Below are 72,089 nucleotides of genomic sequence, written 5' to 3'. Positions count from 1 at the left end.
TTCTCCTTACTACCGTCCGGGACAAGCCGTCTTCTCATTAATACAGTCCAGGACAAGCCCTCTTCTCATTACTATCGTCCAGGACTAGCCCTCTTCTCATTACTACCCTCCAGGACAAGCCCTCTTCTCATTACTATCATCCGGGACATGCCCTCTTCTCATTACTACCACCCAGGACAACCCCGCTTCTCATTACTACCCTCCAGGACAAGCCATCTTCTCATTACTACAGTCCAGGACCAGCCATCTTCTCATTACTACCATCCAGTACAAGCCCTCTTGTCATTACTACCCTCCAGGACAAGCCCTCTTGTCATTACTACCGTCCGGGACAAGCCCTCTTGTCATTACTACCCTCCAGGACAAGATCTCTTCTCATTACTACCATCCGGGACAAGCCCTCTTGTCATTACTACCGTCCGGGACAAGCCCTCTTGTCATTACTACCCTCCAGGACAAGCCCTCTTGTCATTACTACCATCCAGGTCAAGCCCTCTTCTCATTACTACCATCCGGGATAAGCCCTCTTCTCATTACTACCATCCGGGACAAGCCCTCTTCTCATTACTACCCTGCAGGACAAGCCCTCTTCTCATTACTACCCTCCAGGACAAGCCCTCTTCTCATTACTACCGTCCAGAACAAGCCCTCTTGTCATTACTACCGTCCGGGACAAGCCCTCTTGTCATTACTACCGTCCGGGACAACCCCTCTTCTCATTACTACCGTCCGGGACAAGCCCTCTTGTCATTACTACCACCCAGAACAAGCCTTCTTCTCATTACTACCGTCCGGGATAAACCCTCTTCTCATTACTACCATCCGGGACAAGCACTCTTCTCATTACTACAGTCCAGGACATGCCCTCTTCTCATTACTACCACCCAGGACAAGCCATCTTCTCATTACAACCGTCTGGGACAAGCCCTCTTCTCATTACTACCGTCCGTGAGAAGCCCTCTTCTCATTACTACCGTCCGGGACAAGCCCTCTTCTCATTACTACCATCCGGGACAAGCCCTCTTCTCATTACTACCGTCCGGGACAAGTCCTCTTCTCATTACTACCGTCCGGGACAAGTCCTCTTCTCATTAATACAGTCCAGGACAAGCCCTCTTCTCATTACTATCATCCAGGACTAGCCCACTTCTCATTACTACCCTCCAGGACAAGCCCTCTTCTCATTACTATCATCCGGGACATGCCCTCTTCTCATTACTACCACCCAGGACAACCCCTCTTCTCATTACTACCCTCCAGGACAAGCCATCTTCTCATTACTACAGTCCAGGACAAGCCATCTTCTCATTACTACCATCCAGTACAAGCCCTCTTGTCATTACTACCCTCCAGGACAAGCCCTCTTGTCATTACTACCGTCCGGGACAAGCCCTCTTGTCATTACTACCCTCCAGGACAAGCCCTCTTCTCATTACTACCGTCCGGGACAAGCCCTCTTGTCATTACTACCGTCCAGGACAAGCCCTCTTGTCATTACTACCCTCCAGGACAAGCCCTCTTGTCATTACTACCATCCAGGACAAGCCCTCTTCTCATTACTACAGTCCAGGACAAGCCCTCTTCTCATTACTACCATCTGGGACAAGCCCTCTTCTCATTACTACCATCCGGGAAAAGCCCTCTTCTCATTACAACCCTGCAGGACAAGCCCTCTTCTCATTACTACCCTCCAGGACAAGCCCTCTTCTCATTACTACCGTCCAGGACAAGCCCTCTTGTCATTACTACCGTCCGGGACAAGCCCTCTTGTCATTACTACCGTCCGGGACAACCCCTCTTCTCATTACTACCGTCCGGGACAAGCCCTCTTGTCATTACTACCACCCAGGACAAGCCCTCTTCTCATTACTACCGTCCGGGACATGCCCTCTTCTCATTACTACAGTCCAGGACAAGCCCTCTTCTCATTACTACCATCCGGGACAAGCCCTCTTCTCATTACTACCGTCCGGGACAAGCCGTCTTCTCATTAATACAGTCCAGGACAAGCCCTCTTCTCATTACTATCGTCCAGGACTAGCCCTCTTCTCATTACTACCCTCCAGGACAAGCCCTCTTCTCATTACTATCATCCGGGACATGCCCTCTTCTCATTACTACCACCCAGGACAACCCCTCTTCTCATTACTACCCTCCAGGACAAGCCATCTTCTCATTACTACAGTCCAGGACCAGCCATCTTCTCATTACTACCATCCAGTACAAGCCCTCTTGTCATTACTACCCTCCAGGACAAGCCCTCTTGTCATTACTACCGTCCGGGACAAGCCCTCTTGTCATTACTACCCTCCAGGACAAGATCTCTTCTCATTACTACCAACCGGGACAAGCCCTCTTGTCATTACTACCGTCTGGGACAAGCCCTCTTGTCATTACTACCCTCCAGGACAAGCCCTCTTGTCATTACTACCATCCAGGTCAAGCCCTCTTCTCATTACTACCATCCGGGATAAGCCCTCTTCTCATTACTACCATCCGGGACAAGCCCTCTTCTCATTACTACCCTGCAGGACAAGCCCTCTTCTCATTACTACCCTCCAGGACAAGCCCTCTTCTCATTACTACCGTCCAGGACAAGCCATCTTCTCATTATTACCGTCCAGGACAAGCTCTCTTCTCATTATTACCCTCCAGGACAAGCCTTCTTCTCATTACTACCCTCCAGGACAAGCCCTCTTCTCATTACTACCGTCTGGGACAAGCCCTCTTCTCATTACTACCGTCCGGGACAAGCCCTCTTCTCATTACTACCATCCGGGACAAGCCCTCTTCTCATTACTACCGTCCGGGACAAGTCCTCTTCTCATTACTACCGTCCGGGACAAGTCCTCTTCTCATTAATACAGTCCAGGACAAGCCCTCTTCTCATTACTATCATCCAGGACTAGCCCACTTCTCATTACTACCCTCCAGGACAAGCCCTCTTCTCATTACTATCATCCGGGACATGCCCTCTTCTCATTACTACCACCCAGGACAACCCCTCTTCTCATTACTACCCTCCAGGACAAGCCATCTTCTCATTACTACAGTCCAGGACAAGCCATCTTCTCATTACTACCATCCAGTACAAGCCCTCTTGTCATTACTACCCTCCAGGACAAGCCCTCTTGTCATTACTACCGTCCGGGACAAGCCCTCTTGTCATTACTACCCTCCAGGACAAGCCCTCTTCTCATTACTACCGTCCGGGACAAGCCCTCTTGTCATTACTACCGTCCAGGACAAGCCCTCTTGTCATTACTACCCTCCAGGACAAGCCCTCTTGTCATTACTACCATCCAGGACAAGCCCTCTTCTCATTACTACCATCCGGGATAAGCCCTCTTCTCATTACTACCATCCGGGACAAGCCCTCTTCTCATTACTACCCTGCAGGACAAGCCCTCTTCTCATTACTACCCTCCAGGACAAGCCCTCTTCTCATTACTACCGTCCAGAACAAGCCCTCTTGTCATTACTACCGTCCGGGACAAGCCCTCTTGTCATTACTACCGTCCGGGACAACCCCTCTTCTCATTACTACCGTCCGGGACATGCCCTCTTGTCATTACCACCACCCAGGACAAGCCCTCTTCTCATTACTACCGTCCGGGACATGCCCTCTTCTCATTACTACAGTCCAGGACAAGCCCTCTTCTCATTACTACCATCCGGGACAAGCCCTCTTCTCATTACTACCGTCCGGGACAAGCCGTCTTCTCATTAATACAGTCCAGGACAAGCCCTCTTCTCATTACTATCGTCCAGGACTAGCCCTCTTCTCATTACTACCCTCCAGGACAAGCCCTCTTCTCATTACTATCATCCGGGACATGCCCTCTTCTCATTACTACCACCCAGGACAACCCCGCTTCTCATTACTACCCTCCAGGACAAGCCATCTTCTCATTACTACAGTACAGGACCAGCCATCTTCTCATTACTACCATCCAGTACAAGCCCTCTTGTCATTACTACCCTCCAGGACAAGCCCTCTTGTCATTACTACCGTCCGGGACAAGCCCTCTTGTCATTACTACCCTCCAGGACAAGATCTCTTCTCATTACTACCATCCGGGACAAGCCCTCTTGTCATTACTACCGTCCGGGACAAGCCCTCTTATCATTACTACCCTCCAGGACAAGCCCTCTTGTCATTACTACCATCCAGGTCAAGCCCTCTTCTCATTACTACCATCCGGGATAAGCCCTCTTCTCATTACTACCATCCGGGACAAGCCCTCTTCTCATTACTACCCTGCAGGACAAGCCCTCTTCTCATTACTACCCTCCAGGACAAGCCCTCTTCTCATTACTACCGTCCAGAACAAGCCCTCTTGTCATTACTACCGTCCGGGACAAGCCCTCTTGTCATTACTACCGTCCGGGACAACCCCTCTTCTCATTACTACCGTCCGGGACAAGCCCTCTTGTCATTACTACCACCCAGAACAAGCCTTCTTCTCATTACTACCGTCCGGGATAAACCCTCTTCTCATTACTACCGTCCGGGACAAGCCCTCTTGTCATTACTACCACCCAGAACAAGCCCTCTTCTCATTACTACCGTCCAGAACAAGCCCTCTTGTCATTACTACCGTCCGGGACAAGCCCTCTTGTCATTACTACCACCCAGAACAAGCCTTCTTCTCATTACTACCATCCGGGACAAGCACTCTTCTCATTACTACAGTCCAGGACATGCCCTCCTCTCATTACTACCACCCAGGACAAGCCATCTTCTCATTACTACATTCCAGGACAAGCCATCTTCTCATCACTTCCCTCAAGGACTAGCCCTCTTCTCATTACTACCATCCAGTACAAGCCCTCTTCTCATTACTACCATCCAGGACAAGCCCTCTTCTCATTACTATCGTCCAGGATTCGCCCTCTTCTCATTACTATCATCCAGGACTAGCCCTCTTCTCATTACTACCATACAGGACAAGCCCTCTTCTCATTACTACCCTCCAGGACAAGCCCTCTTCTCATTACTACTGTCCAGGACAAGCCCTCTTCTCATTACTACCGTCCACGACAAGCCCTCTTCTCATTACTACCCTCCAGTACAAGCCCTCTTCTCATTACTACCATCCAGTACAAGCCCTCTTCTCATTACTACCATCCAGGACAAGCCCTCTTCTCATTACTATCGTCCAGGACGCGCCCTCTTCTCATTACTATCATCCAGGACTAGCCCCCTTCTCATTACTACCATCCAGGACAAGCCCTCTTCTCATTACTACCCTCCAGGACAAGCCCTCTTCTCATTACTACTGTCCAGGACAAGCCCTCTTCTCATTACTACCGTCCACGACAAGCCCTCTTCTCATTACTACCCTCCAGGACAAGCCCTCTTCTCATTAATACCCTCCAGGACAAGCCCTCTTCTCATTACTACCGTCCAGGACAAGCCCTCTTCTCATTATTACCGTCCAGGACAAGCCCTCTTCTCATTACTACACTCCAGGACAAGCCCTCTTCTCATTACTACCCTCCAGGACAGGCCCACTTCTCATTACTACCCACCAGGACAAGCCCTCTTCTCATTGCTACCCTCCAGGACAGGCCCTCTTCTCATTACTACCATCCGGGACATGCCCTCTACTCATTACTACAGTCCGGGACAAGCCCTCTTCTCATTACTACCCTCCAGGACAAGCCCTCTTCTCATTACTACCCTCAGGACAAGCCCTCTTCTCATTGCTACCCTCCAGGACAGGCCCTCTTCTCATTACTACCATCCGGGACAAGCCCTCTTCTCATTACTACCCTCCGGGACAAGCCCTCTTATCATTACTACCCTCCAGGACAAGCCCTCTTCTCATTACTACCATCCAGGACAAGCCCTCTTCTCATTACTACCCTCCAGGACAAGCCCTCTAATCATTACTACCATCCGGGACAAGCCCTCTTCTCATTACTACCATCCGGGACAAGCCCTCTTATCATTACTACCCTCCAGGACAAGCCCTCTTCTCATTACTACCATCCAGGACAAGCCCTCTTCTCATTACTACACTCCAGGACATGCCCTCTTCTCATTACTACCGTCCACGACAAGCCCTCTTCTCTTTACTACCCTCCAGAACAAGCCCTCTTCTCATTAATACCCTCCAGGACAAGCCCTCTTCTCATTACTACAGGACAAGTCCTCTTCTCATTACTACCGTCCAGGACAAGCTCTCTTCTCATTATTACCGTCCAGGACAAGCCCTCTTCTCATTACTACCCTCCAGGACAAGCCCTCTTCTCATTACTACCCTCCAGGACAAGCCCTCTTCTCATTACTACCGTCCAGGACAAGCCCTCTTGTCATTACTACCGTCCGGGACAAGCCCTCTTGTCATTACTACCGTCCGGGACAACCCCTCTTCTCATTACTACCGTCCGGGACAAGCCCTCTTGTCATTACTACCACCCAGGACAAGCCCTCTTCTCATTACTACCGTCCGGGACATGCCCTCTTCTCATTACTACAGTCCAGGACAAGCCCTCTTCTCATTACTACCATCCGGGACAAGCCCTCTTCTCATTACTACCGTCCGGGACAAGCCGTCTTCTCATTAATACAGTCCAGGACAAGCCCTCTTCTCATTACTATCGTCCAGGACTAGCCCTCTTCTCATTACTACCCTCCAGGACAAGCCCTCTTCTCATTACTATCATCCGGGACATGCCCTCTTCTCATTACTACCACCCAGGACAACCCCTCTTCTCATTACTACCCTCCAGGACAAGCCATCTTCTCATTACTACAGTCCAGGACCAGCCATCTTCTCATTACTACCATCCAGTACAAGCCCTCTTGTCATTACTACCCTCCAGGACAAGCCCTCTTGTCATTACTACCGTCCGGGACAAGCCCTCTTGTCATTACTACCCTCCAGGACAAGATCTCTTCTCATTACTACCAACCGGGACAAGCCCTCTTGTCATTACTACCGTCTGGGACAAGCCCTCTTGTCATTACTACCCTCCAGGACAAGCCCTCTTGTCATTACTACCATCCAGGTCAAGCCCTCTTCTCATTACTACCATCCGGGATAAGCCCTCTTCTCATTACTACCATCCGGGACAAGCCCTCTTCTCATTACTACCCTGCAGGACAAGCCCTCTTCTCATTACTACCCTCCAGGACAAGCCCTCTTCTCATTACTACCGTCCAGGACAAGCCATCTTCTCATTATTACCGTCCAGGACAAGCTCTCTTCTCATTATTACCCTCCAGGACAAGCCTTCTTCTCATTACTACCCTCCAGGACAAGCCCTCTTCTCATTACTACCGTCTGGGACAAGCCCTCTTCTCATTACTACCGTCCGGGACAAGCCCTCTTCTCATTACTACCATCCGGGACAAGCCCTCTTCTCATTACTACCGTCCGGGACAAGTCCTCTTCTCATTACTACCGTCCGGGACAAGTCCTCTTCTCATTAATACAGTCCAGGACAAGCCCTCTTCTCATTACTATCATCCAGGACTAGCCCACTTCTCATTACTACCCTCCAGGACAAGCCCTCTTCTCATTACTATCATCCGGGACATGCCCTCTTCTCATTACTACCACCCAGGACAACCCCTCTTCTCATTACTACCCTCCAGGACAAGCCATCTTCTCATTACTACAGTCCAGGACAAGCCATCTTCTCATTACTACCATCCAGTACAAGCCCTCTTGTCATTACTACCCTCCAGGACAAGCCCTCTTGTCATTACTACCGTCCGGGACAAGCCCTCTTGTCATTACTACCCTCCAGGACAAGCCCTCTTCTCATTACTACCGTCCGGGACAAGCCCTCTTGTCATTACTACCGTCCAGGACAAGCCCTCTTGTCATTACTACCCTCCAGGACAAGCCCTCTTGTCATTACTACCATCCAGGACAAGCCCTCTTCTCATTACTACCATCCGGGATAAGCCCTCTTCTCATTACTACCATCCGGGACAAGCCCTCTTCTCATTACTACCCTGCAGGACAAGCCCTCTTCTCATTACTACCCTCCAGGACAAGCCCTCTTCTCATTACTACCGTCCAGAACAAGCCCTCTTGTCATTACTACCGTCCGGGACAAGCCCTCTTGTCATTACTACCGTCCGGGACAACCCCTCTTCTCATTACTACCGTCCGGGACATGCCCTCTTGTCATTACCACCACCCAGGACAAGCCCTCTTCTCATTACTACCGTCCGGGACATGCCCTCTTCTCATTACTACAGTCCAGGACAAGCCCTCTTCTCATTACTACCATCCGGGACAAGCCCTCTTCTCATTACTACCGTCCGGGACAAGCCGTCTTCTCATTAATACAGTCCAGGACAAGCCCTCTTCTCATTACTATCGTCCAGGACTAGCCCTCTTCTCATTACTACCCTCCAGGACAAGCCCTCTTCTCATTACTATCATCCGGGACATGCCCTCTTCTCATTACTACCACCCAGGACAACCCCGCTTCTCATTACTACCCTCCAGGACAAGCCATCTTCTCATTACTACAGTACAGGACCAGCCATCTTCTCATTACTACCATCCAGTACAAGCCCTCTTGTCATTACTACCCTCCAGGACAAGCCCTCTTGTCATTACTACCGTCCGGGACAAGCCCTCTTGTCATTACTACCCTCCAGGACAAGATCTCTTCTCATTACTACCATCCGGGACAAGCCCTCTTGTCATTACTACCGTCCGGGACAAGCCCTCTTATCATTACTACCCTCCAGGACAAGCCCTCTTGTCATTACTACCATCCAGGTCAAGCCCTCTTCTCATTACTACCATCCGGGATAAGCCCTCTTCTCATTACTACCATCCGGGACAAGCCCTCTTCTCATTACTACCCTGCAGGACAAGCCCTCTTCTCATTACTACCCTCCAGGACAAGCCCTCTTCTCATTACTACCGTCCAGAACAAGCCCTCTTGTCATTACTACCGTCCGGGACAAGCCCTCTTGTCATTACTACCGTCCGGGACAACCCCTCTTCTCATTACTACCGTCCGGGACAAGCCCTCTTGTCATTACTACCACCCAGAACAAGCCTTCTTCTCATTACTACCGTCCGGGATAAACCCTCTTCTCATTACTACCGTCCGGGACAAGCCCTCTTGTCATTACTACCACCCAGAACAAGCCCTCTTCTCATTACTACCGTCCAGAACAAGCCCTCTTGTCATTACTACCGTCCGGGACAAGCCCTCTTGTCATTACTACCACCCAGAACAAGCCTTCTTCTCATTACTACCATCCGGGACAAGCACTCTTCTCATTACTACAGTCCAGGACATGCCCTCCTCTCATTACTACCACCCAGGACAAGCCATCTTCTCATTACTACATTCCAGGACAAGCCATCTTCTCATCACTTCCCTCAAGGACTAGCCCTCTTCTCATTACTACCATCCAGTACAAGCCCTCTTCTCATTACTACCATCCAGGACAAGCCCTCTTCTCATTACTATCGTCCAGGATTCGCCCTCTTCTCATTACTATCATCCAGGACTAGCCCTCTTCTCATTACTACCATACAGGACAAGCCCTCTTCTCATTACTACCCTCCAGGACAAGCCCTCTTCTCATTACTACTGTCCAGGACAAGCCCTCTTCTCATTACTACCGTCCACGACAAGCCCTCTTCTCATTACTACCCTCCAGTACAAGCCCTCTTCTCATTACTACCATCCAGTACAAGCCCTCTTCTCATTACTACCATCCAGGACAAGCCCTCTTCTCATTACTATCGTCCAGGACGCGCCCTCTTCTCATTACTATCATCCAGGACTAGCCCCCTTCTCATTACTACCATCCAGGACAAGCCCTCTTCTCATTACTACCCTCCAGGACAAGCCCTCTTCTCATTACTACTGTCCAGGACAAGCCCTCTTCTCATTACTACCGTCCACGACAAGCCCTCTTCTCATTACTACCCTCCAGGACAAGCCCTCTTCTCATTAATACCCTCCAGGACAAGCCCTCTTCTCATTACTACCGTCCAGGACAAGCCCTCTTCTCATTATTACCGTCCAGGACAAGCCCTCTTCTCATTACTACACTCCAGGACAAGCCCTCTTCTCATTACTACCCTCCAGGACAGGCCCACTTCTCATTACTACCCACCAGGACAAGCCCTCTTCTCATTGCTACCCTCCAGGACAGGCCCTCTTCTCATTACTACCATCCGGGACATGCCCTCTACTCATTACTACAGTCCGGGACAAGCCCTCTTCTCATTACTACCCTCCAGGACAAGCCCTCTTCTCATTACTACCCTCAGGACAAGCCCTCTTCTCATTGCTACCCTCCAGGACAGGCCCTCTTCTCATTACTACCATCCGGGACAAGCCCTCTTCTCATTACTACCCTCCGGGACAAGCCCTCTTATCATTACTACCCTCCAGGACAAGCCCTCTTCTCATTACTACCATCCAGGACAAGCCCTCTTCTCATTACTACCCTCCAGGACAAGCCCTCTAATCATTACTACCATCCGGGACAAGCCCTCTTCTCATTACTACCATCCGGGACAAGCCCTCTTATCATTACTACCCTCCAGGACAAGCCCTCTTCTCATTACTACCATCCAGGACAAGCCCTCTTCTCATTACTACACTCCAGGACATGCCCTCTTCTCATTACTACCGTCCACGACAAGCCCTCTTCTCTTTACTACCCTCCAGAACAAGCCCTCTTCTCATTAATACCCTCCAGGACAAGCCCTCTTCTCATTACTACAGGACAAGTCCTCTTCTCATTACTACCGTCCAGGACAAGCTCTCTTCTCATTATTACCGTCCAGGACAAGCCCTCTTCTCATTACTACCCTCCAGGACAAGCCCTCTTCTCATTACTACCGTCCGGGACAAGCCCTCTTCTCATTACTACCGTCCGGGACAAGCCCTCTTCTCATTACTACCGTCCGGGACAAGCCCTCTTCTCATTACTACCATCCGGGACAAGCCCTCTTCTCATTACTACCATCCGGGACAAGCCCTCTTCTCATTACTACCATCCGGGACAAGCCCTCTTCTCATTACTACCGTCCAGGAGAAGCCCTCTTCTCAATACTACCCTCCGGGACAAGCCCTCTTCTCATTACGACCCTCCAGGACAAGCCCTCTTCTCATTACTATCACCCAGGACAAGCCCTCTTCTCATTACTACCCTCCAGGACAAGCCCTCTTCTCAATACTACAATCCGGGACATGCCCTCTACTCATTACTACCCTCCAGGACAAGCCCTCTTCTCATTACTACCCTCCAGGACAAGCCCTCTTCTCATTACTACCACCCAGGACAAGCCCTCTTCTCATTACTATCGTCCAGGACTAGCCCTCTTCTCATTACTATCATCCAGGACTAGCCCTCTTCCGATTACTACCACCCAGGACAAGCCCTCTTCTCATTACTACCCTCCAGGACAAGCCCTCTTCTCATTACTACCATCCGGGACATGCCCTCTACTCATTACTACCCTCCAGGACAAGCCCTCTTCTCATTACTACCCTCCAGGACAAGCCCTCTTCTCATTGCTACCCTCCAGGACAGGCCCTCTTCTCATTACTACCTTCCAGGACAAGCCCTCTTCTCATTACTATCATCCGGGACATGCCCTCTTCTCATTTCGACCGTCCAGGACAAGCCATCTTCTCATTACTACCATCCAGGACAAGCCCTCTTCTCATTACTACCGTCCAGGACAAGCCCTCTTCTCATTACTACCATCCGGGACAAGCCCTCTTCTCATTACTACCGTCCAGGAGAAGCCCTCTTCTCAATACTACCCTCCGGGACAAGCCCTCTTCTCATCACGACCCTCCAGGACAAGCCCTCTTCTCATTACTATCACCCAGGACAAGCCCTCTTCTCATTACTACCCTCCAGGACAAGCCCTCTTCTCAATACTACCATCCGGGACATGCCCTCTACTCATTACTACCCTCCAGGACAAGCCCTCTTCTCAATACTACCATCCGGGACATGCCCTCTACTCATTACTACCCTCCAGGACAAGCCCTCTTCCCATTACTACCCTCCAGGACAAGCCCTCTTCTCATTACTACAATCCGGGACATGCCCTCTACTCATTACTACCCTCCAGGACAAGCCCACTTCTCATTACTACCCTCCAGGACAAGCCCTCGTCTCATTGCTACCCTCCAGGACAGGCCCTCTTCTCATTACTACCATCCGGGACATGCCCTCTACTCATTACTACATCCGTGACAAGCCCTCTTCTCATTACTACCCTCCAGGACAAGCCCTCTTCTCATTACTACCCTCCAGGACAAGCCCTCTTCTCATTGCTACCCTCCAGGACAGGCCCTCTTCTCATTACTACCTTCCAGGACAAGCCCTCTTCTCATTACTATCATCCGGGACATGCCCTCTTCTCATTTCGACCGTCCAGGACAAGCCATCTTCTCATTACTACCATCCAGGACAAGCCCTCTTCTCATTACTACCGTCCAGGACAAGCCCTCTTCTCATTACTATCATCCGGGACATGCACTCTTCTCATTACTACCGTCCAGGATAAGCCCTCTTCTCATTACTACCCTCCAGGACAAGCCCTCTGCTCATTACTACCATCCAGGACAAGCCCTCTTCTCATTACTACCCTCCAGGACAAGCCCTCTTCTCATTACTACCACCCAGGACAAGACCTCTTCTCATTACTACCACCCAGGACAAGCCCTCTTCTCATTACTACCATCCGGGACAAGCCCTCTTCTCATTACTACCGTCCGGGACAAGCCCTCTTCTCATTAATACCCTCTGGGACAGGCTCTCTTCTCATTACCACCCTCCAGGACAAGATCTCTTCTTATTACCACCACCCAGGACAAGCCCTCTTCTCATTACTGCCCTCCATGACATGCCCTTTTCTCATTACTACCCTGCAGGACATGCCCTCTTCTCATTACTACCACCCAGGACAAGCCCTCTTCTCATTACTACCACCCAGGACAAGTCCTCTTCTCATTATTACCCTGCAGGACATGCCCTCTTCTCATTACTACCACCCAGGAGAAGCCCTCTTCTCATTACTACCGTCCAGGACAAGCCCTCTTCGCATTACTATCATCCAGGACTAGCCCTCTTCTCATTACTACCACCCAGGACAAGCCCTCTTCTCATTACTACCCTCCAGGACAAGCCATCTTCTCATTACTACAGTCCAGGACAAGCCCTCTTGTCATTACTACCACCCAGGACAAGCCCTCTTCTCATTACAACCGTCCGGGAGAAGCCCTCTTCTCATTACTACCATCCGGGACAAGCCCTCTTCTCATTACTACCCTCCAGGACAAGCCATCTTCTCATTACTACAGTCCAGGACAAGCCCTCTTCTCATTACTACCGTCCAGGATAAGCCCTCTTCTCATTACTACCCTCCAGGACAAGCCCTCTGCTCATTACTACCATTCAGGACAAGCCCTCTTCTCATTACTACCCTCCAGGACAAGCCCTCTTCTCATTACTACCACCCAGGACAAGACCTCTTCTCATTACTACCACCCAGGACAAGCCCTCTTCTCATTACTACCATCCGGGACAAGCCCTCTTCTCATTACTACCGTCCGGGACAAGCCCTCTTCTCATTAATACCCTCTGGGACAGGCTCTCTTCTCATTACCACCCTCCAGGACAAGATCTCTTCTTATTACCACCACCCAGGACAAGCCCTCTTCTCATTACTGCCCTCCATGACATGCCCTCTTCTCATTACTACCCTGCAGGACATGCCCTCTTCTCATTACTACCACCCAGGACAAGCCCTCTTCTCATTACTACCACCCAGGACAAGTCCTCTTCTCATTATTACCCTGCAGGACATGCCCTCTTCTCATTACTACCACCCAGGAGAAGCCCTCTTCTCATTACTACCGTCCAGGACAAGCCCTCTTCTCATTACTACCGTCCAGGACAAGCCCTCTGCTCATTACTACCCTCCAGGACAAGCCATCTTCTCATTACTACCGTCCAGGACAAGCCCTCTTCGCATTACTATCATCCAGGACTAGCCCTCTTCTCATTACTACCACCCAGGACAAGCCCTCTTCTCATTACTACCCTCCAGGACAAGCCATCTTCTCATTACTACAGTCCAGGACAAGCCCTCTTGTCATTACTACCACCCAGGACAAGCCCTCTTCTCATTACAACCGTCCGGGAGAAGCCCTCTTCTCATTACTACCATCCGGGACAAGCCCTCTTCTCATTACTACCCTCCAGGACAAGCCATCTTCTCATTACTACAGTCCAGGACAAGCCCTCTTCTCATTACTATCGTCTAGGACTAGCCCTCTTCTCATTACTACCACCCAGGACAAGACCTCTTATCATTACTACCCTCCAGGACAAGCCATCTTCTCATTACTACAGTCCAGGACAAGCCATCTTCTCATTACTACCCTCCAGGACAAGCCCTCTTCTCATTACTATCGTCTAGGACTAGCCCTCTGCTCATTACTACCACCCAGGACAAGCCCTCTTCTCATTACTACCGTCCGGGACAAGCCCTCTTCTCATTACTACCACCCAGGACTAGCCCTCTTCTCATTACTACCACCCAGGACAAGCCCTCTTCTCATTACTACCCTCCAGCACTCGCCCTCTTCTCATCACTACCGTCCAGTACAAGCCCTCTTCTCATTACTACCATCCAGGACAAGCCATCTTCTCATCACTACCGTCCAGTACAAGCCCTCTTCTCATTACAACCGTCCAGGACAAGCCCTCTTCTCATTACTACCCTCCAGGACAAGCCCTCTTCTCATTTCTACCATCCAGGACAAGCCCTCTTCTCATTACTACCCTCCAGGACAAGCCCTCTTCTCATTACTATCACCCAGGACAAGCCCTCTTCTCATTACTACCCTCCAGGACAAGCCCTCTTCTCATTACTACCATCCGGGACATGCCCTCTACTCATTACTACCCTCCAGGACAAGCCCTCTTCTCATTACTACCATCCGGGACATGCCCTCTACTCATTACTACCCTCCAGGACAAGCCCTCTTGTCATTACTACCCTCCAGGACAAGCCCTCTTCTCATTACTACAATCCGGGACATGCCCTCTACTCATTACTACCCTCCAGGACAAGCCCACTTCTCATTGCTACCCTCCAGCACAGGCCCTCTTCTCATTACTACCATCCGGGACATGCCCTCTACTCATTACTACATCCGTGACAAGCCCTCTTCTCATTACTACCCTCCAGGACAAGCCCTCTTCTCATTGCTACCCTCCAGGACAGGCCCTCTTCTCATTACTACCATCCGGGACAAGCCCTCTTCTCATTACTACCATCCGGGACAAGCAGTCTTATCATTACTACCCTCCAGGACAAGCCCTCTTCTCATTACTACCCTCCGGGACATGCCCTCTACTCATTACTACCGTCCGGGACAAGCCCTCTTCTCATTACTACCGTCCAGGAGAAGCCCTCTTCTCATTACTACCATCCGGGACAAGCCCTCTTGTCATTACTATCGTCCGGGACAAGCCCACTTCTCATTACTACCGTCCAGGACAAGCCCTCTTCTCATTACTCCCTTCCAGGACAAGCCCTCTTCTCATTACTACCCTCCGGGACATGCCCTCTTCTCATTACTACCGTCCAGGACAAGCCCTCTTGTCATTACTACCACCCAGGACAAGCCCTCTTCTCATTACTACCCTCCAGGACAAGCCATCTTCTCATTACTACAGTCCAGGACAAGCCCTCTTGTCATTACTACCATCCGGGACAAGCCCTCTTCTCATTACTACCCTCCAGGACAAGCAATCTTCTCATTACTACAGTCCAGGACAAGCCCTCTTTTCATTACTACCACCCAGGACAAGCCCTCTTCTCATTACTACCCTCCAGCACTCGCCCTCTTCTCATCACTACCGTCCAGTACAAGCCCTCTTCTCATTACTACCATCCAGGACAAGCCATCTTCTCATCACTACCGTCCAGTACAAGCCCTCTTCTCATTACTACCCTCTAGGACAAGCCCTCTTCTCATTAATATCACCCAGGACAAGCCCTCTTCTCATTACTACCCTCCAGGACAAGCCCTCTTCTCATTACTACCATCCGGGACATGCCCTCTACTCATTACTACCCTCCAGGACAAGCCCTCTTCTCATTACTACCATCCGGGACATGCCCTCTACTCATTACTACCCTCCAGGACAAGCCCTCTTCTCATTACTACCCTCCAGGACAAGCCCTCTTCTCATTACTACAATCCGGGACATGCCCTCTACTCATTACTACCCTCCAGGACAAGCCCACTTCTCATTGCTACCCTCCAGCACAGGCCCTCTTCTCATTACTACCATCCGGGACATGCCCTCTACTCATTACTACATCCGTGACAAGCCCTCTTCTCATTACTACCCTCCAGGACAAGCCCTCTTCTCATTTCTACCCTCCAGGACAGGCCCTCTTCTCATTACTACCATCCGGGACAAGCCCTCTTCTGATTACTACCATCCGGGACAAGCAGTCTTATCATTACTACCCTCCAGGACAAGCCCTCTTCTCATTACTACCCTCCGGGACATGCCCTCTACTCATTACTACCGTCCGGGACAAGCCCTCTTCTCATTACTACCCTCCAGGACAAGCCCTCTTCTCATTACTACCGTCCGGGACAAGCCCTCTTCACATTACTACCGTCCAGGAGAAGCCCACTTCTCATTACTATCGTCCGGGACAAGCCCTCTTCTCATTACTACCGTCCAGGACAAGCCCTCTTCTCATTACTCCCTTCCAGGACAAGCCCTCTTCTCATTACTACCCTCCGGGACAGGACCTCTTCTCATTACTACCGTCCAGGACAAGCCATCTTCTCATTACTACCACCCAGGACAAGGCCTCTTCTCATTACTACCACCCAGGACAAGCCCTCTTCTCATTACTACCGTCCGGGACAAGCCGTCTTCTCATTACTACCACCCAGGACAAGCCCTCTTCTCATTACTACCATCCGGGACAAGCCCTCTTCTCATTACTATCGACCAGGACAAGCCCTCTTCTCATTACTATCATCCAGGACTAGCCCTCTTCTCATTACTACCACCCAGGACAAGCCCTCTTCTCATTACTACCCTCCAGGACAAGCCATCTTCTCATTACTACAGTCCAGGACAAGCCCTCTTGTCATTACTACCACCCAGGTCAAGCCCTCTTCTCATTACTACCGTCCGGGAGAAGCCCTCTTCTCATTACTACCATCCGGGACAAGCCCTCTTCTCATTACTACCCTCCAGGACAAGCCATCTTCTCATTACTACAGTCCAGGACAAGCCAACTTCTCATTACTACCCTCCAGGACTCGCCCTCTTCTCATTACTACCATCCAGTACAAGCCCTCTTCTCATTACTACCACCCAGGACAAGCCCTCTTCTCATTACTACCCTCCAGCACTCGCCATCTTCTCATCACTACCGTCCAGTACAAGCCCTCTTCTCATTACTACCGTCCAGGACAAGCCCTCTTCTCATTACTACCCTCCAGGACAAGCCCTCTTCTCATTTCTACCATCCAGGACAAGCCCTCTTCTCATTACTACCCTCCAGGACAAGCCCTCTTCTCATTACTATCACCCAGGACAAGCCCTCTTCTCATTACTACCCTCCAGGACAAGCCCTCTTCTCATTATTACCATCCGGGACATGCCCTCTACTCATTACTACCCTCCAGGACAAGCCCTCTTCTCATTACTACCATCCGGGACATGCCCTCTACTCATTACTACCCTCCAGGACAAGCCCTCTTCTCATTACTACCCTCCAGGACAAGCCCTCGTCTCATTACTACAATCCGGGACATGCCCTCTACTCATTACTACCCTCCAGGACAAGCCCACTTCTCATTACTACCCTCCAGGACAAGCCCTCTTCTCATTGCTACCCTCCAGGACAGGCCCTCTTCTCATTACTACCATCCGGGACATGCCCTCTACTCATTACTACATCCGTGACAAGCCCTCTTCTCATTACTACCCTCCAGGACAAGCCCTCTTCTCATTACTACCCTCCAGGACAAGCCCTCTTCTCATTACTACCATCCAGTACAAGCCCTCTTCTCATTGCTACCCTCCAGGACAGGCCCTCTTCTCATTACTACCATCCGGGACAAGCCCTCTTCTCATTACTACCCTCCAGGACAAGCCCTCTTCTCATTGCTACCCTCCAGGACAGGCCCTCTTCTCATTACTACCATCCGGGACAAGCCCTCTTCTCATTACTACCATCCGGGACAAGCAGTCTTATCATTACTACCCTCCAGGACAAGCCCTCTTCTCATTACTACCCTCCGGGACATGCCCTCTACTCATTACTACCGTCCGGGACAAGCCCTCTTCTCATTACTACCGTCCAGGAGAAGCCCTCTTCTCATTACTACCATCCGGGACAAGCCCTCTTGTCATTACTATCTTCCGGGACAAGCCCACTTCTCATTACTACCGTCCAGGACAAGCCCTCTTCTCATTACTCCCTTCCAGGACAAGCCCTCTTCTCATTACTACCCTCCGGGACATGCCCTCTTCTCATTACTACCGTCCAGGACAAGCCCTCTTGTCATTACTACCACCCAGGACAAGCCCTCTTCTCATTACTACCCTCCAGGACAAGCCATCTTCTCATTACTACAGTCCAGGACAAGCCCTCTTGTCATTACTACCATCCGGGACAAGCCCTCTTCTCATTACTACCCTCCAGGACAAGCAATCTTCTCATTACTACAGTCCAGGACAAGCCCTCTTTTCATTACTACCACCCAGGACAAGCCCTCTTCTCATTACTACCCTCCAGCACTCGCCCTCTTCTCATCACTACCGTCCAGTACAAGCCCTCTTCTCATTACTACCATCCAGGACAAGCCATCTTCTCATCACTACCGTCCAGTACAAGCCCTCTTCTCATTACAACCGTCCAGGACAAGCACTCTTCTCATTACTACCCTCCAGGACAAGCCCTCTTCTCATTTCTACCATCCAGGACAAGCCCTCTTCTCATTACTACCCTCTAGGACAAGCCCTCTTCTCATTAATATCACCCAGGACAAGCCCTCTTCTCATTACTACCCTCCAGGACAAGCCCTCTTCTCATTACTACCATCCGGGACATGCCCTCTACTCATTACTACCCTCCAGGACAAGCCCTCTTCTCATTACTACCATCCGGGACATGCCCTCTACTCATTACTACCCTCCAGGACAAGCCCTCTTCTCATTACTACCCTCCAGGACAAGCCCTCTTCTCATTACTACAATCCGGGACATGCCCTCTACTCATTACTACCCTCCAGGACAAGCCCACTTCTCATTGCTACCCTCCAGCACAGGCCCTCTTCTCATTACTACCATCCGGGACATGCCCTCTACTCATTACTACATCCGTGACAAGCCCTCTTCTCATTACTACCCTCCAGGACAAGCCCTCTTCTCATTGCTACCCTCCAGGACAGGCCCTCTTCTCATTACTACCATCCGGGACAAGCCCTCTTCTGATTACTACCATCCGGGACAAGCAGTCTTATCATTACTACCCTCCAGGACAAGCCCTCTTCTCATTACTACCCTCCGGGACATGCCCTCTACTCATTACTACCGTCCGGGACAAGCCCTCTTCTCATTACTACCCTCCAGGACAAGCCCTCTTCTCATTACTACCGTCCGGGACAAGCCCTCTTCACATTACTACCGTCCAGGAGAAGCCCACTTCTCATTACTATCGTCCGGGACAAGCCCTCTTCTCATTACTACCGTCCAGGACAAGCCCTCTTCTCATTACTCCCTTCCAGGACAAGCCCTCTTCTCATTACTACCCTCCGGGACAGGACCTCTTCTCATTACTACCGTCCAGGACAAGCCATCTTCTCATTACTACCACCCAGGACAAGGCCTCTTCTCATTACTACCACCCAGGACAAGCCCTCTTCTCATTACTACCGTCCGGGACAAGCCGTCTTCTCATTACTACCACCCAGGACAAGCCCTCTTCTCATTACTACCATCCGGGACAAGCCCTCTTCTCATTACTATCGACCAGGACAAGCCCTCTTCACATTACTATCATCCAGGACTAGCCCTCTTCTCATTACTACCACCCAGGACAAGCCCTCTTCTCATTACTACCCTCCAGGACAAGCCATCTTCTCATTACTACAGTCCAGGACAAGCCCCCTTGTCATTACTACCACCCAGGTCAAGCCCTCTTCTCATTACTACCGTCCGGGAGAAGCCCTCTTCTCATTACTACCATCCGGGACAAGCCCTCTTCTCATTACTACCCTCCAGGACAAGCCATCTTCTCATTACTACAGTCCAGGACAAGCCAACTTCTCATTACAACCCTCCAGGACTCGCCCTCTTCTCATTACTACCATCCAGTACAAGCCCTCTTCTCATTACTACCACCCAGGACAAGCCCTCTTCTCATTACTACCCTCCAGCACTCGCCATCTTCTCATCACTACCGTCCAGTACAAGCCCTCTTCTCATTACTACCGTCCAGGACAAGCCCTCTTCTCATTACTACCCTCCAGGACAAGCCCTCTTCTCATTTCTACCATCCAGGACAAGCCCTCTTCTCATTACTACCCTCCAGGACAAGCCCTCTTCTCATTACTATCACCCAGGACAAGCCCTCTTCTCATTACTACCCTCCAGGACAAGCCCTCTTCTCATTATTACCATCCGGGACATGCCCTCTACTCATTACTACCCTCCAGGACAAGCCCTCTTCTCATTACTACCATCCGGGACATGCCCTCTACTCATTACTACCCTCCAGGACAAGCCCTCTTCTCATTACTACCCTCCAGGACAAGCCCTCGTCTCATTACTACAATCCGGGACATGCCCTCTACTCATTACTACCCTCCAGGACAAGCCCACTTCTCATTACTACCCTCCAGGACAAGCCCTCTTCTCATTGCTACCCTCCAGGACAGGCCCTCTTCTCATTACTACCATCCGGGACATGCCCTCTACTCATTACTACATCCGTGACAAGCCCTCTTCTCATTACTACCCTCCAGGACAAGCCCTCTTCTCATTACTACCCTCCAGGACAAGCCCTCTTCTCATTACTACCATCCAGTACAAGCCCTCTTCTCATTACTACCATCCAGGACAAGCCCTCTTCTCATTACTACCATCCAGTACAAGCCCTCTTCTCATTACTACGGTCCAGGACAAGCCCTCTTCTCATTACTACCCTCCAGGACAAGCCCTCTTCTCATTTCTACCATCCAGGACAAGCCCTCTTCTCATTACTACCCTCCAGGACAAGCCCTCTTCTCATTACTATCACCCAGGACAAGCCCTCTTCTCATTACTACCCTCCAGGACAAGCCCTCTTCTCATTACTACCATCCGGGACATGCCCTCTACTCATTACTACCCTCCAGGACAAGCCCTCTTCTCATTACTACCCTCCAGGACAAGCCCTCTTCTCATTACTACAATCCGGGACATGCCCTCTACTCATTACTACCCTCCAGGACAAGCCCACTTCTCATTACTACCCTCCAGGACAAGCCCTCTTCTCATTGCTACCCTCCAGGACAGGCCCTCTTCTCATTACTACCATCCGGGACATGCCCTCTACTCATTACTACATCCGTGACAAGCCCTCTTCTCCTTACTACCCTCCAGGACAAGCCCTCTTCTCATTACTACCCTCCAGGGCAAGCCCTCTTCTCATTGCTACCCTCCAGGACAGGCCCTCTTCTCATTACTACCATCCGGGACAAGACCTCTTCTCATTACTACCATCCGGGACAAGCCCTCTTATCATTACTACCCTCCAGGACAAGCCCTCTTCTCATTACTACCCTCCGGGACATGCCCTCTACTCATTACTACGTCCGGGACAAGCCCTCTTCTCATTACTACCCTCCAGGACAAGCCCTGTTCTCATTACTACCGTCCGGGACAAGCCCTCTTCTCATTACTACCGTCCAGGAGAAGCCCTCTTCTCATTACTACCATCCGGGACAAGCCCTCTTGTCATTACTATCGTCCGGGACAAGCCCACTTCTCATTACTACCGTCCAGGACAAGCCCTCTTCTCATTACTACCTTCCAGGACAAGCCCTCTTCTCATTACTACCCTCCGGGACATGCCCTCTTCTCATTACTACCGTCCAGGACAAGCCCTCTTCTCATTACTATCATCCGGGACATGCCCTCTTCTCATTTCTACCGTCCAGGAGAAGCCATCTTCTCATTACTACCATCCAGGACAAGCCCTCTTCTCATTACTACCGTCCAGGACAAGCCCTCTTCTCATTACTACCATCCGGGACATGCCCTCTTCTCATTACTACCCTCAGGACAAGCCCTCTGCTCATTACTACCATCCAGGACCAGCCCTCTTCTCATTACTACCCTCCAGGACAAGCCCTCTTCTCATAACTACCACCCAGGACAAGCCCTCTTCTCATTACTACCGTCCGGGACAAGCCCTCTTCTCATTACTACCGTCCGGGACAAGCCCTCTTCTCATTAATACCCTCCGGGACAGGCCCTCTTCTCATTACCACCCTCCAGGACAAGCTCTCTTCTCATTACCACCACCCAGGACAAGCCCTCTTCTCATTACTGCCCTCCAGGACATGCCCTCTTCTCATTACTACCCTGCAGGACATGCCCTCTTCTCATTACTACCACCCAGGACAAGCCCTCTTCTCATTACTACCACCCAGGACAAGCCCTCTTCTCATTACTACCCTGCAGGACATGCCCACTTCTCATTACTACCATCCGGGACAAGCCCTCTTCTCATTACTACCCTGCAGGACAAACCTTCTTCTCATTACTACTGTCCAGGACAAGCCCTCTTCTCATTACTACCCTCCAGGACAAGCCCTCTTCTCATTACTACCCTCCAGGACAAGCCCTCTTCTCATTACTACAGTCCGGGACAAGCCCTCTTCTCATTACTACCGTCCGGGACAAGCCCTCTTCTCATTACTACCCTGCAGGACAAGCCCTCTTCTCATTACTACCCTGTAGGACAAGCCTTCTTCTCATTACTACCGTCCAGGGCAAGCCCTCTTCTCATTACTACCGTCCAGGACAAGCCCTCTTGTCATTACTACCGTCCGGGACAAGCCCTCTTCTCATTACTACCCTCCAGGACAAGCCCTCTTCTCATTACTACCCTCCAGGACAAGCCCTCTTCTCATTACTATCGTCCAGGACTAGCCCTCTTCTCATTACTATCATCCAGGACTAGCCCTCTTCTCATTACTACCACCCAGGACAAGCCCTCTTCTCATTACTACCCTCCAGGACAAGCCCTCTTCTCATTACTACCATCCGGGACATGCCCTCTACTCATTACTACCCTCCAGGACAAGCCCTCTTCTCATTACTACCCTCCAGGACAAGCCCTCTTCTCATTACTACAATCCGGGACATGCCCTCTACTCATTACTACCCTCCAGGACAAGCCCACTTCTCATTACTACCCTCCAGGACAAGCCCTCTTGTCATTACTACCATCCGGGACAAGCCCTCTACTCATTACTACATCCGTGACAAGCCCTCTTCTCATTACTACACTCCAGGACAAGCCCTCTTCTCATTACTACCCTCCAGGACAAGCCCTCTTCTCATTGCTACCCTCCAGGACAGGCCCTCTTCTCATTACTACCATCCGGGACAAGCCCTCTTCTCATTACTACCATCCGGGACAAGCCCTCTTATCATTACTACCCTCCAGGACAAGCCCTCTTCTCATTACTACCCTCCGGGACATGCCCTCTACTCATTACTACGTCCGGGACAAGCCCTCTTCTCATTACTACCCTCCAGGACAAGCCCTGTTCTCATTACTACCGTCCGGGACAAGCCCTCTTCTCATTACTACCGTCCAGGAGAAGCCCTCTTCTCATTACTACCATCCGGGACAAGCCCTCTTGTCATTACTATCGTCCGGGACAAGCCCACTTCTCATTACTACCGTCCAGGACAAGCCCTCTTGTCATTACTACCCTCCAGGACAAGCCCTCTTCTCATTACTACCGTCCAGGACATGCCCTCTTCTCATTACTACCCTCCAGGACAAGCCCTCTTCTCATTACTACCATCCGGGACAAGCCCTCTTCTCATTACTACCTTCCAGGACAAGCCCTCTTCTCATTACTACCCTCGGGGACATGCCCTCTTCTCATTACTACCGTCCAGGACAAGCCCTCTTCTCATTACTACCGTCCAGGACAAGCCCTCTTCTCATTACTATCATCCGGGACATGCCCTCTTCTCATTTCTACCGTCCAGGAGAAGCCATCTTCTCATTACTACCATCCAGGACAAGCCCTCTTCTCATTACTACCGTCCAGGACAAGCCCTCTTCTCATTACTATCATCCGGGACATGCCCTCTTCTCATTACTACCGTCCAGGACAAGCCCTCTTCTCATTACTACCCTCAGGACAAGCCCTCTGCTCATTACTACCATCCAGGACCAGCCCTCTTCTCATTACTACCCTCCAGGACAAGCCCTCTTCTCATAACTACCACCCAGGACAAGCCCTCTTCTCATTACTACCGTCCGGGACAAGCCCTCTTCTCATTACTACCGTCCGGGACAAGCCCTCTTCTCATTAATACCCTCCGGGACAGGCCCTCTTCTCATTACCACCCTCCAGGACAAGCTCTCTTCTCATTACCACCACCCAAGACAAGCCCTCTTCTCATTACTGCCCTCCAGGACATGCCCTCTTCTCATTACTACCCTGCAGGACATGCCCTCTTCTCATTACTACCACCCAGGACAAGCCCTCTTCTCATTACTACCACCCAGGACAAGCCCTCTTCTCATTACTACCCTGCAGGACATGCCCACTTCTCATTACTACCATCCAGGACAAGCCCTCTTCTCATTACTACCCTGCAGGACAAACCTTCTTCTCATTACTACTGTCCAGGACAAGCCCTCTTCTCATTACTACCCTCCAGGACAAGCCCTCTTCTCATTACTACCGTCCAGGACAAGCCCTCTTGTCATTACTACCCTCCAGGACTCGCCCTCTTCTCATTACTACCATCCAGTACAAGCCCTCTTCTCATTACTACCACCCAGGACAAGCCCTCTTCTCATTACTACCCTCCAGCACTCGCCCTCTTCTCATCACTACCGTCCAGTACAAGCCCTCTTCTCATTACAACCCTCCAGGACAAGCCCTCTTCTCATTACAACCCTCCAGGACAAGCCCTCTTCTCATTACTACCATCCAGGACAAGCTCTCTTCTCATTATTACCGTCCAGGACAAGCCCTCTTCTCATTACTACCCTCCAGGACAAGCCCTCTTCTCATTACTACCCTCCAGGACAAGCCCTCTTCTCATTACTACAGTCCGGGACAAGCCCTCTTCTCATTACTACCATCCGGGACAAGCCCTCTTCTCATTACTACCCTGCAGGACAAGCCTTCTTCTCATTACTACCGTCCAGGACAAGCCCTCTTCTCATGACTAACCTCCAGGACAAGCCCTCTTCTCATTACTACCGTCCAGGACAAGCCCTCTTGTCATTACTACCGTCCGGGACAAGCCCTTTTCTCATTACTACCATCCGGGACAAGCCCTCTTCTCATTACTACCATCCGGCACAAGCCCTCTTCTCATTCCTACCGTCCAGGAGAAGCCCTCTTCTCAATACTACCCTCCGGGACAAGCCCTCTTCTCATTACTACCACCCAGGACAAGCCCTCTTCTCATTACTACCCTCCAGGACAAGCCCTCTTCTCATTAATACCCTCCAGGACAAGCCCTCTTCTCATTACTACCCTCCAGGACAAGCCCTCTTCTCATTACTACCGTCCAGGACAACCCTCTTCTCATTATTACCGTCCAGGACAAGCCCTCTTCTCATTACAACCCTCCAGTACAAGCCTTCTTCTCATTACTACAGTCCGGGACAAGCCCTCTTCTCATTACTACCATCCGGGACATGCCCTCTTGTCATTACTACCCTCCAGGACAAGCCCTCTTGTCATTACTACCGTCCAGGACAAGCCCTCTTGTCATTACTACCATCCGGGACAAGCCCTCTTCTCATTACTACCCTGCAGGACAAGCCCTCTTCTCATTACTACCACCCAGGACAAGCCCTCTTCTCATTACTACCACCCAGGACAAGCCCTCTTCTCATTACTACCCTCCAGGACAAGCCCTCTTCTCATTACTACCCTCCAGGACCAGCCCTCTTCTCATTACTACCACCCAGGACAAGCCCTCTTCTCATTACTACCGTCCAGGACAAGCCCTCTTCTCATTACTACCATCCGGGACAAGCCCTCTTCTCATTACTACCCTGCAGGACAAGCCTTCTTCTCATGACTACCGTCCAGGACAAGCCCTCTTCTCATTACTACCCTCCAGGACAAGCCCTCTTCTCATTACTACCGTCCAGAACAAGCCCTCTTGTCATTACTACCCTCCAGGACTCGCCCTCTTCTCATTACTACCATCCAGTACAAGCCCTCTTCTCATTACCACCATCCAGTACAAGCCCTCTTCTCATTACTATGTTCAGGACTAGCCCTCTTCTCATTACTACCCTCCAGCACTCGCCCTCTTCTCATCACTACCGTCCAGAACAAGCCCTCTTCTCATTACAACCCTCCAGGACAAGCCCTCTTCTCATTACAACCCTCCAGGACAAGCCCTCTTCTCATTACTACCGTCCAGGACAAGCTCTCTTCTCATTATTACCGTCCAGGACAAGCCCTCTTCTCATTATTACCCTCCAGGACAAGCCCTCTTCTCATTACTACCCTCCAGGACAAGCCCTCTTCTCATTACTACAGTCCGGGACAAGCCCTCTTCTCATTACTACAGTCCGGGACAAGCCCTCTTCTCATTACTACCATCCGGGACAAGCCCTCTTCTCATTACTACCCTGCAGGACAAGCCTTCTTCTCATTACTACCGTCCAGGACAAGCCCTCTTCTCATTACTAACCTCCAGGACAAGCCCTCTTCTCATTACTACCGTCCAGGACAAGCCCTCCTGTCATTACTACCGTCCGGGACAAGCCCTTTTCTCATTACTACCAACCGGGACAAGCCCTCTTCTCATTACTACCCTCCAGGACAAGCCCTCTTCTCATTACTACCCTCAGGACAAGCCCTCTGCTCATTACTACCATCCAGGACCAGCCCTCTTCTCATTACTACCCTCCAGGACAAGCCCTCTTCTCATTACTACCGTCCGGGACAAGCCCTCTTCTCATTACTACCGTCCGGGACAAGCCCTCTTCCCATTAATACCCTCCGGGACAGGCCCTCTTCTCATTACCACCCTCCAGGACAAGCTCTCTTCTCATTACCACCACCCAGGACAAGCCCTCTTCTCATTACTGCCCTCCAGGACATGCCCTCTTCTCATTACTACCCTGCAGGACATGCCCTCTTCTCATTACTACCACCCAGGACAAGCCCTCTTCTCATTACTACCACCCAGGACAAGCCCTCTTCTCATTACTACCCTGCAGGACATGCCCACTTCTCATTACTACCATCCGGGACAAGCCCTCTTCTCATTACTACCCTGCAGGACAAACCTTCTTCTCATTACTACTGTCCAGGACAAGCCCTCTTCTCATCACTACCCTCCAGGACAAGCCCTCTTCTCATTACTACCGTCCAGGACAAGCCCTCTTGTCATTACTACCATCCAGTACAAGCCCCCTTCTCATTACTATGTCCAGGACTAGCCCTCTTCTCATTACTACCACCCAGGACAAGCCCTCTTCTCATTACTACCCTCCAGCACTCGCCCTCTTCTCATCACTACCGTCCAGTACAAGCCCTCTTCTCATTACAACCCTCCAGGACAAGCCCTCTTCTCATTACAACCCTCCAGGACAAGCCCTCTTCTCATTACTACCATCCAGGACAAGCTCTCTTCTCATTATTACCGTCCAGGACAAGCCCTCTTCTCATTACTACCCTCCAGGACAAGCCCTCTTCTCATTACTACCCTCCAGGACAAGCCCTCTTCTCATTACTACAGTCCGGGACAAGCCCTCTTCTCATTACTACCATCCGGGACAAGCCCTCTTCTCATTACTACCCTGCAGGACAAGCCTTCTTCTCATTACTACCGTCCAGGACAAGCCCTCTTCTCATGACTAACCTCCAGGACAAGCCCTCTTCTCATTACTACCGTCCAGGACAAGCCCTCTTGTCATTACTACCGTCCGGGACAAGCCCTTTTCTCATTACTACCATCCGGGACAAGCCCTCTTCTCATTACTACCATCCGGCACAACCCCTCTTCTCATTCCTACCGTCCAGGAGAAGCCCTCTTCTCAATACTACCCTCCGGGACAAGCCCTCTTCTCATTACTACCACCCAGGACAAGCCCTCTTCTCATTACTACCCTCCAGGACAAGCCCTCTTCTCATTAATACCCTCCAGGACAAGCCCTCTTCTCATTACTACCCTCCAGGACAAGCCCTCTTCTCATTACTACCGTCCAGGACAACCCTCTTCTCATTATTACCGTCCAGGACAAGCCCTCTTCTCATTACAACCCTCCAGTACAAGCCTTCTTCTCATTACTACAGTCCGGGACAAGCCCTCTTCTCATTACTACCATCCGGGACAAGCCCTCTTCTCATTACTACCATCCGGGACATGCCCTCTTGTCATTACTACCCTCCAGGACAAGCCCTCTTGTCATTACTACCGTCCAGGACAAGCCCTCTTGTCATTACTACCGTCCGGGACAAGCCCTCTTCTCATTACTACCCTGCAGGACAAGCCCTCTTCTCATTACTACCACCCAGGACAAGCCCTCTTCTCATTACTACCACCCAGGACAAGCCCTCTTCTCATTACTACCGTCCGGGACAAGCCCTCTTCTCATTACTACCTTCCCGGACAAGCCCTCTTCTCATTACTACCCTCCAGGACAAGCCCTCTTCTGATTACTACCCTGCAGGAGAAGCCCTCTTCTCATTACTACCACCCAGGACAAGCCCTCTTCTGATTACTACCACCCAGGACAAGCCCTCTTCTCATTACTACCCTCCAGGACAAGCCCTCTTCTCATTACTACCCTCCAGGACAAGCCCTCTTCTCATTACTACCACCCAGGACAAGCCCTCTTCTCATTACTACCGTCCAGGACAAGCCCTCTTCTCATTACTATCATCCGGGACAAGCCCTCTTCTCATTACTACCCTGCAGGACAAGCCTTCTTCTCATGACTACCGTCCAGGACAAGCCCTCTTCTCATTACTACCCTCCAGGACAAGCCCTCTTCTCATTACTACCGTCCAGAACAAGCCCTCTTGTCATTACTACCCTCCAGGACTCGCCCTCTTCTCATTACTACCGTCCAGGACAAGCCCTCTTCTCATTACAACCCTCCAGGACAAGCCCTCTTCTCATTACAACCCTCCAGGACAAGCCCTCTTCTCATTACAACCCTCCAGGACAAGCCCTCTTCTCATTACTACCGTCCAGGACAAGCTCTCTTCTCATTATTACCGTCCAGGACAAGCCCTCTTCTCATTATTACCCTCCAGGACAAGCCCTCTTCTCATTACTACCCTCCAGGACAAGCCCTCTTCTCATTACTACAGTCCGGGACAAGCCCTCTTCTCATTACTACAGTCCGGGACAAGCCCTCTTCTCATTACTACCATCCGGGACAAGCCCTCTTCTCATTACTACCCTGCAGGACAAGCCTTCTTCTCATTACTACCGTCCAGGACAAGCCCTCTTCTCATTACTAACCTCCAGGACAAGCCCTCCTCTCATTACTACCGTCCAGGACAAGCCCTCCTGTCATTACTACCGTCCGGGACAAGCCCTTTTCTCATTACTACCAAACGGGACAAGCCCTCTTCTCATTACTACCATCCGGGACAAGCCCTCTTCTCATTCCTACCGTCCGGGACAAGCCCTCTTCTCATTACTACCATCCGGGACATGCCCTCTTGTCATTACTACCCTCCAGGACAAGCCCTCTTGTCATTACTACCGTCCAGGACAAGCCCTCTTGTCATTACTACCGTCCGGGACAAGCCCTCTTCTCATTACTACCCTGCAGGACAAGCCCTCTTCTCATTACTACCGTCCAGGACAAGCCCTCTTCTCATTACTATCATCCGGGACAAGCCCTCTTCTCATTACTACCCTGCAGGACAAGCCTTCTTCTCATGACTACCGTCCAGGACAAGCCCTCTTCTCATTACTACCCTCCAGGACAAGCCCTCTTCTCATTACTACCGTCCAGAACAAGCCCTCTTGTCATTACTACCCTCCAGGACTCGCCCTCTTCTCATTACTACCATCCAGTACATGCCCTCTTCTCATTACTATGTCCAGGACTAGCCCTCTTCTCATTACTACCCTCCAGGACTCGCCCTCTTCTCATCACTACCGTCCAGTACAAGCCCTCTTCTCATTACAACCCTCCAGGACAAGCCCTCTTCTCATTACAACCCTCCAGGACAAGCCCTCTTCTCATTACAACCCTCCAGGACAAGCCCTCTTCTCATTACTACCGTCCAGGACAAGCTCTCTTCTCATTATTACCGTCCAGGACAAGCCCTCTTCTCATTATTACCCTCCAGGACAAGCCCTCTTCTCATTACTACCCTCCAGGACAAGCCCTCTTCTCATTACTACAGTCCGGGACAAGCCCTCTTCTCATTACTACAGTCCGGGACAAGCCCTCTTCTCATTACTACCATCCGGGACAAGCCCTCTTCTCATTACTACCCTGCAGGACAAGCCTTCTTCTCATTACTACCGTCCAGGACAAGCCCTCTTCTCATTACTAACCTCCAGGACAAGCCCTCTTCTCATTACTACCGTCCAGGACAAGCCCTCCTGTCATTACTACCGTCCGGGACAAGCCCTTTTCTCATTACTACCAACCGGGACAAGCCCTCTTCTCATTACTACCATCCGGGACAAGCCCTCTTCTCATTCCTACCGTCCAGGAGAAGCCCTCTTCTCAATACTACCCTCCGGGACAAGCCCTCTTCTCATTACTACCACCCAGGACAAGCCCTCTTCTCATTACTACCCTCCAGGACAAGCCCTCTTCTCATTAATACCCTCCAGGACAAGTCCTCTTCTCATTACTACCCTCGAGGACAAGCCCTCTTCTCATTACTACCGTCCAGGACAACCCTCTTCTCATTATTACCGTCCAGGACAAGCCCTCTTCTCATTACAACCCTCCAGTACAAGCCTTCTTCTCATTACTACAGTCCGGGACAAGCCCTCTTCTCATTACTACCATCCGGGACAAGCCCTCTTCTCATTACTACCATCCGGGACATGCCCTCTTGTCATTACTACCCTCCAGGACAAGCCCTCTTGTCATTACTACCGTCCAGGACAAGCCCTCTTGTCATTACTACCGTCCGGGACAAGCCCTCTTCTCATTACTACCCTGCAGGACAAGCCCTCTTCTCATTACTACCACCCAGGACAAGCCCTCTTCTCATTACTACCACCCTGGACAAGCCCTCTTCTCATTACTACCGTCCGGGACAAGCCCTCTTCTCATTACTACCCTCCTGGACAAGCCCTCTTCTCATTACTACCCTCCAGGACAAGCCCTCTTCTCATTACTACCCTGCAGGAGAAGCCCTCTTCTCATTACTACCACACAGGACAAGCCCTCTTCTCATTACTACCACCCAGGACAAGCCCTCTTCTCATTACTACCCTCCAGGACAAGCCCTCTTCTCATTACTACCCTCCAGGACAAGCCATCTTCTCATTACTACCACCCAGGACAAGCCCTCTTCTCATTACTACCGTCCAGGACAAGCCCTCTTCTCATTACTACCATCCGGGACAAGCCCTCTTCTCATTACTACCCTGCAGGACAAGCCTTCTTCTCATGACTACCGTCCAGGACAAGCCCTCTTCTCATTACTACCCTCCAGGACAAGCCCTCTTCTCATTACTACCGTCCAGAACAAGCCCTCTTGTCATTACTACCCTCCAGGACTCGCCCTCTTCTCATTACTACCATCCAGTACAAGCCCTCTTCTCATTACTACCATCCAGTACTAGCCCTCTTCTCATTACTACCCTCCAGCACTCGCCCTCTTCTCATCACTGCCGTCCAGTACAAGCCCTCTTCTCATTACAACCCTCCAGGACAAGCCCTCTTCTCATTACAACCCTCCAGGAGAAGCCCTCTTCTCATTACTACCGTCCAGGACAAGCTCTCTTCTCATTATTACCGTCCAGGACAAGCCCTCTTCTCATTACTACCCTCCAGGACAAGCCCTCTTCTCATTACTACACTCCAGGACAAGCCCTCTTCTCATTACTACAGTCCGGGACAAGCCCTCTTCTCATTACTACCATCCGGGACAAGCCCTCTTCTCATTACTACCCTGCAGGACAAGCCTTCTTCTCATTACTACCGTCCAGGACAAGCCCTCTTCTCATTACTAACCTCCAGGACAAGCCCTCTTCTCATTACTACCGATCAGGACAAGCCCTCTTGTCATTACTACCGTCCGGGACAAGCCCTTTTCTCATTACTACCAACCGGGACAAGCCCTCTTCTCATTACTACCATCCGGGACAAGCCCTCTTCTCATTCCTACCGTCCAGGAGAAGCCCTCTTCTCAATACTACCCTCCGGGACAAGCCCTCTTCTCATTACTACCACCCAGGACAAGCCCTCTTCTCATTACTACCCTCCAGGACAAGCCCTCTTCTCATTAATACCCTCCAGGACAAGTCCTCTTCTCATTACTACCTTCGAGGACAAGCCCTCTTCTCATTACTACCGTCCAGGACAACCCTCTTCTCATTATTACCGTCCAGGACAAGCCCTCTTCTCATTACAACCCTCCAGTACAAGCCTTCTTCTCATTACTACGGTCCGGGACAAGCCCTCTTCTCATTACTACCATCCGGGTCAAGCCCTCTTCTCATTACTACCCTGCAGGACAAGCCCTCTTCTCATTACTACCATCCAGGACAAGCCCTCTTGTCATTACTACCCTCCAGGACAAGCCCTCTTGTCATTACTACCGTCCAGGACAAGCCCTCTTGTCATTACAACCGTCTGGGACAAGCCCTCTTCTCATTACTGCCCTGCAGGACAAGCCCTCTTCTCATTACTACCACCCAGGACAAGCCCTCTTCTCATTACTACCACCCAGGACAAGCCCTCTTCTCATTACTACCGTCCGGGACAAGCCCTCTTCTCATTACTACCCTCCAGGACAAGCCCTCTTCTCATTACTACCCTCCAGGACAAGCCCTCTTCTGATTACTACCCTCCAGGACAAGCCCTCTTCTCATTACTACCGTCCGGGACAAGCCCTCTTCTCATTACTACCACCCAGGACAAGCCCTCTTCTCATTACTACCGTCCGGGACAAGCTCTCTTCTCATTACTACCCTCCAGGACAAGCCCTCTTCTCATTACTGCCCTCCAGGACAAGCCCTCTTCTCATTACTACTGTCCAGGACCAGCCCTCTTCTCATTACTACCGTCCAGGACAAGCCCTCTTCTCATTCCTACCCTCCGGGACAAGCCCTCTTCTCATTACTACCACCCGGGACAAGCCCTCTTCTCATTACGGCCGTGCAGGACCAGCCCTCTTCTCATTACTACCGTCCAGGGCAAGCCCTCTTGTCATTACTACCACCCGGGACAGGCCCTCTTCTCATTACGGCCGTCCAGGACCAGCCCTCTTCTCATTACTACTGTCCAGGACAAGCCCTCTTCTCATTACTACCCTCCAGGACAAGCCCTCTTCTCATTACTACCACCCAGGACAAGCCCACTTCTCATTACGACCGTTCCAGGACAAGACCTCTTCTCATTACTACCGTCCAGGACAAGCCCTCTTCTCATTACGACCGTCCAGGACAAGCCCTCTTCTCATTACTACCACCCAGGACAAGCCCTCTTCTCATTACTACCGTCCAGGACAAGCCCTCTTCTCATTACTACAGTCCAGGACAAGCCCTCTTCTCATTACTACCGTCCAGGACAAGCCCTTTTCTCATTACTGCCATCCGGGACAAGCCCTCTTCTTATTACTACCCTGCAGGACAAGCCTTCTTCTCATTACTACCGTCCGGGACAAGCCCTCTTCTCATTACTACCCTGCAGGACAAGCCTTCTTCTCATTACTACCGTCCAGGACAAGCCCTCTTCTCATTACTACCCTCCAGGACAAGCCCTCTTCTCATTACTACCGTCCAGGACAAGCCCTTTTCTCATTACTGCCATCCGGGACAAGCCCTCTTCTCATTCCTACCGTCCAGGAGAAGCCCTCTTCTCAATACTACCCTCCGGGACAAGCCCTCTTCTCATTACTACCACCCAGGACAAGCCCTCTTCTCATTACTACCCTCCAGGACAAGCCCTCTTCTCATTAATACCCTCCAGGACAAGCCCTCTTCTCATTACTACCCTCCAGGACAAGCCCTCTTCTCATTACTACCGTCCAGGACAACCCTCTTCTCATTATTACCGTCCAGGACAAGCCCTCTTCTCATTACAACCCTCCAGGACAAGCCCTCTTGTCATTACTACCGTCCGGGACAAGCCCTCTTCTCATTACTGCCCTGCAGGTCAAGCCCTCTTCTCATTACTACCACCCAGGACAAGCCCTCTTCTCATTACTACCACCCAGGACAAGCCCTCTTCTCATTACTACCCTCCAGGACCAGCCCTCTTCTCATTACTACTGTCCAGGACAAGCCCTCTTCTCATTACTACCCTCCAGGACAAGCCCTCTTCTCATTACTACCACCCAGGACAAGCCCACTTCTCATTACGACCGTTCCAGGACAAGACCTCTTCTCATTACTACCGTCCAGGACAAGCCCTCTTCTCATTACGACCGTCCAGGACAAGCCCTCTTCTCATTACTACCACCCAGGACAAGCCCTCTTCTCATTACTACCGTCCAGGACAAGCCCTCTTCTCATTACTACAGTCCAGGACAAGCCCTCTTCTCATTACTACCGTCCAGGACAAGCCCTTTTCTCATTACTGCCATCCGGGACAAGCCCTCTTCTTATTACTACCCTGCAGGACAAGCCTTCTTCTCATTACTACCGTCCAGGACAAGCCCTCTTCTCATTACTACCCTCCAGGACAAGCCCTCTTCTCATTACTACCATCCAGGACAAGCCCTTTTCTCATTACTGCCATCCGGGACAAGCCCTCTTCTCATTCCTACCGTCCGGGAGAAGCCCTCTTCTCAATACTACCCTCCGGGACAAGCCCTCTTCTCATTACTACCACCCAGGACAAGCCCTCTTCTCATTACTACCCTCCAGGACAAGCCCTCTTCTCATTAATACCCTCCAGGACAAGCCCTCTTCTCATTACTACCCTCCAGGACAAGCCCTCTTCTCATTACTACCGTCCAGGACAACCCTCTTCTCATTATTACCGTCCAGGACAAGCCCTCTTCTCATTACAACCCTCCAGGACAAGCCCTCTTGTCATTACTACCGTCCGGGACAAGCCCTCTTCTCATTACTGCCCTGCAGGTCAAGCCCTCTTCTCATTACTACCACCCAGGACAAGCCCTCTTCTCATTACTACCACCCAGGACAAGCCCTCTTCTCATTACTACCGTCCGGGACAAGCCCTCTTCTCATTACTACCCTCCAGGACAAGCCCTCTTCTCATTACTACCCTCCAGGACAAGCCCTCTTCTCATTTCTACCTTCCAGGACAAGCCCTCTTCTCATTACTACCGTCCGGGACAAGCCCTCTTCTCATTACTACCACCCAGGACAACCCCTCTTCTCATTACTACCGTCCGGGACAAGCTCTCTTCTCATTACTACCCTCCAGGACAAGCCCTCTTCTCATTACTACCCTCGCGGACAAGCCCTCTTCTCATTACTACTGTCCAGGACCAGCCCTCTTCTCATTACTACCGTCCAGGACAAGCCCTCTTCTCATTCCTACCCTCCGGGACAAGCCCTCTTCTCATTACTACCACCCGGGACAAGCCCTCTTCTCATTACGGCCGTGCAGGACCAGCCCTCTTCTCATTACTACCGTCCAGGGCAAGCCCTCTTGTCATTACTACCACCCGGGACAGGCCCTCTTCTCATTACGGCCGTCCAGGACCAGCCCTCTTCTCATTACTACTGTCCAGGACAAGCCCTCTTCTCATTACTACCCTCCAGGACAAGCCCTCTTCTCATTACTACCACCCAGGACAAGCCCACTTCTCATTACGACCGTCCAGGACAAGACCTCTTCTCATTACTACCGTCCAGGACCAGCCCTCTTCTCATTACTACTGTCCAGGACAAGCCCTCTTCTCATTACTACCCTCCAGGACAAGCCCTCTTCTCATTACTACCACCCAGGACAAGCCCACTTCTCATTACGACCGTCCAGGACAAGACCTCTTCTCATTACTACCGTCCAGGACCAGGCCTCTTCTCATTACTACTGTCCAGGACAAGCCCTCTTCTCATTACTACCCTCCAGGACAAGCCCTCTTCTCATTACTACCACCCAGGACAAGCCCACTTCTCATTACGACCGTCCAGGACAAGACCTCTTCTCATTACTACCACCCAGGACAAGCCCTCTTCTCATTACTACCGTCCAGGACAAGACCTCTTCTCATTACGACCGTCCAGGACAAGACCTCTTCTCATTACGACCGTCCAGGACAAGCCCTCTTCTCATTACTACCGTCCAGGACAAGCCTTCTTCTCATTACTACCGTCCAGGACAAGCCCTCTTCTCATTACTACCCTCCAGGACAAGCCCTCTTCTCATTACTACCGTCGAGGACAAGCCCTCTTGTCATTACTACCGTCCGGGACAAGCCCTTTTCTCATTACTACCATCCGGGACAAGCCCTCTTCTCATTCCTACCGTCCAGGAGAAGCCCTCTTCTCAATACTACCCTCCGGGACAAGCCCTCTTCTCATTACTACCACCCAGGACAAGCCCTCTTCTCATTACTACCCTCCAGGACAAGCCCTCTTCTCATTAATACCCTCCAGGACAAGCCCTCTTCTCATTACTACCCTCCAGGACAAGCCCTCTTCTCATTACTACCGTCCAGGACAACCCTCTTCTCATTATTACCGTCCAGGACAAGCCCTCTTCTCATTACAACCCTCCAGGACAAGCCTTCTTCTCATTACTACAGTCCGGGACAAGCCCTCTTCTCATTACTACCATCCGGGACAAGCCCTCTTCTCATTACTACCCTGCAGGACAAGCCCTCTTCTCATTACTACCATCCAGGACAAGCCCTCTTGTCATTACTACCCTCCAGGACAAGCCCTCTTGTCATTACTACCGTCCAGGACAAGCCCTCTTGTCATTACTACCGTCCGGGACAAGCCCTCTTCTCATTACTACCCTGCAGGACAAGCCCTCTTCTCATTACTACCACCCAGGACAAGCCCTCTTCTCATTACTACCACGCAGGACAAGCCCTCTTCTCATTACTACCGTCCGGGACAAGCCCTCTTCTCATTACTAACCTCCAGGACAAGCCCTCTTCTCATTACTATCACCCAGGACAAGCCCTCTTCTCATTACTACCCTCCAGGACAAGCCCTCTTCTCATTACTACCCTCCAGGACAGGCCCTCTTCTCATTACTACCATCCGGGACAAGCCCTCTTCTGATTACTACCCTGCAGGACAAGCCTTCTTCTCATTACTACCGTCCAGGACAAGCCCTCTTCTCATTACTACCCTCCAGGACAAGCCCTCTTCTCATTACTACCGTCCAGGACAAGCCCTCTTCTCATTATTACCGTCCAGGACAAGCCCTCTTCTCATTACTACCACCCAGGACAAGCCCTCTTCTCATTACTACCGTCCGGGACAAGCTCTCTTCTCATTACTACCCTCCAGGACAAGCCCTCTTCTCATTACTACCCTCCAGGACAAGCCCTCTTCTCATTACTACTGTCCAGGACCAGCCCTCTTCTCATTACTACCGTCCAGGACAAGCCCTCTTCTCATTCCTACCCTCCGGGACAAGCCCTCTTCTCATTACTACCACCCGGGACAAGCCCTCTTCTCATTACGGCCGTGCAGGACCAGCCCTCTTCTCATTACTACCGTCCAGGGCAAGCCCTCTTGTCATTACTACCACCCGGGACAGGCCCTCTTCTCATTACGGCCGTCCAGGACCAGCCCTCTTCTCATTACTACAGTCCAGGACAAGCCCTCTTCTCATTACTACCCTCCAGGACAATCCCTCTTCTCATTACTACCACCCAGGACAAGCCCACTTCTCATTACGACCGTCCAGGACAAGACCTCTTCTCATTACTACCGTCCAGGACAAGCCCTCTTCTCATTACTACCCTCCAGGACAAGCCCTCTTCTCATTAATACCCTCCAGGACAAGCCCTCTTCTCATTACTACCCTCCAGGACAAGCCCTCTTCTCATTACTACCGTCCAGGACAACCCTCTTCTCATTATTACCGTCCAGGACAAGCCCTCTTCTCATTACAACCCTCCAGGACAAGCCTTCTTCTCATTACTACAGTCCGGGACAAGCCCTCTTCTCATTACTACCATCCGGGATAAGCCCTCTTCTCATTACTACCCTGCAGGACAAGCCCTCTTCTCATTACTACCATCCAGGACAAGCCCTCTTGTCATTACTACCCTCCAGGACAAGCCCTCTTGTCATTACTACCGTCCAGGACAAGCCCTCTTGTCATTACTACCGTCCGGGACAAGCCCTCTTCTCATTACTACCCTGCAGGACAAGCCCTCTTCTCATTACTACCACCCAGGACAAGCCCTCTTCTCATTACTACCACGCAGGACAAGCCCTCTTCTCATTACTACCGTCCGGGACAAGCCCTCTTCTCATTACTACCCTCTAGGACAAGCCCTCTTCTCATTACTATCACCCAGGACAAGCCCTCTTCTCATTACTACCGTCCGGGACATGCCCTCTTCTCATTACTACCATCCGGGACAAGCCCTCTTCTCATTACTACCCTGCAGGACAAGCCTTCTTCTCATTACTACCGTCCAGGACAAGCCCTCTTCTCATTACTACCCTCCAGGACAAGCCCTCTTCTCATTACTACCGTCCAGGACAAGCCCTCTTGTCATTACTACCGTCCGGGACAAGCCCTTTTCTCATTACTACCATCCGGGACAAGCCCTCTTCTCATTACTACCATCCGGGACAAGCCCTCTTCTCATTCCTACCGTCCAGGAGAAGCCCTCTTCTCAATACTACCCTCCGGGACAAGCCCTCTTCTCATTACTACCACCCAGGACAAGCCCTCTTCTCATTAATACCCTCCAGGACAAGCCCTCTTCTCATTACTACCCTCCAGGACAAGCCCTCTTCTCATTACTACCGTCCAGGACAACCCTCTTCTCATTATTACCGTCCAGGACAAGCCCTCTTCTCATTACAACCCTCCAGGACAAGCCTTCTTCTCATTACTACAGTCCGGGACAAGCCCTCTTCTCATTACTACCATCCGGGACAAGCCCTCTTCTCATTACTACCCTGCAGGACAAGACCTCTTCTCATTACTACCATCCAGGAAAAGCCCTCTTGTCATTACTACCCTCCAGGACAAGCCCTCTTGTCATTACTACCGTCCAGGACAAGCCCTCTTGTCATTACTACCGTCCGGGACAAGCCCTCTTCTCATTACTACCGTCCGGGACAAGCCCTCTTGTCATTACTACCCTCCAGGACAAGCCCTCTTCTCATTACTACCACCCAGGACAAGCCCTCTTCTCATTACTACCGTCCGGGACAAGCCCTCTTCTCATTACTACCCTGCAGGACAAGCCCTCTTCTCATTACTACCACCCAGGACAAGCCCTCTTCTCATTACTACCACCCAGGACAAGCCCTCTTCTCATTACTACCGTCCGGGACAAGCCCTCTTCTCATTACTACCCTCCAGGACAAGCCCTCTTCTCATTACTACCCTCCAGGACAAGCCCTCTTCTCATTTCTACCCTCCAGGACAAGCCCTCTTCTCATTACTACCGTCCGGGACAAGCCCTCTTCTCATTACTACCACCCAGGACAAGCCCTCTTCTCATTACTACCGTCCGGGACAAGCCCTCTTCTCATTACTACCCTCCAGGACAAGCCCTCTTCTCATTACTACCCTCCAGGACAAGCCCTCTTCTCATTACTACCCTCCGGGACAAGCCCTCTTCTCATTACTACTGTCCAGGACAAGCCCTCTTCTCATTACTACTGTCCAGGACCAGCCCTCTTCTCATTACTACCGTCCAGGACAAGCCCTCTTCTCATTACTACCCTCCGGGACAAGCCCTCTTGTCATTACTACCACCCGGGACAGGCCCTTTTCTCATTACGGCCGTCCAGGACCAGCCCTCTTCTCATTACTACCGTCCTGGACAAGCCCTCTTCTCATTACTACCGTCGAGGACAAGCCCTGTTCTCATTACGACCGTCCAGGACAAGCCCTCTTCTCATTACTACCACCCAGGACAAGCCCTCTTCTCATTACTACCGTCCTGGAGAAGCCCTCTTCTCATTACTACCCTCCAGGACAAGTCCTCTTCTCATTCCTACCCTCCGGGACAAGCCCTCTTCTCATTACTAGCGTCCGGGACAAGCCCTCTTCTCATTATTACCATCCGGGACAAGCCCTCTTCTCATTACTACCCTCCGGGACAAGCCCTCTTCTCATTACTACCCTCCAGGACAAGTCCTCTTCTCATTCCTACCCTCCAGGACAAGCCCTCTTCTCATTACTACCGTCCGGGACAAGCCCTCTTCTCATTACTACCCTCCGGGACAAGCCCTCTTCTCATTACTACCCTCCAGGACAAGTCCTCTTCTCATTCCTACCCTCCAGGACAAGCCCTCTTCTCATTACTATCGTCCAGGACAAGTCCTCTTCTCATTCCTACCCTCCAGTACAAGCCCTCTTCTAATTACTACCGTCCGGGACAAGCCCTCTTCTCATTACTACCCTCCAGGACAAGCCATCTTCTCATTACTACCGTCCAGGACAAGCCCTCTTCTCATTACTACCCTCCGGGACATGCCCTCTTCTCATTACTATCGTCCAGGACAAGCCCTCTTCTCATTACTACCGTCCGGGACAAGCCCTCTTCTCATTACTACCGTCCGGGACAAGCCCTCTTCTCATTACTACCCTCCGGGACAAGCCCTCTTCTCATTACTACCGTCCGGGAGGAGGTGCAGGAACCTGAGCACACTCAACATTTCAGGTACAGCTTCTTCCCATCCATTGTCAGATCCCCGAACGGTCCATGAATCTGCAAACACTACCACACAATCTTGCTCTCTTCGTACAACGCTTCCTTATTTTGGGATTTCTCATTGTGACTGCTAGGATTTTTTTTGATGTCTTGCCCTGTACGTCTGCTGCAAAACAACAAACTTCATGACATTTGCTGGTGATAACAATGCTGATTCTGATTGACAATGGTGTGGGCAGATTGTGCTCTCCTACAAGTTTGCATATGACACTTCCAGAGCAGGCCTCATCTCAAATAACGATGAGTCAGAGCACAGGAGGAGGTAGAGAGCATAGTGACGTGTTGTCATGACAACATCCTTTCCCTGGTGGAGATCCCTGACAATGGAAACCAAATGCCCCTCCCACCCTGGACATTCTCCCTTCTGCCCCCCTCCCATCAGGCAGAAGATACAACAGCCTGATAGCATGTCCCACCAGGCTCAACAGCTTCTACCCCGCTGTTATCAGATAATTGAAAGGACCTTGTGCTTTCTATGTTGTTATGCCTGTGCACCTTATTGTCTGCCTGCACTGTGCCCTCTCCATAACATTTCATACTGTGCTCTACCTCAAAGAACAGTGTAATGAATTGATCTGTCCAAACAGTATGCAAGCTTGTCATTCATCCTCAGTACATGTGACAACAGTAAACCGTCCTGATGAAGGATCTCAGCCTGAAAGAATTTCGGCCTGTTTATTTTCCTGCATAGATGCTGTCTGACCTGTTGAGTTCCTGCAGCATTTTGTGTGTGTTGCTCAGGATTTCCAGCATCTGCAGAATCTCTAGTGTTTTTTTAACAATAGGCCAATACTAATACCAACACCTCCCACCTCTCTCTATCCCTCGTTCTGCTTTTTGCGCTCCCTCTAACGCTGTCCCTTCCCTTCCCTCCCTTCCCCTCCTTCACTCTCCATCTGTTCTCTCCTTCTCTCTTCCTCTCACCCTCCTTCTGCCCTCCCTCCACCACTCTCTGTTCTCTCCTCCCTCACTGACTTTTTCCAAAGCACACACTCACATTCTGTGTTATATTTCCAATAATTTTTAAACAAAAAGCACAACTGACCCTTCGGCCCAATCCCCAATACTAACCACCAACCTCTTCATTTACACTGATCCCGTTTCGTTCCACCCACCTTCCCCTCAAACACCCACCCCCAGTTTTTACCCCTAATCCACACAACTGGGGGTATCATTTACAACTCCTCATTAATCCATGGACCCCGGACGTCTCTGGGGGGAATGTGGGAGGAAACCGAAGCCCGCAGGACCGCAGCGCTTTCGTCCTCAGGTCAGTCCTCCCAGCACCGAGAGCGCTGCAGTTCAGTCCTCCCAGCACCGAGAGCGCTGCAGTTCAGTCCTCCCAGCACCGAGAGCGCTGCAGTTCAGTCCTCCCAGCACCGAGAGCGCTGCAGTTCAGTCCTCCCAGCACCGAGAGCGCTGCAGTTCAGTCCTCCCAGCACCGAGAGCGCTGCAGTTCAGTCCTCCCAGCACCGAGAGCGCTGCAGTTCAGTCCTCCCAGCACCGAGAGCGCTGCAGTTCAGTCCTCCCAGCACCGAGAGCGCTGCAGTTCAGCCCTCCCAGCACTAGAATCTGCTGTTGATCGGCCCTTGTCACCACCAGGAGCCGTCCAGTTCAGTTTTCCCAACATCAGTTTCGCTGTATTATAGCCCTCCCAGCACTGGCAACGAGTAGATCAGACGTACTCCAGCACATCACACACAAAATGCTGGAGGAACTCAGCAGATGAGGCAGCGTCTTTGGTGGCTTTCTCCCACAGTTTGGTCCTCCCACCACTCGGATCGCGGTAGTCAGTCCACCAAGATCACTGCGAGCGGAAACGCTGCGACAGGGTCTGAACTCTGAATTTCAGTACTCCCAATAACCCAGAATTCCTGTAGTCAGGCTCTCCCAGCGCCTGGATCGGAGCACACCGATGCTGCTCGATCGTCCCACTACCATTCAGTCTTCCAGATATGGAGGGTCTTCCTGCAGTTTAGTCCTCCCACCACCAGGATTGCTGCCGGAAGGACCTCGTCACTGCAGGCCAGTCCTCCCGTCGCCAGGGTCGCTGCGGGTCGTCCCTCTCAATACTGGGATCGCTGTGACGTGTCCCGCCAGCGACGGAACAGGATCACGTGCGTGGGGAGGCTGATCACGTGAGGGGAAGATGCAGGCCGGCGGAGGGCGGCGATGATGGAGGAGGCGTCGGTCTCCGGAGTTGGGGAAGGCGATCGGGATGGGGAGGGACCAGAGGAAGGGCAAGTCCCGACGCCGAGCCCGCCGGGGGTCGGGCGGGGTCGCGCCGTCAGCACCGTCTGCGTCCTCTGTTACATCAACCTGCTGAACTACATGGACCGGTTCACGGTGGCCGGTGGGTCAAGAGAGCGGGGAGTGTTGTGTGGGGAGGGGACTGAGCCGCTTGAGTTTCCTGAGGAAGTGACAAAGGTGGTCGATGAAAGTGGAACTGTGAATGTTTTCTATGTGGACTTTCATAGGGAAGCTGATGAGGTGGGATCCACAGTGAACTGGCTGTTCGGATTGGAAATGGCTTGCCCCCAAAGGTAGAGGGTTGGCCTCAGTGGAGATCCGTGACCAGCGGTGTTCCACAAGGATTCATAACACTGTTTTGTTACGTATGAATGAACTGGATGAAAACGTAGTGAGTTCGTAGACGATACAGAGATCGGTGATGGTGTGGACAGTGTAGAAGAGAGCCAGAGGATACAGTGCGATACTGATCAGTTGCAGATACCGGCAAAGGAATGGGGATGGAGTTTAATCCGGGCAAGCGGGGGTGGGGGCTTGACAGCTCAACAATGAATGGACAGCACACAGCTCATGGCAAGACCTTGAACAGTACTGATGTACAGAGGGAGTTTGGGATCCAAGTCCCCAGCTCCCTGAAAGTGGCCGCACAGATGAGATTGAATAAGATTTATTTGTCACCTGTACATCCAAACATACACAGGAAAATGTAGCACTTGTGACAACTCCCTGATGTGCTGGGGGCACAGGCTTCTGGTACCAACCCTGGGAAGTGTTGAAGGACCTGGGGGTACAGGTACATGGTTCCCTGAAAGTGGAGTCACAGGTAGACCAGGTGGTGAAGGTGGTGTTTTGTACGTTGGCCTACATCAGTCAGGGAACTGACTACAGGAGTGGGGGGTGATATCATACCTGGGGAAATATCTCCCCTCTCTTAGTCCAGATGGTCCTAGAGTATGTATTATTAACAGAGGTTGGACAAACTTGGGTTTTCGAGGGAGTGGCAATGGGTGAGCAGGGAAGGGATGGATAATTACATTGTGCAAGCAGAAGGGATTAAGGATCTAGTGCCTTCCCAGCGTATATGAAGAATATATTCTTCACGGGCGTCCAGCCAGGCACAGATATCGATTTTAATCAATATTTCAATGACAAGCTCTGCCATCTTCATCAGGGATTATGCCTGGGCATGTCTAGTCCGGCATCTGTCCCTCCTGATTGGTTAGTCCTCATCCAATCAGGTTTCTGCTATACCACCTTGTTTACAATCAAATTCCAGTTCTTACTTAGAGCAAGACCTTGGTCTTCGTTAAAATTCTTTTCCTCGAGTTTTATTTCAATGGCTTCTAGGCGGTCACAAAAGCCACTGGCGTGGCACAGCAGTTTTGTGCCATCTGAGTCAATCCTATGGCCATTGAGAATGCTCAAATCACAATTTACGCAGGTCAAACTTGCCCTGGGACCCAGAACAGTGGCATTTACAGGATTCCCTATGAATGGGAAGCAGAGTCTATTGGCCAGACGGTTGAAACTTGCATCAAGGAGCACAGGAGGTGTTTCCACTTGGGTTACCTAGAGAAATCGGTGGTAGCTGAACACTGCATTCGTAATGGCCATAGGATTGACACAAAAATACTGTGTTGTGCCCGTGCCTTTTGGGACTGCCTGGTGAAGGAAGTAATTGAAATAAAACTAGAGGAAAAGAATTTTAACAAAGATGAAAGGTCTTGCTCCAAGTAAGAACTGGAATTTAATTGTAAACAAGGAGTGAGAGTGGATGGGGACTAACCAATCGGGAGGGAGGGACAACGGAGTTATAAATCCCACCAGATTAGTCGTGCCTGTTGAAGATGATCGAGTTTGTCATTGAAATGTTGGTTAAAACTGATACTTGTAGCCGGCTGGAAGCCTGAGAAGAGTTTTCAGAAGAGATTAGTTTAGCTAATTTGGAAAAATGTTGTACATGGGACAGCTGTGATTTTTCCAAGGGATTGGGGGAAAGACAGAAATGTTACTTCCGTGTGTCTCTCAATCTCTTCACAGGAGTTCTACCTGACATCGAGGAATATTTCCATATTAATGATGGTAGTTCAGGATTACTGCAGACAGGTAACATACCCCTCCTCATACCCCTCCACCTACCCCCTCCCCATACCCCTCCTGTTCACCATTCCTACGAGGCTGGTGCTCTATAAACTCCCTGAACCCCTGGATTAGGTCCGAATCTACCACCCACTCCTGGGGATCTGATACTCTATGTATAAACCTCTCAAACCCCTGGATTAGATCCCAGCCTGTAACCCACTCCTGGGGATCTGTCATTCCATATTTAATCTCCCTGAACCCCTGGATTAGATCCCAGTCTGTAACCCACTCCTGGGGATCTGTCATTCCATATTTAATCTCCCTGAACCCCTGGATTAGATCCCAGCCTGTAACCCACTCCTGGGGATCTGTCATTCCATATATAATCTCCCTGAACCCCTGGATTAGACCCCAGTCTTTAACCTACTCCAAGGCTTCCTACATAGAAATGCCCCAAGCCACTCATTCCTCTCTCATTCTGGGGGGGATTTTTCCTGCCGCGCTCCCACTGTCGACTTGCCTTCTCTCCTGCTCTCTCCCTCTTTATATAAACTGTCAGACTGAAGCCATTTGGGTCACTGAGTGTGACCGGCTTTTTCCACAGTTTTCATCTGCTCATACATGATCTTCGCGCCCATCTTTGGTTATCTGGGTGACCGTTACAACCGAAAGATCATCATGAGCTGTGGCATCTTCTTCTGGTCGGCAGTGACACTGCTCAGCTCCTTTGTTCCTCGGGCGGTGAGTGCTGGAAAATAATATTCGCAACTCCCCGTTGCTCTCCCGCCTAACCCTTCACCCCCACACCACCACCCACTCAACCCCTCCCCTCTTCACAGCCCAACCCCCATCCCCTTCACAGCCCATCCCCAACCCCTCACCCCTTCACAGCCCAACCACTAACCCCTCACCGCTTCACAGCCTAACCCCTAACCCCTCACCACTTCACAGCCCAATCCCTAACCCCTCACCCCCACAACCCCTCAACCCTTCACAGACCATCCCCAACCCCTCACCCCTTCACAGCCCAACCCCTAACCCCTCACCACTTCACAGCCCAATCCCTAACCCCTCACCCCCACAACCCCTCAACCCTTCACAGACCATCCCCAACCCCTCACCCCTTCACAGCCCAACCACTAACCCCTAACCCCTCACCGCTTCACAGCCTAACCCCTAACCCCTCACCACTTCACAGCCCAATCCCTAACCCCTCACCCCCACAACCCCTCAACCCTTCACAGACCATCCCCAACCCCTCACCCCTTCACAGCCCAACCCCTAACCCCTCACCACTTCACAGCCCAATCCCTAACCCCTCACCCCCACAACCCCTCAACCCTTCACAGACCATCCCCAACCCCTCACCCCTTCACAGCCCAACCACTAACCCCTAACCCCTCACCACTTCACAGCCCAACCCCTAACCCCTCACCCTCACAACTCCTCACCCCTTCACAGCCCAACCCCTAACCCCTCACCCCCACAACCCCTCACCCCTTCATAGCCTGACTGCTAACCCCTCACCCCCACAACCCCTCACCCCTTCACAGCCCAACCGCTAACCCCTCAACCCCTCACCCCTTCATAGCCTGACTGCTAACCCCTCAACCCTTCACAGACCATCCCCAACCCCTCACCCCTTCACAGCCCAACCACTAACCCCTAACCCCTCACCGCTTCACAGCCTAACCCCTAATCCCTCACCACTTCACAGCCCAACCCCTAACCCCTCACCCCCACAACTCCTCACCCCTTCACAGCCCAACCCCTAACCCCTCACCCCCACAACCCCTCACCCCTTCATAGCCTGACTGCTAACCCCTCACCCCCACAACCCCTCACCCCTTCACAGCCCAACCGCTAACCCCTCAACCCCTCACCCCTTCATAGCCTGACTGCTAACCCCTCACCCCCACAACCCCATACCCTTTCACAGCCCAACCCCTAACCCCTCACCCCTTCACAGCCCAACCCCTAAACCCACACTCCCACAACCCCTCACCCCTTCATAGCCCAACTGCTAACCACTCAACCCCTCACCCCTTCATAGCCCCTGCTAACATCTCACCCCTTCATAGCCCAACTCCTAACCCCTCACCCCCACAACCCCTCACCCCTTCACAGCCCAACCCCTAACCTCTCACCCCTTCACAGCACGACTGCTAACCCTTCACCCCCACAACCCCTCACCCCTTCACAGCCCGTCCGCTAACCCTTCACCCCTTCACAGCTCAACTCAACCCCTCACCTCCACAACCCCTCACCTCCACAACCCCTCACCCCTTCACAGCCCGTCCGCTAACCCTTCACCCCTTCACAGCTCAACTCAACCCCTCACCTCCACAACCCCTCACCTCCACAACCCCTCACCTCCACAACCCCTCACCTCCACAACCCCTCACCCCTTCACAGCCCGACCGCTAACCCTTCATGCCTTCACAGCCCAACCACTAACCCCTCATCCCCACCAGTCACCAGGGCTAAACCCTTGGCCCCAACCCTGGGATAGCCTCTCAATTCCAAACCCCTCTGCCTGCTCCAGGCCTTTGGCCCCATACTCCACTTTCCCCTTTCCACCACAGGTTCCAGCCCCTCACCATCACACCCGCATCCTCCCACTGCAGCTGCTCACCCCCTGCTCCAGCCCCTTGCCCCTCTCCCCCTCCTTTTCCATTCCCTGCCACTTCCCCCTCCAATTTCCTGCCCTCTAACATCAGCTCTGATATCCCAAGGTGACTCTCTCCTTTTCCCTCCCTCAGTACTTTTGGGCGCTGCTGCTGACGCGTGGACTGGTTGGAGTGGGGGAGGCGAGTTACTCTACCATTGCCCCCACTGTCATCGCCGACCTCTTTGTGGGAGACAAACGTACACGCATGCTCTCCATCTTCTACTTCGCCATCCCTGTGGGCAGGTGGGTATGGACAGAGCTTCACTCTGTGTCTGACCCTGGGAATGTGCGATGGGATGGTGTGGAGATAGATTCACTCTGTGTCTGACCCCAGGAGTGTGTGATGGGACGGAGTGGAGGGAGATTCACTCTGTGTCTGACCCCGGGAGTGTGTGATGGGACGGTGTGGAGGGATATTCACTCTGTGTCTGACCCCGGGAGTGTGTGATGGGACGATGTGGAGGGAGATTCACTCTGTGTCTGACCCCGGGAGTGTGTGATGGGATGGTGTGGAGATAGATTCACTCTGTGTCTGACCCCAGGAGTGTGTGATGGGACGATGTGGAGGGAGATTCACTCTTTGTCTGACCCCGGGAGTGTGTGATGGGATGGTGTGGAGATAGATTCACTCTGTGTCTGACCCCAGGAGTGTGTGATGGGACGATGTGGAGGGAGATTCACTCTGTGTCTGACCCCAGGAGTGTGTGATGGGACCGTGTGGAGGGAGATTCACACTGTGTCTGATCCCGGGAGTGTGTGATGGGATGGTGTGGAGGGAGATTCACTCTTTGTCTGACCCCGGGAGTGTGTGATGGGATGGTGTGGAGGGAGATTCACTCTGTGTCTGACCCCGGGAGTGTGTGATGGGACGGTGTGGAGGGAGATTCACTCTGTGTCTGACCCCAGGAATCTGTGATGGGACAGTGTGGAGGGAGATTGACTCTGTGTCTGACCCGGGGAGTGTGTGATGGGACGGTGTGGAGGGAGATTCACTCTGTGTCTGACCCCGGGAGTGTGTGATGGGATGGTGTGGAGGGAGATTCACTCTGTGTCTGACCCCAGGAGTGTGTGATGGGACCGTGTGGAGGGCTCTGTGTCTGACCCCGGGAGTGTGTGATGGGACGGTGTGGAGGGAGATTCACTCTGTGTCTGATCCCGGGAGTGTGTGATGGGATGGTGTGGTGGAAGATTCACTCTTTGTCTGACCCCGGGAGTGTGTGATGGGATGGTGTGGAGGGAGATTCACTGTGTCTGACCCTGGGAGTATGTGATGGGACGGTGTGGAGATTGATTCACTCTGTGTCTGACCCCAGGAATCTGTGATGGGACAGTGTGGAGGGAGATTCACTCTGTGTCTGACCCGGGGAGTGTGTGATGGGACGGTGTGGAGGGAGATTCACTCTGTGTCTGACCCCGGGAGTGTGTGATGGGACGGTGTGGAGGGAGATTCACTCTGTGTCTGACCCCGGGAGTGTGTGATGGGACAGTGTGGAGGGAGCTTCACTCTGCGGTTGACCCCGGGAGTGTGTGATGGGATGGTGTGGAGGGAGTTTCACTCTGTGTCTGACCCCGGGAGTGTGTGATGGGACGGTGTGGAGATTGATTCACTCTGTGTCTGACCCCGGGAGTGTGTGATGGGACAGTGTGGAGGGAGATTCACTCTGTGTCTGACCCGGGGAGTGTGTGATGGGACGGTGTGGAGGGAGATTCACTCTGTGTCTGACCCCGGGAGTGTGTGATGGGACGGTGTGGAGGGAGATTCACTCTGTGTCTGACCCCGGGAGTGTGTGATGGGACGGAGTGGAGGGAGCCTCACTCTGTGTCTGACCCCAGGAGTGTGTGATGGGACAGTGTGGAGGGAGATTCACTCTGTGTCTGACCCTGAGAGTGTGTGATGGGACAGTGTGGAGGGAGATTCACTCTGCGGTTGACCCCGGGAGTGTGTGATGGGATGGTGTGGAGGGAGTTTCACTCTGTGTCTGACCCCGGGAGTGTGTGATGGAACGATGTGGAGGGAGATTCACTCTGTGTCTGACCCCGGGAGTGTGTGATGGGACGGTGTGGAGGGAGATTCACTCTGTGTCTGACCCCGGGAGTGTGTGATGGGACGGTGTGGAGGGAGATTCACTCTGTGTCTGACCCAGGGAGTGTGTGATGGGACGGTGTGGAGGGAGATTCACTCTGTGTCTGACCCCGGGAGTGTGTGATGGGACGGTGTGGAGGGAGTTTCACTCTGTGTCTGACCCCGGGAGTGTGTGATGGGATCGTGTGGAAGGAACTTCGCTCTGTCTGACACTGTACCTGCTTCTCTCGTTCCCCTCATCCCTTCTCCCCTCTTCCCAGTGGCTTGGGCTACATTGTGGGATCGAAGGTGAACGACGCCGCAGGGGATTGGCACTGGGCCCTCAGGGTGAGCTGGGTCCCAGAGTTTGAGATGGCTGGAGATAATGGGATGGGCCAGAATGGGTACTGGGAGTGGGTAATGGCAGGAGAGGGTAACAGTCTGGGAGGGGTGTAGAGGAGTGCGTAGGGTACATAGCCCCCTGGCTCGCTCAACTTGCTTCCATCTGGGGGGGTCAGCCTTCGGCCCCACCAGACTGGATAATCAGCTTGTGTTGATGCTGTGTGATATCCCACCCCGCCAAATAACAGTCAGTGGGATTAAATGATTACTCTTTATAGATCTTACTAGAACTAAGTGATTAATAACGATAAAGTATATATGAAGGAAAAGAAAATCGAGAAAAGGCGCCCAAACCCCTTCGTGCACAACCTTTGGGGCTCAATTAATGAATCCGATCCCCGCTGAACTCCTGGACTCGCTGCTCAGGACCACCCGAACTGATCAGCCCAGTACATCTGTCCTCATCTCCTCGCCGAACCTCCTGGCCTCGGATCCCAGCACGCGATCCGTTCTGTCGCCCAGTTTCAGCATCGCGTCCTCTCTCTCTTACCCCCTCGCACCAACTCCCCAGAAGCCCGCCAACAATAGTTTACAGACCCAGAAGAGAGAATAACATCCTTCCCAGTTGGTTAACAAATGAATGCAATTCTCATTATCGGTAATTTTAACCCAAACAAACTGCGAGAGAAAGCACTTGTCACAACAAAGAAGCATTCCTACTTTTAACAAAACAAAGAAGCCATTTTGATTAACATACGCTGTTACAAAGAAACCCCTTACACCAATAAGAAACCCCCTTACATACAGGTGGAGAGGAACGCGGGGGAGAGAACGGAGATGGGGGAGAGGTTCACGGAGGGGTGTAGAAGAGGGAGGGGTTCGTGGAGATGGAGGGGTGCAGGGGAGGGAGGGGTATAGTGGAGGGAGAGGGTCACAGAGACGGGGAGGGAGAGGGTCAAGGAGATGGGAAGGGGTAACAGGATGGATGTAGGAGGGTGGTCACAGAGATGGGGGGTATGGGGGGGACTGTAACTTGTTTCACTCACATTCCACAGGTGACCCCAGGCCTCGGGCTTTTGGCAGTTGTCCTGCTGCTTCTGGTTATCCCGGAACTTCCTCGTGGAGCAGTGGAACGCCGGTCAGATCGGGAGCTGGTGAACACCTCATGGATCACTGATATCAAAGCCCTGTCTTCGAAGTGAGTTCCTGATGCTTAGTACCAGGGTGGGTGAGGGGGTCCAACGTCATTGCGGGAGAGGAGAGCGGTGTGTCTGACTCTCAGTTCCAAAGCGCCGAAGCGGACATTGTGTCTGATCAACTGTCTCTCATTCTGTCCCACACACAGTAACAGCTTCATCCTGTCCTCCCTCGGCTTCACGTCGGTGGCATTTGTAACCGGGAGTCTGGCCCTCTGGGCTCCGGCCTATCTGTTCCGAGCTCAGGTGGTCCAGGGCACCATGAAACCCTGCACCCAGAGACCCTGCAACTCCACCGACAGGTAACTACCTCCCTGCCTCTGTCCAAGGGAGGCGGATGAGCCCTGGGGAGGGATGGGAGTGCTTGCAGGGCAGGGAGGGAGGAGCGAGGCAGTCAGCCCGAAGTGGGGCAGGGGGAGGCAAGGTGGGAGAGAGCACCATCGGAGAGAAGGGCTGAAAATGAGAAGCAATAGTGGAGAGGCTGCTGAAGTGAGGAAGAATGCGTGGTTTTGGGGAGTGAGATGGGAGGAAGGGGGCATGATGGGAGTGAGGGAGGGAGCATGATGGGAAGGAGGGGTGCGATGGGAGTGAGGAGGGAGCGTGATGGGGGGAGCGCTGTCAGATGTGCTAGCCTGATTTCTCTTTCTCTCGCTCTCTCTCTTTCCTCCCCTTTGCCTTCACTCCATCCCTTCTTTCCTGTTTTCTGCCCCCCCCCCCCCAGCCTGCTGTTTGGGGTGGTCACCTGTGTGACGGGGTTCCTTGGGGTGGGAGCCGGGGTGGAGGTAAGCAGGCGTTACCGGCGGGTGAATCCCCGGGCCGACCCCCTCGTCTGTGCCTTCGGCATGTTGTCCTCGGCACCCTTCCTCTTCTTGGCCGTGGCTATGGCCGAGGCCAGCACCGTCGCCACCTATGTGAGTGTGGGAGGAACGGGGAGGGAGGGGGGGGTGATGGGTGGGTGTGGGCGCTCACCTCATCAACTGGTGGGCTGTGGCTGGGCAACCCCTTCAGAACTAGACCTGACTCTCCCCTTCTCATGGCCCATCCCTCTCCCTTCACCCCCACTCTCACAACTCTCCCCCCTCCTCCTTGCTATCTCTATCCCTCCGTACTTCGCTCTCCCCCACCCCCTCCCACCAATCCTCCCCAACCCTCTTCCCCCTTTTGCAGGTCTTCATATTCTTCGGCGAGTTGCTGCTCTCCTTGAACTGGGCGATTGTTGCTGACATCCTCTTGGTAAGTGTTTCCCCTCCCTGTCTGCTGGTCGTTCATTGTGGTAGATGGAGAGGCAGTGGGGGTAGGGGAAGTGGGAAGAGCCTCAGGGAGGGAGGCTGGAGTGTGGAATCACTAAGGAAGGCGGGTGGGGGTGAAGGGCAGGAGAGTGAAAGAAACGGGATGGGGGGGGGGAACTCTCTAGGGGTCTTTATGCTCTTGATCTCAGTTCCTTCAGTGTCATGTTTCCAATTTGCTTCATGTTTCTTTACTTGAAATTCCTGCTCATTGTCTTTGATTTACCCTCGGCTGTCCAAGTGCAGTTCAATCAATCAGTAAGGTGGGCAGAGTGGTGCCAGAGGCTCCTAGCCCGTTCACCATCTTCTGTAAATTTGGTAATTGGCGGATTATTGCTAAATGTTCCGAGGTGCAATGACAAATGGGTCTTTCATGCTGTTCATTCAGAGCAGATCATTACGCTGTGCTTGTCCATGGAAACTCAGCCAGCTTTGGCATGGGTACTAGCCTCCCCAGCATCCAGGGCACCTTCAAAAAGTGGAAGAGGTGGCGTCCACCATTAAGGACCCCCATCATCCTCTTCTCAGGGAGGAGGTACAGGAGCCTAAGGCACACTCTCAACAATTCAGGAACTGCTTCCCTTCTGCCACCTGATTTCTGAATGGACATTGAACCCATGAACACCACCTCACTGCTTTTTTTTATGCTCTTTTTACATACTTATTGTAGATTACAGTTTTTACTATTATACTTTGCACGGTACTGCTGCAGCATAACGGGAAATTTAGTGAGCATCGAGGTAGAACGAGGCAAAAGCAGATAAGGTGTAACAGCTACAGAGACAGCGCAGTGCAGGCAGATGATAAGGGGCAAGGGGCACGAGCACTCTTTATCCGAAAACCTGAAGAACTCCAAAATCTGAAATTTGTTTGAGTGCTGACATGATTTCCAGGCGATGTGCTGGTCTGTACACACCACAGACATTTCTGAAAAGTGATTTCACACGTGCAATGAACAGAAGTTAATGAAAAATAGAAAATCACTTCATAAAGTGAAAAATTGGGAGAGGTTGCCCGGGTAAAGTCTTTATTTGTTGGAACACAGATCGAGGGACAGCCGAGGGTTTAAGATCATGAGAGGCGCAACATGAGTGGATGAAACGGTCTTTTCACCAGGGATGAGGAAAACATAAGATAGGGCCATGAGTTTGAAGGTGAGAGGGGAAAGATTTGAAAGGGTATGGAGAGAGAGGCAACTTTCTTCGGTAGAGCGTGGTCCATGTATGAAATGAGCTGCCAGAGGACGTGGTTCAGGCAGGTACATGGGGGGGGGGGGGGGGGGGTGCAGTTTCGAGGGATAAGGGAAGTGGGGACTGGTTGGCATGGACTGGTAGGGCTGAATGGCCTGTATTGGTGCATTTAGCTCCCAGACTATTAAAATTGTAGCCGTTCACCTACTGTTAACCCGAGGATGGGACTTTCATGGTGAACGGCAGGACGCTGAGGAGTGTTGTAGAGCAGAAGGGCCTGGGGGGTTCAGGTACATGGTTCCCTGGAAGTGGAGTGATGGGTGGTGAAGAAGGTGTTTTGAACGCTTAGCCTCCGTGAGTCAGGGAACTGATTACAGGAGGCGGGAGGTAATATCTCCCGTCTGTCAGTCCAGATGGTCCCAAAGGGGAGGGTGGGGGACTGTGATCCTGCCCCCTTCTCTCCCAAAGGTATTTGTGTTGTAGATTTGGCCAGGCCACCTCAGGAGTAATTCATTCAGTCCTGGGAGGGGTGTGGGGGCTTTGGAGACAGAGCACAGGATGCCGTCTGCCCTTGAGGGATGAGCTGTAAGGGGAGGCTGGACATCTTGGGTTGTTTTCTCTGGAGCAGTGGAGTGAGGGGAGACTTGACAGAGGTTTACAAGATCGTGAGAGGCCACCGGTACCTCTCCCCACCCCCCCAAGATCAAAATGTCTGATACCCGAGGGCATGAGGGGGGTAAATTTGACGGAGTTGTGGGTGGGTGCCTGGAATGTGGTTGGCAGATACACATTAAGAGGCTTTTAGACAGACAGGTGAATGTCCAGGGAACGGAGGGGTATGGACATTGTGTTGGCAGAAGGGATTTAGTTTCAGAATCATCGTGTGTTGAAGGGTATATTGCAGTGCTGCACGCTGTCAGGTGTTTTCTCAGTCCGGGGGTACAGGCCAAGGGAAGGGCAGTGATGCAGTCTGTCTAACAATCTCCTTCCCCTCTCTCCCTCCCGCCACTTTGTCTCCCCTCTCAGTACGTGGTGATACCGACGCGCCGATCAACAGCTGAGGCTTTCCAGATCACCATGTCCCACCTCCTAGGAGACGCCAGCAGCCCTTACCTCATTGGAGTGGTGAGTCAGTCGGGTGGCAGAGACGGTCTGCATCTGCGCTCCCCGCCTCTCGCTGACAGATCGATGAGCCCCACTCCTTGCTGTCTCCTACCGTCCCCCATCTCCCTGCCTTACCAACTCCCCTATAGCCCCTGTCCGGCCTATACCCCACCCTTGCCCCCTTTACCCAGCTCCCTCGCCCCTCTCTTGGCATGCCCCTTCTCACTGTCTCCCTCTCTGACCCCCCTGCTCCCCCAGATCTCGGATGCCATCCGCCGCCATCACCCAGACTCGTACCTCTGGGAGTTTCGCAGCCTGGAATACTCGTTGATGCTCTGCTGTTTTGCCGGGGTCCTGGGGGGAGCGGCCTTCCTTGCCACTGCAATCTTCATCGAACAGGACCGGCGTAAGGCTGAGCTGCTTACACAAGGTGGGTTACTGCAGCGCTGAATTTGTCTCGTTCCTGCCCGTGCCCCTCCAACATTGCAACACCATTACCCTGCCCCTCCTGCGAAGTTGGATCATTCCTGCACCCCTCCCACATTCGTACGCACAATCACACTGCGCTTCCTGCCGATTTGGCTCGTTTCTGGCCCTCTCCAATATTTCTTCGTAGATTTAACCTCTTTCCTCCCCTTTCCACTGTGGGCGGGAGGCTGCCCCCCTGTGCCCACACTGAAGTCATCTGCATTTGATTTGTTCCTGTAGGTGAGACAGAGTGAAGACCCCAGACAGGGGCCGGTCAGGCTCAGCCAGAACCCAGGTGACTGGGGGGGGGGGGGGGGCCAGGAGGCAGGGCAAACGGGGGGGGGGACGCAGACAGCCTGGGATACTCCTCTCACCGTCTTGCCCTTTCCCCTGCCCTCGCATCCCCCCCCACCCCCGCTCTTGGCGCCCCTCTCCCCACTCTTGCCTGCCCCTTCCCCCCAACTCTTGCCCACCTCCTCCTTTCTCCTTGTAAAAGTTTTCAGTCCCTAACCTTGTTCACATAAGTGCGTATTACAAGCAGGAGTCAGATCAATTTAACTGAGAATTTTTATCTGTGAATCACATGCTCCTTTTTTTCACAGTAGAGCACAAAGAACGGAAAAATTGTAAAGCATGGAGAACTAAAAATTCAAAAGCTGAAACGTCAGCAGTTGAAAAGTATTCATCCCCTTTGCTCAGTACTTAGTTGAACCAACTCTCGCTGCTATTACAGCCAGTAGACTTTTTGGGTAAATATTTATTAGCTTTGAACAACATGATGGAACAAGATTTGCCCATTCCTTCTTGCAAAATTAAAATTGCTCAAACTATGCAGTGTTGGTGGGAAGCAGCGGTAATCTTGCGGACTTGCCAGAGTGGTTCGATCTGACTCTGGGCCACTCGAGGATATCAATTTTCTTCATTGTCACTCTGACAGTGTGCCCTGTCACTGCCCTGCTGAAAGTCTAATTTCTCCTTCAGTTTAAGATTTCAGGCAGAGGCTAGCAGGTTTTTATCCAGGATCTCTCTGTATCTAGCAGCATTCATCTTCCCATCAATCCTGACCAGATTTCCAGTCCCTTTTGCTGAAAAGCATCCCCATAGCACGATGCTACCTCCACCATAATACAGAGTGGGGATGGGTCACCCAGCTGATGCACAGTGTCAGATTTACACCACACCTGAGGCCTAAAGGTTCCACTTTAGTCTGATGCGACTCGAGACCTACTTCCGTATCTTTATGCGACCTGCTAAGCGATGCTTTACAAATGACAAACAAGTACTGGAAATACAAAGCAACTCTCAGAATGCTGGAGGAACCCAGCAGGTCAGGGAAAGAGTAAACAGTTGTCATCTTGGCCGAGACAATTCTTCAGAAATGGAAAGGAAAGGGAAAGTCAGAATAAGTAAATGGGGGTAGGGGAGGAAGCAGCAGAGATCACAGAGGGGGAGCAGTGAGAGAGGGTTTTCCATCTGGGTAGCCTCCAACCTGATGGCATGAACTTCGATTTCTCAAGCTTCTGGTAATTGCCCCCCTTCTCTCCTTCACCATTCCAGTTTCCCTCTCACCTGCCCATCACCCTCCACTGGTGCTCCTTCCCATTCTTCTATGTCCTCTCCTAACAGTTTCCACCTCTTCCAGCCCTTTATCTCTTTCTCCAATCAATTTCCCAGCTTTTTACTTCATCCGTCCCCCACTCTCAGTTTCACCCATCTTGTACTTGCTCCTTTTCCCCCACCTTTTTTTCTGACTTTCCCCTTCCTCTCCTGTCCTGATGAAGAATCTCAGCCTGAAACGTCGACTGTTTATTCCCATCCATAGATGCTACCTGATGTGATCATTCAGCATTTTGTGCGTGTTGACACTTTGCAAAGTTTTTATGGACAAGGTTGTGCTGTTTTTAAAAGCCAGGGCTGCTTCCTTGCCACTCTTCCACAAACACTCTCTTTGTGCAAGGCCTTAGAGATGGCAGAGCCACGAACTTCATCTCCAGTTGCCCCCACTGCTTCTGCAGCTCACTCCGAGTGCCTGCTTACAAGTGCCATTAGAGGGGTGGCCTGACCGGGGCAGTGTGGCTGTGGTTTCAGATTTTTTCCACTTTTTGGTAATTACGCTAAGCTCCGGGATGTGTTCATTACCTTTGAGATGGTCTTGTACCCTTCCCAGCTTTGTCCTTTCCTATTGTCATTTTCCTGACTTGTATTAATGCACTCTTCATTTTGATTTGGTCTATTGAAAATCTACCATACTGTTGGACCTTGCAGAGAGAAGGTGTATTTATTCTTATGAATTGATTGAAAATGTGATCCTCCAGTTTTTTACATGAATAAATTTGGGTGTTAGTAAGGTAATAAGCAGTATGGCATCTGAGGGAAGTAAACTTTGTAATTACAAAGGGGATGAATACTTCTTCAGCCTCACAATTTTGCTTTTTAATTTTTAGTAAACTGTTGACAAATTTTGCAAGTTTTCTTTTGATTTGACAAGATGTACAATATTTTGTAGATTAGCTCAGAATCTTACTTTTAAATTTAACTCCTACTTTAAATATTTTAAGTTTAGAGAATGAGACTATAAAATGTGAAAGTAATTGCGGGGGTTGACCCACAAGCCACTGTATGTGTGTGAGCAGGTGCAGTGAGACCTCCAGAGCGTAAGAATCGTTCATTATCGCTGACGTGTTGTGAAGTTTGTTGTTCAGTACAGTACAAGGCATAAAATGATTGTACACTACAATAATAAAATAACTAATGTGAAGAAGAGGTGACACAAACAAAATACTGGAGGAACTCAGCGGGTCAGGCAGCAGCGATGGAAATGAAGTCAACATTTCTGGCTGAGACTCTTCAGGACTGGAAAGGAAGAGGGAAGATGCCAGAATAAAATGGTGGGAGGGGTAGGAGGAGGATTGTGAGAAGGAGAGAGGTGAAACCAGATAGGTGGGAGGGCCAGGTGATTAAGTGCGAAGCTGGGAGGTGTTGGGTGGAAATGGTAAAGGGCTGGAGAAGAAGGGCTCTGGGGGAGAGGGTAGACTTGTAGAAGGGGAAGGAGGGAGGGACCCGGGGGAGGTGATGGGCAGGTGAGAAGGATTAGGAGGCTGGAGTGGGGAACAGAAGAAGGGGGAGGGATTTTTTTTATTCGAAGGAGATATCAATATTCATGCCATCAGGTTGGAGGCTATGCATACAGAATATGAGGTATTGCTCCTCCACCCTGATTTCTTGGCAAAAGAGGAGGCCATGGACCGACATGTCGGAATGGGAATCAAATTTAATGTTTGGCCACCAGTGAGTTCTGCTTTTGGCAGATGGGGTGGAGTTGCTCCATGAAGTTCCCCCAATTTACAATGGGTCTCACCAAAGTACAGGAGGTTGCCGTGGAGGGAGCTGAACGCAATGGACAATCTCAGCAGATCCGCAGGTGAAGCGTTGCCTCGCCTGAAGGTCTGTTTGGGGCCCTGAATAGAGGTGGAGGAGGAGGCGTGAGGGCAAGGGTGGCACCTTGACTGCTTGCAGGAGGGAGATGAGTGGGGAGGGACGAATGGACAGGGGAAAGGTGGAGGGAGCTGAATGTGGAGAGAGGGCGGGAGATGAAGATGTGTCTAGTGGTAGGATCCCTTTGCAGATGGTGCAGGTTATGGAGGGAGATGCTTTGGATGCAGAGGCTGATGGGGTGGTGGGTAAGGTTGAGGGGAACAATCACTGTTAAGGTGCTGGGAAGATGGGATGGGCGTAGATGTCTGGGGAAAGGGGATGCAGGTGAGGGCAGCATCAATGGTGGAGGAAGGGAAACCCCATTCTTTGAAGAAAGAGCATCTCTGATGTCCTGGAAAGGAAAGACACGTACTGGCAATGAGGTATAGCGTTCACGGAGCATCCAGAAATACAATGGTGGACAGGAAGAAGCTTTTCCTGAAACATTCACTGTGGTCTCCAGTCTTCTGTACCTTGTCCACAATAGTGGTAATGAGAAGAGACCGTGTCCTGGTGACAGTACTGAGAAGAGACCGTGTCCTGGTGACAATAATGAGAAGAGACCGTGTCCTGGTGACAATAATGAGAAGAGACCGTGTCCTGGGTGACAGTAATGAGAAGAGACCGTGTCCTGGTGACAATACTGAGAAGAGACCGTGTCCTGGGTGACAGTAATGAGAAGAGACCGTGTCCTGGGTGACAATAATGAGAAGAGACCGTGTCCTGGGTGACAGTAATGAGAAGAGACCGTGTCCTGGTGACAATAATGAGAAGAAACCGTGTCCTGGGTGACAATACTGAGAAGAGACCGTGTCCTGGGTGACAATACTGAGAAGAGACCGTGTCCTGGGTGACAATAATGAGAAGAGACCGTGTCCTGGTGACAATAATGAGAAGAAACCGTGTCCTGGGTGACAATACTGAGAAGAGACCGTGTCCTGGGTGACAATACTGAGAAGAGACCGTGTCCTGGGTGACAATAATGAGAAGAGACCGTGTCCTGGTGACAGTAATGAGAAGAGACCGTGTCCTGGGTGACAATAATGAGAAGAGACCGTGTCCTGGGTGACAATACTGAGAAGAGACCGTGTCCTGGGTGACAGTAATGAGAAGAGACCGTGTCCTGGGTGACAGTAATGAGAAGAGACCGTGTCCTGGTGACAATAATGAGAAGAGACCGTGTCCTGGTGACAATAATGAGAAGAGACCGTGTCCTGGGTGACAATAATGAGAAGAGACCGTGTCCTGGGTGACAGTAATGAGAAGAGACCGTGTCCTGGTGACAATAATGAGAAGAGACCGTGTCCTGGTGACAATAATGAGAAGAGACCGTGTCCTGGTGACAATAATGAGAAGAGACCGTGTCCTGGTGACAGTAATGAGAAGAGACCGTGTCCTGGGTGACAATAATGAGAAGAGACCGTGTCCTGGGTGACAATAATGAGAAGAGACCGTGTCCTGGGTGACAGTAATGAGAAGAGACCGTGTCCTGGGTGACAATAATGAGAAGAGACCGTGTCCTGGTGACAATAATGAGAAGAGACCGTGTCCTGGTGACAATAATGAGAAGAGACCGTGTCCTGGGTGACAATAATGAGAAGAGACCGTGTCCTGGGTGACAGTAATGAGAAGAGACCGTGTCCTGGTGACAATAATGAGAAGAGACCGTGTCCTGGTGACAATAATGAGAAGAGACCGTGTCCTGGTGACAATAATGAGAAGAGACCGTGTCCTGGGTGACAATAATGAGAAGAGACCGTGTCCTGGGTGACAATAATGAGAAGAGACCGTGTCCTGGGTGACAGTAATGAGAAGAGACCGTGTCCTGGTGACAATAATGAGAAGAGACCGTGTCCTGGTGACAATACTGAGAAGAGACCGTGTCCTGGTGACAGTAATGAGAAGAGACCGTGTCCTGGGTGACAATAATGAGAAGAGACCGTGTCCTGGGTGACAATACTGAGAAGAGACCGTGTCCTGGTGACAGTAATGAGAAGAGACCGTGTCCTGGGTGACAATAATGAGAAGAGACCGTGTCCTGGGTGACAATACTGAGAAGAGACCGTGTCCTGGGTGACAATACTGAGAAGAGACCGTGTCCTGGGTGACAATACTGAGAAGAGACCGTGTCCTGGTGACAATAATGAGAAGAGACCGTGTCCTGGTGACAGTAATGAGAAGAGACCGTGTCCTGGGTGACAGTAATGAGAAGAGACCGTGTCCTGGTGACAATAGTGAGAAGAGACCGTGTCCTGGGTGACAATACTGAGAAGAGACCGTGTCCTGGTGACAATAATGAGAAGAGACCGTGTCCTGGTGACAATAATGAGAAGAAACCGTGTCCTGGTGACAGTAATGAGAAGAGACCGTGTCCTGGGTGACAATACTGAGAAGAGACCGTGTCCTGGGTGACAGTAATGAGAAGAGACCGTGTCCTGGGTGACAGTAATGAGAAGAGACCGTGTCCTGGGTGACAGTAATGAGAAGAGACCGTGTCCTGGGTGACAGTAATGAGAAGAGACCGTGTCCTGGGTGACAGTAATGAGAAGAGACCGTGTCCTGGGTGACAGTAATGAGAAGAGACCGTGTCCTGGGTGACAGTAATGAGAAGAGACCGTGTCCTGGGTGACAATAATGAGAAGAGACCGTGTCCTGGGTGACAATAATGAGAAGAGACCGTGTCCTGGGTGACAGTAATGAGAAGAGACCGTGTCCTGGGTGACAATAATGAGAAGAGACCGTGTCCTGGGTGACAATAATGAGAAGAGACCGTGTCCTGGGTGACAATACTGAGAAGAGACCGTGTCCTGGTGACAGTAATGAGAAGAGACCGTGTCCTGGGTGACAATAGTGAGAAGAGACCGTGTCCTGGGTGACAATACTGAGAAGAGACCGTGTCCTGGTGACAGTAATGAGAAGAGACCGTGTCCTGGGTGACAGTAATGAGAAGAGACCGTGTCCTGGGTGACAATACTGAGAAGAGACCGTGTCCTGGGTGACAGTAATGAGAAGAGACCGTGTCCTGGTGACAATACTGAGAAGAGACCGTGTCCTGGTGACAATACTGAGAAGAGACCGTGTCCTGGGTGACAGTAATGAGAAGAGACCGTGTCCTGGTGACAATAATGAGAAGAGACCGTGTCCTGGGTGACAATAATGAGAAGAGACCGTGTCCTGGTGACAATACTGAGAAGAGACCGTGTCCTGGTGACAATAATGAGAAGAGACCGTGTCCTGGGTGACAATAATGAGAAGAGACCGTGTCCTGGTGACAGTAATGAGAAGAGACCGTGTCCTGGGTGACAATACTGAGAAGAGACCGTGTCCTGGGTGACAGTAATGAGAAGAGACCGTGTCCTGGTGACAATAATGAGAAGAGACCGTGTCCTGGGTGACAATAATGAGAAGAGACCGTGTCCTGGTGACAATACTGAGAAGAGACCGTGTCCTGGGTGACAGTAATGAGAAGAGACCGTGTCCTGGGTGACAATAATGAGAAGAGACCGTGTCCTGGTGACAGTAATGAGAAGAGACCGTGTCCTGGGTGACAGTAATGAGAAGAGACCGTGTCCTGGGTGACAGTAATGAGAAGAGACCGTGTCCTGGTGACAGTAATGAGAAGAGACCGTGTCCTGGGTGACAGTAATGAGAAGAGACCGTGTCCTGGTGACAATAATGAGAAGAGACCGTGTCCTGGTGACAATACTGAGAAGAGACCGTGTCCTGGTGACAGTAATGAGAAGAGACCGTGTCCTGGTGACAATAGTGAGAAGAGACCGTGTCCTGGGTGACAATAATGAGAAGAGACCGTGTCCTGGGTGACAGTAATGAGAAGAGACCGTGTCCTGGTGACAGTAATGAGAAGAGACCGTGTCCTGGGTGACAATAATGAGAAGAAACCGTGTCCTGGTGACAATAATGAGAAGAGACCGTGTCCTGGGTGACAGTAATGAGAAGAGACCGTGTCCTGGGTGACAATAATGAGAAGAGACCGTGTCCTGGGTGACAGTAATGAGAAGAGACCGTGTCCTGGGTGACAATAATGAGAAGAGACCGTGTCCTGGGTGACAGTAATGAGAAGAGACCGTGTCCTGGTGACAGTAATGAGAAGAGACCGTGTCCTGGGTGACAATACTGAGAAGAGACCGTGTCCTGGGTGACAATACTGAGAAGAGACCGTGTCCTGGTGACAATAATGAGAAGAGACCGTGTCCTGGTGACAGTAATGAGAAGAGACCGTGTCCTGGGTGACAGTAATGAGAAGAGACCGTGTCCTGGGTGACAGTAATGAGAAGAGACCGTGTCCTGGGTGACAATAATGAGAAGAGACCGTGTCCTGGTGACAATAATGAGAAGAGACCGTGTCCTGGTGACAATACTGAGAAGAGACCGTGTCCTGGGTGACAATAATGAGAAGAGACCGTGTCCTGGTGACAATACTGAGAAGAGACCGTGTCCTGGGTGACAATACTGAGAAGAGACCGTGTCCTGGGTGACAGTAATGAGAAGAGACCGTGTCCTGGGTGACAATAATGAGAAGAGACCGTGTCCTGGGTGACAATACTGAGAAGAGACCGTGTCCTGGGTGACAGTAATGAGAAGAGACCGTGTCCTGGGTGACAATAATGAGAAGAGACCGTGTCCTGGTGACAATAATGAGAAGAGACCGTGTCCTGGGTGACAATACTGAGAAGAGACCGTGTCCTGGGTGACAGTAATGAGAAGAGACCGTGTCCTGGTGACAATAATGAGAAGAGACCGTGTCCTGGGTGACAATACTGAGAAGAGACCGTGTCCTGGTGACAGTAATGAGAAGAGACCGTGTCCTGGGTGACAATACTGAGAAGAGACCGTGTCCTGGTGACAGTAATGAGAAGAGACCGTGTCCTGGGTGACAATAATGAGAAGAGACCGTGTCCTGGTGACAATAATGAGAAGAGACCGTGTCCTGGGTGACAATACTGAGAAGAGACCGTGTCCTGGGTGACAATACTGAGAAGAGACCGTGTCCTGGTGACAATAATGAGAAGAGACCGTGTCCTGGTGACAATAATGAGAAGAGACCGTGTCCTGGGTGACAATAATGAGAAGAGACCGTGTCCTGGGTGACAATAATGAGAAGAGACCGTGTCCTGGGTGACAATAATGAGAAGAGACCGTGTCCTGGGTGACAGTAATGAGAAGAGACCGTGTCCTGGTGACAATAATGAGAAGAGACCGTGTCCTGGGTGACAGTAATGAGAAGAGACCGTGTCCTGGTGACAATAATGAGAAGAGACCGTGTCCTGGTGACAATAGTGAGAAGAGACCGTGTCCTGGTGACAATAATGAGAAGAGACCGTGTCCTGGTGACAATAGTGAGAAGAGACCGTGTCCTGGTGACAATACTGAGAAGAGACCGTGTCCTGGGTGACAATACTGAGAAGAGACCGTGTCCTGGGTGACAATAATGAGAAGAGACCGTGTCCTGGGTGACAGTAATGAGAAGAGACCGTGTCCTGGGTGACAATAATGAGAAGAGACCGTGTCCTGGGTGACAATACTGAGAAGAGACCGTGTCCTGGGTGACAATAATGAGAAGAGACCGTGTCCTGGGTGACAGTAATGAGAAGAGACCGTGTCCTGGGTGACAATAATGAGAAGAGACCGTGTCCTGGGTGACAATACTGAGAAGAGACCGTGTCCTGGTGACAGTAATGAGAAGAGACCGTGTCCTGGGTGACAGTAATGAGAAGAGACCGTGTCCTGGGTGACAATAATGAGAAGAGACCGTGTCCTGGTGATGGGAAGAGGGATGTCCTCGATGGTAAAGGATCCTAAGTGATAAGAAACAGCATTGAAATTAAACATAAATTAGACACAATTTTTATAAGAAAGAACTTGACTAGACCATAAACAAATTTCACTGTGGTGTCCAGTTGTGCTGTACTGAAGTAATGATTCAGATTGTGCTGGTTGGTACAAGGACTGAACGATTGAAGTGAAGTCGCTGTTCCTGAACCCAGTGGTGTGGGACTTCAGGTTTCTCTACCTCCAGCCCAGTGGGAGCTGTGAGAAGATGGCACGGCCTGGATGGTGGGGATCTTTGCTGATGGACATTGCCTTCTTGAGGCAGCCCCCACCACCCCCCGTAGATACACCGGTGGTGGGGAGATGTGTCTGTGATGTATCCACTGCTCTCTGCAGCTTCCTGTGTTCCCGTGCGTTCGAATTGCCGTACCAGACCGTGGTGCATCCAGTCAGGACACTTCCAGCAGTACATCTGCAGCAGTTTGTCAGAGTGTTCGGTGACCGGCAGAACCTCCTGAGGAAGTAAAGACACTGGCAAATCTCCCGTGTGATTGTATCAGTGAGCTGGGTCCAGGGCAGCTCAGCTGGGATTTAAAGCTGCTGACTCTGTGCACCGCTGACCCCCCAGTGTAGACGGGCACACATTCACCTCCTTCCTCTCCCTGGAGTCACTCAGCAGCTCGTTAGTATTTGGGATATACTAGTCTTTGGAAGATGTGGGGAAGGGGAATCTAGTTCAGCTATAGGAGCAGGGGAGGTGGGGGTAGAAATCACTCCCATGGCACGGACTGACTCTTCTCTCTCCTTCCTGCTCCATGCAGCTCCGCCTGAGTCTGAGGAAGAGATCGTGGTGCCCAGGGAAGGAAGGTCTCTCAAGCTGCCGGTGGCCAGTGTCCTGATCTGAAAGTATCGGAGAGGGAGAGGGGGTTGGGTGACTCTTCCACCTCCCCACTGCAAGAGCGAGAACTGGTGCGGGGAGAGTTGAGAATGTGCGAAAGGGGCAAACACACCTCCTTTCTCAAGCTAGAAGGGGATCTCGCCCTCTTGGCCCAGGGTCTGTGACTCGGCTGGGGCAGGCAGAAATGGATTTGATTACAGAGGGAGGCTCAGATATTGTTCATGTGATGATTGTGGTTAACGGAGAGAGGATGACAATCTCTCCCGGATACTTTTTCATTGATCTTTGCACAATTTGACTACTTTCTGACAAAGAATAATAAATTACTTATTCCTGGCTTGTGTGTGTTAACTCCAAAGGAAACATTCCACCCACACCATCTCAAAACACACTCCTGGGTGTCTGACACACAGTGAATCTCCCTCCACACTCTGCCATCACACGCTTCTGGGGCCAGACACAGAATGAAACTCCCCCCGCCCACACCGTCCCATCACACACTCCCGGGGTCAGACACAGAGTGAATCTCCCTCCACACCGTCCCATCACACACTCCCGGGGTCAGACACAGAGTGAATCTCCCTCCACACCGTCCCATCACACACTCCCGGGGTCGAACACAGAGTGAATCTCCCTCCACACCGTCCCATCACACACTCCCTGGGTCAGACACAGAGTGAATCTCCCTCCACACCGTCCCATCACACACTCCCGGGGTCAGACACAGAGTGAAGCTCCCTCCACACCGTCCCATCGCACACTTCTGGGGTCAGAGACAGAGTGAAGCTCACTCCACACCATCCCATCACACACTCCCGGGGTCAGACACAGAGTGAATCTCCCTCCACACCGTCCCATCACACACTCCCGGGGTCAGACACAGAGTGAATCTCCCTCCACACCGTCCCATCACACACTCCCGGGGTCGAACACAGAGTGAATCTCCCTCCACACCGTCCCATCACACACTCCCTGGGTCAGACACAGAGTGAATCTCCCTCCACACCGTCCCATCACACACTCCCGGGGTCAGACACAGAGTGAAGCTCCCTCCACACCGTCCCATCACACACTCCCGGGGTCAGACACAGAGTGAATCTCCCTCCACACCGTCCCATCGCACACTTCTGGGGTCAGAGACAGAGTGAAGCTCACTCCACACCATCCCATCACACACTCCCGGGGTCAGACACAGAATGAATCTCCCTCCATACTACTGTCAGAAAGGCCTAGTCTGTGCTGTATCTCAATAAATAAACTATTAGGGGTCCTTGATGTTGGGGCAGCTACACTGCAAGCACTGATAGATGCCTTGCCATTGGGCATTGAGAGAGGTTCTCTGCCACAACCCACCCTCTGTTTGATTACAAGGGCACCCTTGCAGCCAAGAGCCCACTTGGGGTTCAAGAAAAAATTATGTTTAACTGAATTGACTTTGTTACTTGTGTCCTACATAGACATGAGTACAACTCCTTCCGCCACATCTCTGTCTAAATATGCTATGTGTAATTTATAATAAACAGTATGTACAACAGGACAGTCAATATAACATAGAAATACAGTTGTGTCAGCATGAATTAATCAGTGATGGCCTGGTGGAAGAAGCTGTCCTGGAGCCTGTTGGTTCTGGCTTTTCTGCTGCGGTACCGTTTCCCGGATTGTAGCGGCTGGAACAGTTTGTGGTTGGGGTGACTCAGGTCCCCAATGATCCTTTGGGCCCTTTTTACACACATCTTGAGTAGTGGGAATTTCACAACCTACAGATGTGCTGGGCTGTCCTCACCACTCTCTGCAGAGTTCTGTGATTGAGGGAAGTACAGTTTCCCATACCAGGCAGTGATGCAGCCAGTCAGGGTGCTCTCAATTATGCCCCTGTAGAAAGTTCTTAGGATTTGGGGCCTGTACCAAATTTCCTCAACTGTCTGAGGTGAAAGAGGTGCTGTTGTGCTTTTCTCACCACACAGCTGGTGTGTACAGACCACGTGAGGTCCTCAGTGATGTGGATGCCGAGGAACTTGAAGCTGTTCACCCTCTCAACCCCAGATCCATTGATGTCAATAGGGGTTAGCCAGTCTCCATTTTTCCTGTAATCCACAACCAGCTCCTTTGTTTTTGTGACATTGATGGAGAGGTTGTTTTCTTGACACCACTGTGTCAGGGTGATGACTTCCTCTCTGTAGGCTGCCTCATTATTATATGAGATTAGGCCAATCAGTGTAGTGGTCTCAGCAAATTCAATTAGCAGATTGGAGCTGAGGGTGTTGACACAGTCATAGGTATACAGAGAGGGGCAGAGGTGAGAGAACCCACTCTTACCACCTGCTGGTGATCTGACAGGAAGTCCAGGATCCAGCTACACAAGGTATAGAGAAACCTATCACACAATACTGGCACTTCAGTCCACAAAGCTGTGCCGAACATGTCCTTACCTTAGAAATTACCTAAGATTACCCATAGCCCTCTATTTTCCTAAGCTCCACGTACCTATCCAGGAGTCTCTTAAAGACTCTATCTGCCTCCACCACCATCTCGGGCAGCCCATTCCACTCACTCATCACTGTGTAAAAATCTTACCCCTGACATCTCTGTACCTACTTCCAAACACCTTAAAACGATTCCCTCTCGTGTTAGCCATTTCAGCCCTGGGAAAAAGCCTCTGACTATCCACACAATCAATGCCTCTCATCTTTAGAAAACCTTTAGAAAACAAGCTCTGATTAAATTGAAGGTTTTTATGCCGTGTGCTCACAGTACACCAGATGTAGTCTGGCCATTGCTTTATAAAATCTGTTTCATCTTACTTTTGTATTCTAGTCCTCTCAAAATTAATGTTAACATTGCATCTGTCTTCCATAACCTTTAGGGAATCCTACAACATCATCATTATGCGCCATGTTGTATGACACGGGCAATTATGACCGTGATTGTTTAGGGAAAATTTTTCTACAGAAATCGTGTGCCATTGCTTTCTTCCGGGCAGTGTTCTTTACAAGATGGGTAACCAGCCATCATCAATACTCTTCAGGGATTGCCTGCCTGGTGTCAACCAAGACTTGTGATACGTACCAGCTGCTTCTGGAGTTATGGTATATTGCAAATACTAATTTCAACAGCAGCCAGGCTTCAGACCTGAATGTGGATTGTAGATTGAATTTAAAGTGTAGCTCTGAACAATGATATTCCTGGGGCTGCAGTTTGGAATTGACTGCAAACAAATAAACACTATTTGAACTCAGCTGCCTGTATATGCATGAATACAGCCCACAGCCAGTGGGAATTAACATTCATTTTGGGCAGTTGGAATGTAGGTGTGAAGATGGAGACATCTGAAAACTATATATAATTCAAAGGAAGCACTGTAGGTACATTGTAACTATAGAATTGTACTACTGTTACCTTTGATCTTTAACATATACAGTGGCATGCAAAAGTTTGGGCACCCCTGGTCAAAATTTCTGTTACTGTGGCTAGTTAAGTGAGTAGAAGATGAACTGATCTCCAAAAGTCATAAAGTTAAAGATGAAACATTCTTTACAACATTTTAAGCAAGATTAGTGTATTATTTTTGTTTTGTACAATTTTAGAGTGAAAAAAAGGAAAGGAGCGCCATGCAAAAGTTTGGGCACCCCAAGAGATTTGAGCTCTCAGATAACTTTTACCAAGGTCTCAGACCTTAATTAGCTTGTTAAGGCTGTGGCTTTGTCATTGTTAGGAAAGGCCAGGTGATGCAAATTTCAAAGTTTTGTAAATACCCTGACTCTTCAAACCTTGTTCCAACAATCAGCTGCCTAGCACTCTGAAAATTAAAATAAATGATGCCCATAAAGCAGGAGAAGGTTATAAGAAGATAGCAAAGCATTTTCAGGTAGCTGTTTCCTCAGTTCGTAATGTAATTAAGAAACAGTTAACAAGAATGGTGGAGGTCTGGAAGACCAAGAAAACTTTCCAAGAGAACTGCTTGTAGGATTGCTAGAAAGATTGCGAGAAAGCCACAAATGTTACTTTCGAGGAAGAGTCATCAGAAGAAAAGCTTTCCTGCGTCCTCACCACAAAATTCAGCGTCAGGAGTTTGCAAAGGAACATCTAAACAAGCCAGATGGATTTTGGAAACAAGTCTTGTCGACTGATGAAGTTAAAATAGAACGTTTTGGCTGCAATGAGCAAAGGTATGTTTGGAGAAAAAAAGGGTGCAGAATTTCATGAAAAGAACACCGGTAGAGGGAAGAATGAATTCAATTAAATACCAGCAAATTCTGGAAGGAAACATCACACTGTCTGTAAAAAAGCTGAAGGTGAAAAGAGGATGGCTTCTACAACAGGATAATGATCCCAAACACCTCAAAATCCACAATGGACTACCTTGAGAGGTGCAAGCTGAAGGTTTTGCCTTGGCCCTCACAGTCCCTGACCTAAACATCATCGAAAATCTGTGGATAGACCTCAAATGAGCAGTGCATGCAAGACAGCCCAAAAATCTCACAGAACTAGAAGCCTTTTGCAAGGAAAAATGGGTGAAAATTCACCAAACAGGAAATGAAAGACTCTTAGCTGGCTACAGAAAGTTTTCACAAGCTGTGACACTTGTCAAAGGAGGTGTTATTAAGTACTGACTATGCAAGGTGCCCAAACTTTTGCTTCAGGCCCTTTTCCTATTTTGTTATTTTGAAACTGTAAAAGATGGAAATAAAGAAGTAATCTTGCTTAAAATATTAAAGAAATGTGTCATCTTTAACTTTATGCCTTTTGGAAATCAGGTCATCTTTTCCTCGCTTAGCTATTCACAATAACAGAAATTTGGACCAGGGTGCCCAAACTTTTGCATGCCACTGTAAAGTGTGAAGGCTGAGGTTTCTGAGCTTCTTGTTGAGCCTAGAGGGAATTGTGGTGCTGAATCCTGAACTGTTGTCCACCAACAGCGTTCTCACACAAGCATCCTTCTTGTTCAGATGTGTAAGGATGTTGTGTAGAGCTGTGGCTATTGCGTCATCTGTTGATTCAAAATCAGGTTTATTATCACTGATACATCACGAAATTTGCTGATTTGCTTGTACAATGCAAGAGCAATAACCACACGTTCACGGACCATTCAGAAATCTGCTGATGGGAAGAATCTGTTCCTGAAACACTGTGTGTCTTTGGGCTACTGTACCTCCTTCCTAATTGAATTGAATTGACTTTATTTCTTACATCCTTCACATACGTGAGGAGTAATGATCTTTACATCACACCTCCATTTAAATGTGCAATGTGCGATCATAATAATTTATAATAAAAAGAACAGTCAATATAATGTAGAGTACATTCAGGTCAGCGTGAGTTCATCAGTCTGATGGCCTGGTGGAAGAAGCTGTCCCGGAGCCTGTTGGTCCTGACTTTTATCTGTGGTACTGTTTCCCAGATAGTAGCAGCTGGAATAGATTGTGGTTGGGATGGCTTTGGTCCATGACTCGTGATGTCATGAGTCATGGGAAGTTCACAACTACAGATGTGCTGGGCAGTCTGCACCACTCTCTGTAGAGTCCTGCGATTAAGGGAGGTACAGTTCCCATACCAGGCAGTGATGCAGCCAGTCAGGATGCTCTCAATTGTGTAGAAAGTTCTTAGGATTTGGGAGCCCATACCAAACTTCCTCAACTGTCTGAGATGAAAGACACACTGTTGTGCTTTTTTCACCACACAGATGGTGTGTACAGACCACGTGAGGTCCTTGGTGATGTGGATGCTGAGGAACCTGAAGCTGTTCACACTCTCAACTTCAGATCCATTGATGTTAATAGGGGTTAGCCTGTCTCCATTCCTCCTGTAATCCACAACCAACTCCTTTGTTTTTGCAACATTGAAGGAGAGGTTGCTTCCTTGACACCACTGTGTCAGAGAGATGACTTCTTCCCTGTCGGCCACCTCATTATTGTTTGAGATAAGGCCAATCAATGTAGTGTTGTCGACAAATTTAATTAGCAGATTAGAGCTGT

General features: G+C 50.9%; 1 protein-coding gene across 2 annotated transcripts; it reads left to right on the top strand.

Annotated features, from left to right (window-relative positions):
- The first annotated feature begins 43,459 nt into the window (after nucleotides 1-43,459).
- On the top strand, nucleotides 43,460-66,454 carry LOC132389727 (protein spinster homolog 1-like). 2 transcript variants are annotated; one of them, XM_059962293.1, is made up of 13 exons: nucleotides 43,460-43,657; nucleotides 45,595-45,660; nucleotides 46,241-46,377; nucleotides 48,399-48,550; nucleotides 50,651-50,717; nucleotides 51,767-51,909; nucleotides 52,057-52,209; nucleotides 52,629-52,818; nucleotides 53,075-53,140; nucleotides 55,410-55,508; nucleotides 55,746-55,917; nucleotides 56,196-56,250; nucleotides 66,041-66,454. In XM_059962293.1, the coding sequence occupies exons 1-12, from the start codon at nucleotides 43,477-43,479 to the stop codon at nucleotides 56,207-56,209; spliced, it is 1,440 nt and encodes a 479-aa protein (XP_059818276.1). In that variant the 5' UTR covers nucleotides 43,460-43,476; the 3' UTR covers nucleotides 56,210-56,250; nucleotides 66,041-66,454. The 2 variants fall into 2 exon arrangements, with proteins under 2 accessions (XP_059818276.1, XP_059818275.1); XM_059962292.1 differs by lacking the exon at nucleotides 56,196-56,250.
- Nucleotides 66,455-72,089: the final 5,635 nt, after the last annotated feature.

This window comes from Hypanus sabinus, unplaced genomic scaffold, assembly GCF_030144855.1.
Source record: "Hypanus sabinus isolate sHypSab1 unplaced genomic scaffold, sHypSab1.hap1 scaffold_638, whole genome shotgun sequence".
NCBI classification, from domain to species: domain Eukaryota; kingdom Metazoa; phylum Chordata; class Chondrichthyes; order Myliobatiformes; family Dasyatidae; genus Hypanus; species Hypanus sabinus.
Note: the sequence above shows the minus strand (reverse complement) of the source record. Positions and strands in the feature narration are given on the sequence as shown.

Excerpts from the sequence above, each read along its gene's own strand:
- LOC132389727 (XM_059962292.1), top strand. The coding sequence starts at position 43,477 with ATGATGGAGGAGGCGTCGGTCTCCGGAGTTGGGGAAGGCGATCGGGAT. Across the intron at positions 50,718-51,766 it reads ATTGGCACTGGGCCCTCAGG|GTGACCCCAGGCCTCGGGCT; the intron begins GTGAGCTGGGTC and ends CACATTCCACAG. Across the intron at positions 52,210-52,628 it reads CCCTGCAACTCCACCGACAG|CCTGCTGTTTGGGGTGGTCA; the intron begins GTAACTACCTCC and ends CCCCCCCCCCAG.